This window comes from Primulina huaijiensis, chromosome 1, assembly GCF_012295235.1.
Source record: "Primulina huaijiensis isolate GDHJ02 chromosome 1, ASM1229523v2, whole genome shotgun sequence".
Taxonomy (NCBI): domain Eukaryota; kingdom Viridiplantae; phylum Streptophyta; class Magnoliopsida; order Lamiales; family Gesneriaceae; genus Primulina; species Primulina huaijiensis.
The window spans coordinates 19,764,999-19,836,470 of record NC_133306.1 but is presented as its reverse complement, the minus strand read 5'-3'; the positions used below and the strand labels follow the sequence as shown (position 1 = coordinate 19,836,470).

Genomic DNA, 71,472 nt, shown 5'->3' with positions numbered 1-71,472 from the left:
GTTCCTTTTCTATTTGATTTTTTGCGTTTGTGTTGTACTCTAAGAAGTAGGTGACGTGATATTTGGGTTTAGGCGTCCCAGCTTTTTAGGGAAAGCCTGACATAGTGTATTAGTGTATGTTTGGGCTATCCAATTTTTGTTCTGCATTGATCTACTTATGAAAATTTAAATAGTGTTGGACATTATGTAGTGTGGTGGATAGGATATCATATTATAAGTATAAATTAAATCTATAATTAAGTGTTTTATTAAATTAAATAAACAAATTACACCCCACATCATGAAAACAATATTATTGTTCATTTACCCTTCGAATTTTAACGCAATTGTTTTTCAAAACAAAGTTTAGTTTTTAAAATATAGTTTAATGTTGTCTGTTAAATTTAGAAAATATTTAATTTTGTATTATCAAATTTAGGATTGTAATATATTAAAAATTTGTATCATTATTTCCAAGATTAGTATTCAAATAGCAAGAGTGCAAATAAATTAAAAGATATGTGATTTAAGAGATTAAAGGATAAACATAATATAAACTGTATTTTGACTTGTCGGTTTTTTATTAATAATTTTCTTTTTTTGCTTAAATTTAGTCTCCCAAGGAGAAAATTTTGGGTTTGTCCGTGTTCAACCCACATAGCCTAATTTTTTTTTAAGACCGGCATAGCCTAAATTTGTATAAAGATTTCTAGATAAAGTATCTTGAGGCACTATAGTCAATGTTTTCTTTACGTTTTATTTAGATTATGTGATTGCTTCATTGAAGTCTTGGACTTCGTCGAGCATACGGAATATTAGCTGGTTGGAATCATAAAAATCCAAAAAAAAACAATATTATAGAGAAAATACAGTAGTTCTTGACCAGAAGCATCGAAATCAACATCACTTGTTTTTTGCATTTGCTTGCTATTAACAGGTGGTTCTTGAAGTTCCCAAGGTTTCCTGGGAAGATGTTGGTGGCCAGATGGAGGTTAAGATGCAATTAATGGAAGCTGTGGAGTGGCCTCAAAAGCACAAGGACGCTTTCAAGCGCATTGGAACCCGTCCCCCTACAGGAATTTTGCTCTTTGGTCCTCCAGGATGCAGCAAAACTCTTTTGGCTCGTGCAGTAGCTTCTGAAGCGGGGTTGAATTTTCTTGCAGTAAAAGGCCCTGAACTTTTTAGCAAATGGGTTGGTGAATCTGAGAAGGCTGTACGGTCGCTATTTGCGAAGGCAAGGGCAAATGCTCCTTCAATTATATTTTTCGATGAAATTGATGGTCTTGCTATAATTCGTGGAAAAGAAAGCGATGGAGTTTCAGTTGGTGATCGAGTTATGAGTCAACTACTTGTTGAGTTAGATGGTAACAGTTTCACAAATTCTCTTAGAATATCATATACTTGGATATCTTTTGTCGAGTCTGTCATCTATTATCCTTCAATAATTATTGTTACGATTGTTATTTTTGAAACATGTAGTGTGACATACTTCAAATAGTTCCCAAATGCTGATAAGTGATAACTTCTATGAAAGTGGAGTTTGCATAGCTATCTAAAAGTAATTTGTTGGCATACTATGTTACAAATCTCTATATCAGTCAACATTTTACTGCTAGGTTTGCAACAAAGAGGTAGTGTCACTGTCATTGCTGCTACAAATCGGCCAGATAAGATTGACCCAGCTCTTCTGAGACCAGGTAAACTGTGATGTGTCTTGGTTGTATCTGATTACCATGAATTCTTCTATACTGTTTTATTTTTTCCCAAAATTCGAGTGCCCACATAGCTATCAAACTTTTAGGACGCTTTGATCGACTGCTGTTCGTGGGACCACCGAATAAAAAGGATCGTGAAGATATATTTCGAGTCCATTTGCGCCGAATGCCATGTAGTTCTGATGTATGCATCAGTGAGCTCTCTCTTCTCACAGAGGGATGTACAGGCGCTGATATTTCTCTTATCTGCCGTGAAGCAGCAATGACAGCTATTGAAGTAGGCAGTACATGGCTTTTAATTTAGACCACATAATATATTAACTTTTCTTATTCAATAGTCGTTAATAATTGTGTTGTTGTCAGGAGAACCTATTGGCATCAGAAATTACAATGGAGCACTTGAAAGCTGGAATTAACCAAGTGCAGCCATCTGATGTGCAGATGTATTCAAAATTATCACTGAGGTTTCAGAGACTCGTTCATGCGACATCTGAGGAAGATAATTCTATATGTGAACCTATTTCAAGTAAACAAAGCCCAAGGCCTTTTTGGTATGTTGTCTCTTTGTCTTGTCACATTTTAAGAATGTGTTTTACATTTTTGTCATAGTATGGCATGATTTTAGTAAATGCTTGGTATCCAGTTAAATAGTCAAGTTTGTGAAAAAACGGTGATATAATTTCCACTTATTCATGCCACTATCTCTAATTTTGAGCCACCTCAAAAATGACTGGCCTGTTACAGTAAATTCGACCTTTGTTGACCCTTACGCTAGAAAATCCTCAATGAAGTTGTGGGCATTTGAAATAATATTTTGTTTGCATTTTCAAGCTCTCCATGACATCATCCCCTCTTCTTTATGCCCATGGCCTGCATAAATACTAAATCACAGCTCGTTGCCATTATTACCTTGTTAAAAGCAACATGGAAAAGGTGACTAGTTCAGCCATGTTCAGATCTGATATGAGAATGGGCTCTCGACTCACTGTTATTTTGAATACACGATGAATGGGATTTTTCATGACCATTATTGCATTTTCTTGGTCATTTTTTTAATTTATGACCTTTTATTATTATTATTGTGTAAAGTAACCTTCAAACATGTAATGGACATTCATATATGATATGTACTGTCCGTCATGCACACGTATCTTTAATTATTTTCTTAAAATATTTATTTAATCCTATATGATTATGTGCTTATTAAAAACTCTTTGGTCCATTAATTGAAAAAGCCATCGTACATGGAAGTTTTTTGAGTACTTGTTTTCTTATGAGAATAAGGTTTACAGCCATTCAAGACTAACTTAAATAGGAGTTATTTTTGTAATTTTATAGTGGTCACACGAAGAGACCAAGTTAGTTTTCGTAACATTCTCGTTTTACAGACGATAGTGATATATCAAAATCATGGTCATATGCGAGTTATATCTCTAAATTTTCCCACGTCCATATGCGAAGAAAAAGGGATTGAAATGTGAATTTTAGATATTGTACATGCTGTTTTTCACCTCTTTAACCTTTTGGATATTTTGTAAGGTCTCTCGCATGCCCTTCAAAGTTCCTGAACTTGATATATGTACTTTATTTTACTTTCACCTGAAGTCTTTGACTTATAGCTGCTATTATCTTTTTTCTTCAGAATCTTTTAGTCTCTTTCAACGGTGAACCGTTACTTTAAAAACTGGGAAAAGCATCTTTAGTCCCATGGAAAAGGAATTATGTGATAAAGTAAAAGTGAATACTCCTTTTGAAACTCAGTATTATTTACGGTAGTTCCATATTGATGAATATATGATCTAAATGCTGTGTTTTGTCGTTATCTTTTATTTTTTGTCATCAAGATGTTGTGGAATCTAAATTTGAGACCACGGGCGCAAATTTTGTGATCAGGACCAAAATAAAATCTGCTGTGCTTTTCGTTTATCGGCTCCCGATGCTTCTACTGCAACGAGGTTCTTCCTAATGCCAGTAAATTTGGCATTCTCTTGTTTGATGTTGGCTGCAATAGTTCTCTTATAAAAGAAAAGATCAGAATATGGAATGGAACAGGCCGCGAATATGACTAGAACTGCCAAAGCCATTTTATTTGGCCTAGCCAATACAGCCATAACAGAGGAACCTTTCAAATGCCTGAGTCACTAGCTTTACATCAAAGCCATTTGGGTTCATGTCATTACCTCGGATCGTTGTAAGTTGGCGTCTAATCGAGTAGTGACTGTGCCAGATGAAGAAGTGTGGATGAACTCATACTCGTAGCGGTGCATTTCATTGCCCCCTACCCCTATTATTACATATTTTTTCTTTTGCGATTTTGTCCAATCTCATGTTTAATGTATATCTATGTTCACTTTGTTAGTTGTACGTATGTATATGTTCATGCCATTCTTAGACATTTGTCAATGAAGAAGTGAAATATTTTTTGGGTCAAATTTTTATAGCATTTTACTAGATACATTGCTTGTGTTATTCAATACGGATCTGGTGTATTTTATGCTAAACAGGTTAAAACCCCTTTTATAAATATGAATGAGCTAAATTTCTGTATTCTTAAATTAAAAGTTAAAAATCTATAAGTTAATAAACAACGATTTTTTTTCTGAAGGGTGATAAATAAATATCGACTTTGATATTTCAGTGGATAATTTGAAGATACGTGAAATTTGATTTTAATTTAGAAAAATTATGAAATATATTTTTACAATCTTATCTTTTTAAGCATTTTCAAGATAAAGATGCGATTCACATCCAATTTACCACATAAAGATTGAAGAAAGATGCATTGCTTTAAACATAAAAAGATTCTCAGCCTTTTTTCCTTTAAACGGGTTTTGCGGGCTTCTCATCTTATTAAATATATTTTTGCTTTAGCTTTTTTTTAAAAAATTTCAGTCCTAAAATTTAGTGAGCAATTTTTTAATAATATTTTTGTTGTGCATTCAACTATTAGGTTTTACAAAATTAATGTGATTTTTTATTTTAAAAACATTTTTGATGTGTTCTTTCTAACCATTCCATTATCTAAAACACATCTGTAGTGGGAAAAAAAAAAATCAGAGTTATGATTTATTATTCAGTAGACATATTTACATATAGAGTTTTTGTGGAAATCAAATATTTAATTTTTTAAAAAGGTGTTTTCATACGTTGGACCAAAAAAACTTTAAATNTCTTCAATTAAAATGCCAACTCTTTTTTTTTTTTTAAAAAAAAGTCTAATTCTTGATATCATAATGTGAATTGAATTCTTTTTCTTGCCACTTATCTTTCCCAAATTTACATATTAAAGCAAAATGAAATTCAGACGTAGTTTAGAAGAATTCAAATTTCTCGTCAACCTAAGCACTAATTGACATCCTTAATTTCTACAAAAATATCATTACATTTTTGGGTCCCTATTTAATTTTCACGTATCTTTCATGTTTATTTTCATTGAATTTCAAAATTAATTTTCATCCGTTTGCAGAAACCTCTAAAAAACCAAATTAGTCCACCCCAATTTCTACGTTTTAATATAAAAATTACAATATGATGTAATAAAAATAAATCCCCTTTCCACTATGGTGGCACTAACTCTCAAGATTTTTGAGAAAAAAAATTAAATAAAGACCCTAAATATTATATATATATATATACGTACACAGAATTGTATGTAAAACAAAATACAACAAAAACCAGATAGTACAATTTCCACACACAAAAAATCAGAAGAAAAGCATCTGCAACAGTAAACATAAACAAAAGCTGGAAACAAGACGACATGATCCACCTCGATCACCCCTCCCCCCACTACTCTTTCTCTCTCAAATGAATGTCTGCAGAGGATTCAAAGGTGAAAAATGAAACCCCCATTTCTCAAAACTTTTTTTTTTGGTTTAATATCATGATAATTTGATCTATGCTCGAGATTTCACCACCCTCAAAAGTTGAAACTCTGTCTTCTTTTTATCTGTATCTTTGTCTCTTACTCTCCGAAAAGTGAACTTTTTTTGGGTTATTTTTTCCTTGTGATTTTGGCTATCATTTTCTTGGTTTTCGGGGGCACTAGATCTTGAATTTATGAAGAACAAGGGGTTTTGTTCTTGTTTTTTGTTTTTTGTATTGTAAATTTCTGTGCTGAAAAATCTTTCTATTTTCAAGAAAAGGTTTGTGCGGCAGTGAATCCAAGAAGTGAGGCACAAAAGGAAAGGAAATGAGGGAAGAAGAATCCAACTGGTTTTCGAAATGGGAAGATGAATTGCCCTCACCCGAGGAATTGATGCCCTTAAACCAATCCCTTATTACTCCTGATCTAGCGCTAGCTTTCAACATTTCGAATCCACTTCAAAATCTTCACAACCCCCACACGCCGGCTCCTCCTCCGCCGCAGTCAACTGCCCATTCCTCAGCTGAATTTGACTCGCCGGAGTTGAGTGGCGCCGCAGGCGGATCAGGTGGGGCTGCCGGGTCTGACGAGCCCGCAAGAACCCTCAAGCGGCCGCGCCTCGTTTGGACTCCACAACTGCACAAGAGATTTGTAGATGCGGTTGCCCATTTAGGGATCAAGAATGCTGTTCCAAAGACTATAATGCAGCTCATGAGTGTTGATGGGCTAACCAGAGAGAACGTAGCGAGCCATTTGCAGAAATATAGGCTATATTTGAAGCGAATGCAAGGTATTTCCAATGGTGGAAATGGCAGCGGCATAGGGAATAACAGTCCGGCGGGGCTGTCTGGTTCCGGCATGGATCCGGCCATGGACCACTTATTTGCGAGCTCCCCCGTGCCAGCTCAGTTTTTGAACCCCGGCAGGGGGAATCCAGAGCATTTCTTGCCATTTCTACCGGTTGGTGCAGCAATGCAGCATCACCACCCGATGGCGGTAGTGGCGGCAGGGCCAGGGCACCAACAGCAGTTGCAAAAGCAGTTCAGGCCATTTGGTCACTCGTCACCAAACGGGCAATTTGATCATCCATTTTTGAGGCAATCACAGCAGCAGGTTCAGAGAATGGGTGGTTCTGTGATGCCTCTAGCATATGCGGAGGATATGGAACCGGCCGGCACCACGAATGGGAGGAAAGTTCTTACTTTGTTTCCAACCGGCGATGATTGAGTTTCGGTAGTTGATGACTTTTCGATGGGGATTATGCAGTTCACAAGTGATGTAAGGTCCTTGACATTGTGAAATCCAGTCTTTCGGGTGACTATCTAGTGTTTCTTTGTCTTTTTTAGGTGTTCTTGATGTTGTAGATTCGAGTTTATTGGCATTCAATGTTTGTTAAAATGATTTACTACTTCCATTATTCTTTCTGATGTTCATGTGGACAGCAGTTTATCCATTAGAATCAATGCATGCGTGCATAGTGTAAACTCTGTTGCTCCCCCCGAGCTTCTAATCCATATATCCTTCTGTTCCAGTTGTTCTTCTTACAAGGGATTCTCGAGTTACATTGAAAGGTTTTTATTATTCGGATCAGGTACAAAAAATTGATTCGGTTTTGATTATTTTTGGTCATTTTTGGCTTTGTGAAACATTGTTCTCTTGATGGATTTAATGATCCATTCATTGGTTTGGTGGTCAATCTCATGCATACCTTTTCCACTCATTAATTTGAGTTTGGAGAAAAATAGGCATTGTTTTGTATGCAATGTGTGCATGTATATGTCTCGATTTAATTTTATATTCTTCAAACTCTACTATGTTACCATTTAGTAGGTGTATAATAATGTTGATAAATCATTGAAACGATGAATTTGGCGAAGCATGCCTTGTCCCGAGCAATCAAATATTATTTTTATTTGGTTCATATCGAATTTATGGGGAAAAAACGTTGTATCTGAGTTGAATAATAAGTGAACCAACTACCTACTCCACCAGCACGATTCTGGGAAGAATCTTTTTATTTATCCAAACAAATCCCACCACCTAATCACTCACTGGATTCTTGGAGAAGGGCTCGTGTGCAATTATGGTTTATACTTGTATCTAACAATGCATAAATCGAGTTAAAACTAAATCTATATAATTGCTCTAAAAATATGAAATTTTACCATCAAATAACAAGCAACTATAATCCTGATTCTCTGACAAATAAATAAAAAAACCCAGAAATTTAAAATTGTGGAATAAATATATAAATACTCACTTATCAATAAACTCAGAATTTGATTAATTAATGAATGTTTCAATTGTCAACCCAACCATATCTCGGGGAGCGCGAGCACTTTCACTCCACTAGTTTTCATTAAACAGAAAATCGAATTATGATTTTGAAGTAGTTTTTGAAATTTTTCGAAAATATGTTTACCTCAGTAACTCACTTGATAATCAAGAAATATAATTTCAAATAAAATACAGCAGACCCCAATGACAATTATAATATAACATAGCAAAAAAAATTATCATCATCATAAATTTGTTGTGTGCTAACAAAAAGTATTTTTATCAAATCAAAAACAGTAAAAAGATACAAAATTACAACTCCAAGTTTGTCTGCCAACACTTCACCTAATAAGGATACCTATCAATAGAGACATTCCCCCACCAGATATTCCGACCCTCATCAATGATTCTGGGAGTAATCAAAACTCAGTGGCTGCTGACAGAAGGGAGCCTACAACAAATATTATACATATACAGATGATTAACTGCTTGTCAAGGCACTGCATTAGTCATGTAAAATTGTGATGGTTCCGTGAAAAGAAAGAAATACCAGGTACAGCAACATTAAAAATGCTAAGATACATAAAAAGTACAAGTACACCAAAAATGATTCGGGGTTGTGTTTGGATGCCGTGGTTTGGATTTGATTAATAATTTAGAACGACCATATTTGACGATAATTTGAAATCCATTATACCGATTTATAACAAACAATTGAAGGGGGAATTCAAATTTGTTGAATTCAAAAGGTATCCAAACTAGTTTGATGAATTTAGATCGTGGTGTTTACCTGAAAAAGAGTGCGTCTCATTTGGTTATACGAATGTGCATACATCATGGATTGGGTTTGCTGCCATTGCATATATAAAGCATCCCTAGGAGCCTGATTCACTCCCACGGCACAGTAAGGACTCATCACTGGGCTACTGTAGTTAAGAGAAACCTGAGGTGCTGGCATTTGATGCAACTGAGGGAAAACAGAATCATACTGGACAAATGGAGGCTGGAATTTCTGCAAATTACAAGGTGCTAAGCTGAAATTTTGAGTGTTGGGAGTGCTTTTAACATATCTGCATCAAATCAGAAAACAGAAAAATCTCAGATTGGTTTTCATACAAATTGCAAACAAAACATTATCAATGTTGATCCATGGGCATTAGAATTGGGAGGTTCGGCTAAAGCATCAACAAAAGTAAGGTTAATCGGTCTTACCCATTTATTAAGTACATTGGTATGACTTTTGGAGCTCATATTTCAATACTATAAGCCTATAAGGGTACCTCCAACATCAGCCTAATAATTGAAATAGCAAAAATTGTGTGATGTGAAATGCAAGTTCATACTACCTTCCATAACTGCGATCGTAATCAGGGTCAGTGCGATCTTTTTCCCTGTCCCTAAAAATGGCTACTCTTAAGGAACTACCGGTATCCCTGCTCCAGATGCTCTTGTCACCATCCACATCCAGGTTCCTTGAAACCTCATTCTCATCATCTTCCGACTCAGAACCACTAGAACTATGGAAAATACGAGCCCGTGCTCTGTCATACTCCTCCTTCCTTTCTTCCACAGTTCTTACTGAACTACGTTTAGTCCCCTGTTCATTGGCATCACCTGAGGAACCTCTAGAAGCTCTAGGCCTTATAACAATTTTGATTTGATCAGATTTGTCATTTTCTGCCTCTTTCGCTGGAACATCTGATAAACAGATGGCAGGGAACTTGCTGTCTGGCTTCTTTATAACCAAAATTCCACTTCCATGGCCATCTACAACATTATCCTGAATCATGGTCTGCAAGCCATAATGTTGAGCAACACGATGAGCTGCAAGACGAAGGTATGAAGTAGGGAAGTGTGGAAAGACAAACATCTGTAGATCAGAATTCTGAAAGAACTTCTGCACATCGAGTTCCATCCGTAGAACTGGTAAATAGTTACAAAAGAAAATATATCAACTTATACAAAAAATATTATTAAAGAAAAAGAAAACCTTTTCCAAATAATAAACAGAAAGGAAAAATAAATAAATTTTCACAATGTGAACAGAAATTATTCAAATATCTTAAAAGTTAAAACAATGATGTCATGTTCAAATCTCACCAGCCACATAGATGATTTTGCACACACCGACCCCGACACAAGTGCACCATGAAAATACGTATATGTAACAAACTTCAAAGGTACACATTATTGGGGACTAAAATAATCCAGACATAATTTACATCATATATAAGTGGAAAAAAGATATTGAAAAATATCTAAGCAGTTATCCTATACAGTCAGTAACTCAATATATAAGGAAAGCAATACAGCAAAACAAAAAACACAAAAAAATAATTACGAGAATGTAAATAAAGTAGTATTTTTCCATAAAGTTTTACAGTTGGCCAACTGCCAATTCATCGTTTCTGACTATCGTTTTCAAACTGTTGTGATATTTGGAAAGAAAAATATTTTTGAGAGGAAAACTAGAAGTTGACAACCATGATTGAATTCCGATATCTTGAGGGCAGGCCCATGAAGACTTGTTAACGGTAATCGGATTTATGTTGCTCTGCCTCTATTAGGCCACTGAAGTATGAATGCATAGAAATTATGTATTTAACAATAACAACAAACTTAAAAGAGGAAGTTAAGGAATATAAATGAATTGAACCTGGTATGTTTTACTACTGAACATACTGCCTTGCTTATATGCAAAGTAAACAAAAAAATTAAAAATTAATCAAATGAACTGTTATCCATGCAACATCAAGTTTCTGATTCCCTTCTATTTATCGATATAGGATAAATTGCTAGGCAATTTTTTCCCGAGTATTTTAACAAATTAACTTTGCATTGTTCACAGCTATTGGCCTTAACTGCCTCCAGGTTCTCATAAACTAAGAAACCATCAGAAGAAGAAAGGTCAATCAGTTATATTATTTCTGTAATTGATATAGGAAGGCTGTACTTGTCCATTTGAGATAAATAATCGATCCATTAAATTTTAACAAACCAAATAGTTACAGAAAAGAAGTAACTCAAAAAGTCAAATTCAACATATGATGTTAATCATAATATTCACAAGCAATTCATTCTTTTATAATAAATGAAAAATGTGCAAGTCATGTAATCCAGAGAACTTCTACAAAGTTGCAAATTACAATTGTAGCAAGTACCAATAAAACAACACCCATAAAAAATTATCTCCCGCAATTCAGGATATAACCAACAAAATCTGCAAGCAATAAAAATTAGTTCAACAGCATGTTGGACACCACAACACAACGCCTTTCTGTTTCTCTGCAACGTACAGTGAACAGTTCAGCTTTTCCCGACCCAGATCTAAATCAGCTAAGCACCCAAAATTCCCAAAGTTCACACAACCAATAAAACAAAACAAAATCACACCCTAATCCAGATACCCAAAACCCACTAGATCTACCTCAATAACTTCCAACTTCTCCAGACACAGAGCATAAATCCACCTCAAGCACAACATCATGGACAAATAAACGCAACCAAAACAAGAGCGAATACCCAAAAAAAAAATTGAACTTCAAACAAACAAAATCATCGAAACAAGAAAACAAACTTACTAGTCAGACGATGACGAGGATTCTGAAGAGCTTCAACGAGAAACGGGTCCACCATGGCAACATAGACCGGCGGTGGCTCCGTAACGACAGAAATCCCGTTAGCTTCTAGAGAAGTCATATTCATCCTCGAACACCAAATCCAAAAAGAATTTCTCCTCCACCGCAGCGTTGGGAGGGAGAAATTCTGCGTTGGGGTTCTCTCTCCCACCAATCCGAGAGAAGGAGTCTGCGGAATAAGGAATCAAATATATATATATGCAAATTACGGCAATCTTCCTTCAATTTTTTAGGGTATAAAATATAACAATAATTAAAATTGTATTTATCACATAAATAAAATTAATTAAAATGCATTCAAATTTTATAGTAATTTGAAAATCAAAATTATCGAATATTAAATTTTTTTAATTAATATAAATAATTATTAAAAATATTAAAAATTACATCCGAAATGTGTTTTGGTCAAGTTGTGATAGTAATAGAAATCTTTGACCAATAAATTATTTTGTTTATTAATTTTTTTAATGGAGATGATGATGATTATTTTTAAATTTATTTAAGTTTTTTTTTATATAGATGATGATGATATAGTAATAAAATTTCAATTTATGGGAAAGAAATAAAAAATTAAAAATCCCATAATTAAGCATTGTGAAAAGGAAATAAATAAAAATGGAGTTATTAAATATTTACTTCATGATCTTATCGAATATTTACATAATTGTTTTCGGAAAAATGAATATATCGATCAAATATTTAAATTTGTACACAAAGTTGCCATATATGACATGCTAATAGTTAGGGGTGTGCAAAATTTCGTTTAAATCGAATTAACCGACCGAACCGAATTAATACAGTTCTTGTCCATTGAAATCGTCGGGATATAATTTCTCTACAAGATTGCTAATATAATTAGCATTAAAAAACATAAAGATGTCTCGAGGTTTCAAAGCAGAGCTAAGTCTAAGAAGTTCTACATCCCCATCATCGAATCTGCCATTGAGCTTTTCCACTCGAAATCTATTGAAGCGTGAAATACATCAAAACGGTAATTATTCTCAAATGTAATAAAATTCTTTTGCTGGCACGAACATTCTGTAGCAGATTTATAATAAGCATTCATATATGGTATCTCAATACTATTATTTTCACAAACCGAATGCATGATCATTAGAAGAATATCATAACCATCTGCTCTCAAAGTATGAAGCAAAGATTTTTAGTTGAGACAAATTTCATTGCATTAAAAATGTCTAAGGACTTCTCTTGCAAAGCTCGACAAAGCAAATCTATTATCCTCATAAACTTGTGATTCAAACAAAAATAAATACTAAATCAAAGGATCTCAACGCAATCAAAGAACACATAGCTTCCTCCCGTACAGAGTCTGAAGATGATTCCTCCAACACGTGCTCAAGCACGATAATCACAGAGTTGTACATCTATATCATATTGTAAATCGACTAAAAATGAAAACTCCAACGCGTCTTGCCAACTCACTGCAAAGTACCAATCTAATTAAGGTCAGTACTTGTCTCGTAAATACCAGTAGCTACCATTTTTGCAATACAACTTATTGTGATGTTTTGAACTGAAGTCTATGTGAAAAACAATGTGCATAATATTCTCGTGTAGAATCCCTCAAAAAAATAGTCTGCAGCCTCTGCATGAGCCACGCATATTGCTACCTTCAGCATTTCCTTTACCCTGAATATCTTTTATATGCAAATCATGTCGACCAAGAACATTACATATATTTTTTTTGAAGTGTTACTGTAGTGATATCAGCAACACACACAATATCAAAGAAACATTCCATTTAGAAGCCTTCAATGTCAACAAATCTCAACACAATAGTCATCTGTTTTCTTGTATGATATGTCTTCATCATCATCAAGCAAAATACAGAATTTTTCACTTCCAACATCCTCATGTATTTTCTTTCTCACTCTCTCAGCAAGAATATGTATAATATATTTTTGAATGTCTGGTGATGTATAATTTAAATTTCTTGGCACTTTTTCTAAACAACATCATTAATGTTAACATCCATTTTTCTTATGAGCTTTATCATCTCTGTAATATTACCTTGATTGTTGAAAGATGAAGATTCTTTATGCCATCTCAATGCACATCCTTGCAAACAAAGTCAACAAATGATTCATTGTGAAGTCTCAATCGGTTCTTCTTCACTTCTTCTGATGTTTGTAGATTCATCACTTTATCGATATGACAACTTATATTAATTAAAACACCCATAGATTGTGAGTCGTTGTTATATGGTAAAGTGAGACCTTCCACATATATCAATAAAGCGCATCTATTCCCATCATTAGCTCTTTTCCGACTTCTAAAATCATTAACTGTAATTAAAAGATAACATGCCTCTTTTCATTAGAAAATAAACCATGGAAAGCAAAAGACCACATCTTTATTATGAGAGTACTCCAACCAAAGAAATTGCTCAAACCAATTTTTTTTTGAAATCGTCGATATTGTTCTCCTAATTTGGTTCACAAATACTCCATTACAAGTTGATATGAAACCCTTAGTATAAGCTCGTCTGATTCCATCTCTTTCATTGGCGGAGCATTGCCATATGAAGTACGCATGGCTGAATCTAGTTGAACATAACCACTAACATCACTGTCAACTCTTTGATACTTGGCATGATGTTGGTCATCATGATTTGAGATCTCAACATTAGTTGGAGAACGCTTTTCGCTAGTGGATGTAATAGATTTTGGTTTAAAAATTAAAACATAGTTTTTTTCTTGCTTCCTTGAGCTTCCATCATAAAGACAACATATTAGATATTTAAAAAAGTTATTATTGTGAATGACTAATTCACATAACTATCACATACTTGTTTAAAGTTTAATCACATATGAAGAAGTCACAAAAGCAATAATTTTACAAATATGCATATAAGTATAGAAATAATTAGTCCAACTGGAGGTGGTAAACCGTACCGTACCGAAAATCCTATACCGTATACCGTACCGAAAATTACGGTATAAGAAAATTCATACCGATACCGTACCAAAAATTTCGGTATATATAACTAGCATACCGATTATACCGAAATTGTACGGTATACCGAGATTTTGATACGATATCGGTATATATTGTTTTTTAAACGTCCACTATTCGTTTTGCTTTAAAAGTACTAATTTTTTTTAGACCTCACATAACTTCGGCCGAAGACTACACAAAATTATATAAAATATTTTTGACACCATTTAAAAATAAAATAACCAACTAACATTTTACCAAACCTAAAACATTATTTGAAAAGTATAGCTCATACTAACCTCTCACAACCACTCATAAACATAAATAAATTGTCGTAAAAATATTTCTAACATAAATTATAATCATAAACTAGTGCGAAAAACTAGCGTCGGTCCTCGGGTTATGTGCACCTTCAGTTCAGCAAAGTCAACAATCAAGACGTCCTTTATCATATTCATAATCACCTGCATCAATCATACCTAGTGAGTATAAAGACTTAACACACCATAATCTTGATAACAAGTACTACATATACATATCACATACAATAGTGAAAATACTTGTACGTAAAATACCATTTTCGTGAAGATTTATAAACTTTAAACAAGACATTTTCATAATGATGCATCAACTTTAAACATAACATTTTCATAAACTTTTTCATAAACTATTTCATAAACATTTTCATATCCTCATAAACATATTCGTATTCATATTATCACCAACGTATTCATATTCATATTATCATTAACGTGTTCATATTCATATTATCGTCAACATATATGTATTCCATTTTCCTTTCGTTGAATTCAGATAGTTAATTATACCGAGCCAACTCCTAAATTACTCGAGCCACGCCCGAGCCACCTCGAGCCAAACCCAAACCAACCAACCTAGAAACTCTACTGACCAATCCCAGGCCATGGAACCATCCCTAGCTGGCTCAGAACACCTCTGCCGCTACACCCGATTGCATGCATGTGTGTATGTGAGTCTCCTAACATATCTAGGACTCCTAACCCAACTAAGACACTTCCAGCCGAGCCACCGCCGAGCCCACCTGACCTTAACCATCCCTGGACCATGTCCAGACCCAGCCCAGACCAGCACAAGCCCTGGAACCCATGCAGCGAACCACTGAACCAAGTGGCAGCAGCCTGCGCGCCTCCCTTGCTTCTCACGTTCTCATGTTTCCTCTCGAGCCAGCAGCCACCCAAGCCTCACCAGCCCCTGCCCAGACCCTTGTGAACGCTCTTAGGACCCTAAGGACCTAGCCTAGCCAAGCCCAAAGCCCCGCGGCCAAGCCAATTCTCCTTGCACAAGCTACTGAACCTGCGCGCCTGCATGTAAGCTCTCGGGTGGGAGTCCTAGCTGGCTAGGACTCCTTCCCAGCCCTTGACTCGAGTCCTAGCATGGCTAGGACTCATTCCCTGACCCCTCACGGACCATTTCTAGCCTTGGCCCCAGCCCTGACCAAACCTAGCCACCAACCTCCTTACAACCGAGCCCCAAGTTCACCAAAACAGAAAGTTGGTTCCAACTTTGTTCATGTACGTGTGCAGCATGTTTCAAGTGTTCTAGGACTCCTTAAACTTGTGTAAAGCAACCCCTAATTCATACCCTAGTCATGGCAGCCCTTAAACCACATAATAAACAAGTTTTTGGATGAAAACACAAGCCTTAAAAATCACTTATGATGCATATCCGAAAATATAACATGATGCAACTTGTTTTTCATGCAAAACTCAATTAAAGAAATACTATGGTGTGATAGATGATTGAAGGAAAGAATATGGAGTGCATTTGCGTTTTTAACGCAAGATTTTCCGTTGACGAATCGAAGAACGACGACCGTCGCTTGAAAAACTTGAAGGATTTTCGAACTTCCGCTTGATTGATGGTGTGTGACGTGTATTGCGGGTGGGGGAAGAGTTTGGAGTGAATTAGGAGAGTGGGGCGTGGGGTTTGGAAGGTTTAGGGTAGGTTTTTAGTTTTAAATATTAATCAAAACCCTAATCAAACTCTAATTGCATAAAGTTGAGTGATTTATTTTTAATGGTCAAACTCTAATTATTTAAAATCAAATAAGATTTCAATCCGACACGACACGGACCAGAAAACCCTAACCCGAACTCGGTATTTTTCGGGTCGACTCTGACCAGGTTATTTCTTGAAACCCCTGATAACAACAACAATAATATCAAAAGTATTTAATTTTATAGATATAGTTTACTTGCTGCTAGGTCAGTGTTTGCTTAGAAACGCCTCATTTACGCAAAGAAAGTTCGGTGAAATTTACTACAATTTAATAATACAAGTATTCAATGTAGTCGTGGAATAATCTCATTTGACATATTTTTTATGTAATAAATATTTATATAATATAAATTAAATGTTTTTGCATATGTATTTTCAACTACTAATATTTTTTATATATTCCGTATACTAATTGGAGGGATTATTTATTTTTATAGTACGTGTACAGGAAACACATGCAATTATTAAAGAACAAGAGAGTGGATAATACGTTTTTGTGCCACAAAGTCAACCATTAGGCCCAAACTTCCACAATTTTAGGTAAGTCGATTGAAATATTGTATATGTCAATACCCCCAATATATTTATATTAAACACATCAATAAAAACAGTTTTCCAAATGATAAAATTATTGTATCTTTTTAACAAAAACATGTTTATTTATCTTTAAATTGTAAAATATTAAATATATTAAGTTGGTGAGAAGATTCTTATAATTGAAATCATGAATCCATATACTCATATCAAACTTACAACTTTAGTACTTGGAGATGTGCAATTAGGATATCAAGACGCGACAACACCTATATATCTTATAAAAATGACCAGCGAAATGATCTTACGAGAAATTTTGGGATATATCTATGTTATATTATTGAATTTGAGTACCTCGTACTAATATTAACATGTCAATATGACACCAAATTTTCTTACATTTTTACACTTCATAATATTTAGTTAACTTTGCTTATATTAGTTTATTAGTAATTTTTATACATTTTTCTGATTTTGTTTCCAACCTGTCTCTAATTTATTTAAAAATTCAAATGATCTCGTTAAATTTTATCTAATAACTAATCTATAAATATCGTATCTTAATAAAATAATATATATTTTTTTAAAAAAATTATCAAATACAATTTTTTTAAAATATGATGTGTCACCGAACACTTGTATATGTAAATCACAAGTGTGAGATCCCAAAATATTTAACGAAGGTTCCATATCAATAAGTGGTTGTCCATGCATATATAAGATCCATTTTTTTTGAAATTGTATGTATGACAAGATCTTATCCGTTGAAATAAAATGAAGATAATGACCATATAGGTAAGATCCCATCTACCAAGTGATACCAATCTTTTTATTTACAGAAAATCATTAAAAATCATGGAATTTTAAAATTCACACACTAGCTCGTGGGATCACGCTCCCGATAAACGCGTACGGTTTCTTGGGCTACAACTTCTAAAACCCACGCCCCTCCTCGGGCAGGAAACTCATGCAAAGTCCTCACAGAGTGACCTGCAGAGGAAAAATGGCTGACCTGACGGTGGTCACCGTGGATCTTCCGCCTACGCCTCCGTTAACTGCCGACTTTGATTTGGCGCTATCAATTCAACCCGTCGACGCAACATTATTTTCTCAACATCAATTCATCGACAGTGACTGCAATTTAGGCGAAGACCTTAACGATTTGGAAGGACTCGATTTCGATTTCATCCTCGACGATTTTAGCCTCACACCAGCTGATTTCGATGACCCCATTTGGGATCCCTCCAAATCAGAAGAGACCAATTCATTCAAAATGGAACCCGAATTGGACCCGAATTTCGATCGGTTCGATTTTGGCACGAATTTGGCTCCTTATCAAAGCGTTTTTAAATCAGCCTCTTCGAACTTGCGGCATCATTCTGGCGACGGAGATTTTTCGGGAGATTACGGCTCGCATGGATCCGGAGTTCTGAATTCCGGCTCGCCCGTTTTAGAGTCTAATCAGGTTTCTGGCTATCTCAATCTGTCGTCTCCTGAATCGGATGGATCAAATCGAGGGATTTCAGAAAATAGTGTCGGAGACGTAAAGGAGGTGAATTGCCCTTCGCCTGATACCCTGGGTTCGGGAAATTGCAAGTCTCATCTCTCAGAGAATTCCAGTGACTGTTCCGCTCGATCGGTGAGTTCCTCTCCAAATTTAAAGAGCAGTTCCATTATTAATGTTTTTGTTGATCATGAAATTAAATCAGAGGACTCCAGTAATTATATCGCTCCTGGTTCTTTGCTGAAAAGGAAAAAAGAAAGCGATGACTGTTATGTTGAGTCTAGGATTACTAAATGTAAGAAGTTTAACAGTAACGCTGAGAACGATGATAATAGCGGGTTGAGTGAGGAGGAAGAGAAAAGGAAGGCTAGATTGATGAGGAATAGAGAGAGTGCACATTTATCGAGACAGAGGAAGAAACATTACGTCGAGGAATTGGAGGATAAGGTGAGAATGATGCATTCAACAATTCAAGACATGAATGCAAAAATCTCGTTTTTTATGGCAGAAAATGTAACTCTTCGGAAACATATGGGCAGTGGTGGTGGTGTGGCTGCCCCACCTCCCCAGATGCCACCTCCTCCTCCTGGAATGTACTCACACCCAGCCATGATGTATCCGTGGATGCCGTGTGCTCCACCTTATGTGATGAAGCCACAAGGGTCGCAAATTCCTTTGGTGCCAATTCCAAGGTTGAAACCACAACAGCCAGCTCAGTCACGGAAGGTGAGTAAGAAAGTGGAGAGTAAGAAAAACGAGGCGCAAAAGAGTAAGAAGGTTGCCGGTGTTAGTTTTCTAGGTTTAATTCTTTTTATAATGTTGTTTGGAGGCTTGGTTCCAGTCATCAATGTGAGGTATGGAGGAGTTAGGCAGGCACTCAACGGTGGAGAAAATTATGTTGGTGATGGATATTACGAGAAACATCACGGGAGGCTTCTGATGGTCAATGGGACTGGAAATGGCGAAAAATTTAGCGGTAGGGGAGATTATAGTGGTACTAATAGTAGTTTCCATTGTTGTCAAAGAGGTAATGGTGGTGGAGGTGAGCCAAATGCTGATGAGTTTGCTCGTGTTGGCAATGGGAGTGAACGTCTTGTCGCCTCGTTGTATGTTCCCAGAAATGATAAGCTTGTGAAGATAGATGGAAATTTGATCATTCCTTCAGTTTTGGCAAGCGAGAAAGCCGTGGCATCTAACACTGAGGTTGATGGAGAGACTGGTTTGGCAGTTCCTGTAGGTTTGGTTCCTGCTATTCCTGTTCCTGGTGTGGGAAGGGACGGTATCAGGAATCCCCACCTCAGGGCCCTCCGTCCCGATACAGAAGACAGGGAAAACTTGAAATCGAAGGCAAATGATGGCAGTCTTCATCAATGGTTTCGTGAAGGCCTTGCTGGTAATCTTGACCTTTCTTTGCATATGATTTTCGTTTTTTAGAGTATTTTTATTAATTTGTGGTTAATTTAGGTCAGAACTAAATAACTGTTGACTTTCTTAGATTTTGATAACGAGTTAAAAATCAAATCTTGATACTTTTTAATTGAATAAACAGTGGCTTGTGTGGTAGATACTTTTTGGGAATGTATAGATAATAGATTGTCTGCAAAGATGTTCTATGTTATTGTTCGTTATTTTTTTCATGCTTGTTCTTATGCACGATTCTTGATCTGCACTTCTAAAAATCTTGCCAAGATTTTTTGTCCCTCGTGCCTGCACACTACGCTGGAAGCTAATTAGTCATCTATTAGCATATTAGTAGGAGTGCATTGATGAAACTATGTTAAATACAGTCTCTTAATTCTTCATTCTTTTACCGCCTTCCATTCCATAATTTTGTCAACTAATGGATTGAAATATCCGTTTGGACAATAATTAACCAAGACGAAGTTCTGTACGCTATTTATGAGTACCCTTGTTTCTTTTTCTAGTTTTCCACAATCACTTTGCTCTCACCTGGAAACAAGTCTTTGATCATTAAATTTGGGTAAAATTATATAAATGGAGCTCTCATTTTGTATCCATAAGTATAACTGGATCTTGCTTTTATTTGTAATCAGGGCCGATGTTGAGCTCCGGGATGTGCACTGAAGTATTCCAGTTTGACGTATCACCAGCCTCTGTTTCAGGAGCCATAATTCCAGCCTCCACTCAAAAAAACATTTCTGAAGAGCAGGCTCGAAATTCTACACATGTCAACAAGGGAAGAAACCGAAGGTTCCTTCACGATCACCCTATCCCCCTACCTGAATGCCATCATAATACTTCTGAAGAACATAGACAAAGAAATTCACGAAAAGATAATTTGGATGGTAATAACTTAACATCTTCAATGGTGGTTTCGGTGCTGGTGGATCCAAGAGAAACAGGTGGTGGTGACGTTGATGGTGTTATGGGAAAGAACTCCATCTCACCAATTTTTGTTGTTGTGTTGATTGATAGCGTCAAGTACGTAACATACTCATGCATGCTTCCATTTCTGGGATCTGCGTCTCATCTAGTTACTAACTGATGATCGAATAGGAGAAACTAAGAAGCATCGGCTCAATGAATTTTGTAGATTACCCTAACTTATGTAAACCTCACAGCCAACCGTGACTTTTGCTCAGGCATGTGCTTTATCTAGTATTTATCATAAACAAACGATGGGGTAAACTTGTAGTTCTTCTATTTTGTGTTGATATTGGATATGTGATACTTACGACTTGTCCGGTATCTTGTCTTAGCTCAGTGTGGCCGTGGATGTCTTGTATTTGAACGGGGTCTGATGAATCTTTACCCGTGGAGGCTGGGGTTGGCAAAGTTGACCTTGACTGAGCCCAGAACGACATAACCAAAACTACCTGCAATTGGTAATACAAATGCTAATCTGAATCTCATGATATTTGTCTGGATGTTCAGGATAGAGTCATAGTATAAGTGTCATCGACCTTTCGAAGTGTATAAAATGTACTAAAAAACTCGAGCGAATGGAAATGAATTACTCCACTTGAAAAGATAGACTACCATTACTCTGTCGTTGGTTATTTATTTGGTTTTAAATGCAAATCAATTACATGTTAAACAAAAGAGTAATGCTATACATATAATTAAATTTATACAACAATTATTACAACACAAAAAATTCAATACAAAAATTTTATTTATCAAAATCTCATAATAAATTCAATACAAAATATCATGAAATAATAATAAAATCTAACGAAATAATAGCAAAATATCACGATATAATTGTTGTAAATATCATTGTATGATATTTTGGTTGTACCTTTAGTATTATTCTAAACAAAAATTGCGTATGGGTCGATGCAAAAATTAACGATAAATTGTGTCAAGATTTGAAGCATTGTTTAATTTTCTTTAAGTGGAAAATTGGAAAGATATGTGATAATTTAATTTAGATGGAAAACTAAATAAGAAACGAGGGAATCTTTGATTAAAATTTTAATAGATATATATTAAAAAAATATGGATGATATTTAAGGAATTTTGAAAAAAAAATCACTAAAACATCAAAAAGTAATTATTATACGAGATTTAATTTTAATTTAATTAACATTATGAATAACTGCAAAACAAAATGTTATTTATCTACGCATTCAAATCCACTGATTCACAATATTCTAGGAACCGATCTACACTTCAAATCGATAAATTTTATGGTCTCCATGTTGACTAAAATTTATGTTATTTAATCATTGATTTGCCGGATGGTGAGTTCGATTAAGAAATTTTTTTCCTTCTCGAACAAGGTATGTTTGATAGAGAAATTATTATAGTAAATATTTTTAAAAAAATTAGAAGTCCAATTAAAATATATGTAATATTTTAGAGCTTCAACTTTCTACCAAAAAAGGAAAAAGAAATGTTCACTAACATACACCTATTGTGTCCGGCTTAATCCAAGTGCAATACATATTTTTACTCAAGATTATATAATCCGCAATTGCATTTTATCTCAAGTAAAAAAAATATCTTGTTAGGCGATGTCATATGTATTTCTATCTATGATACGAGTAAATGTGGTCTATATTTTTATGTAAAAAAAAACTTTTTTCATGGATCGAATTAGGTAGGAGATTCATCTCACAAAATTGAAATGTGAAACATTTTCATAGAAATTTTTGTTAATATATGTAATGTCACCACTATTAAATTGAATATATAATATGTATTGAACCTTTTAAACGCAATCACATTTTAGGGGGTATATTGGTTATAAATTTTTGATGAGTTTTGTAGAGTTTAAAAGTCTTAAGATATTCAATTTAGACTTTCATATACTTCATAAAATTTTAGTGGTATTCAATGTAAACTTTTGAAGAGCTTTAAAAAGTTAAGTGATATTCAAACTTGACTTTTAAAAATTCTACAAAAATCCATAGATATTCAAAATGTCAATAGACTATTATTAATGACTCCAAGAAATTCTATTAAGTACAAGAATTAAGCCTAAGGTACAATTATAAAATGTCAAAAAATATTTTGAATCATTTCAAAGATTCAGATGGAAATTTAATTGGGAATTAAATATCTCAAATCGTATACTCATTTTCATTTATATTAAAAATAATATCAGTACAAACATTAATTATGTTGGAATTATAATTACGAAGTTTGACAAATTGGGCGTGAAAAGATTGAAGAACTGATCAAGAAAACTGAAGATAACTGAACTGAAGGTATGTAATTTATAGTTGCCCGAACTGAATATTAATGCGTAAATTATTAAAGACAAATGAAATATTCAAAGCTAACTGAAGCTGTGCAGTCAACTGGATGATCAGTTCAGACTGATCAGTTACACATCAATCAGTTAATCTTATTGGCTATAAAGAGTCAACTGATGAATCAGCTTGACACGTCATCAGTTAAGGAACGTAGCTATCAAGCGACAATTTGTACAAGAGCAAACTAAAACTTATAGTGGGAACGTCGCATATCAGAAAGCTACAGTGTACGATTGTCAGAAGAATGTTGACGTGTCTAACGGATATAAAGATTCAAACGCATTCAATATTACTGTTAGAAGCAAAACCTATAAATAGCCGAGAAGATTAGCTGAGAAAATCTCTGAAAAATCTTGATCTAACCATTTGCGGGAACATTCATTCTTGAGTCAAAAAACTTTCAAAAATCAGTTACAAGAAGCTCTCGCTTATTAGATTTATTCATAGCTTCCATGCTATACTTAGAGCTTAAGCACAAGCATTCATTGTTGTAATATTCGATCTTTTAAAGATCAGTTTTGCTTAGAAATTACATCAGTCGAGTACTGATAAAAATTATATCGATACTAAGAGTTTTAGTTTTGGCAATGTTCAGTCCAAACTGAAGTGATTTTGTACAAAGTATTGTATAGATCAAAGCATTTTAGTAAATATAATATCCTCGAGATAGAAGGGGTGACGTAGGAGCGTTAGAAGTCTCCGAACATCCACAAATCTTGCGTTTTTTATTCTCGGTTTTATTATATCCGTCATTCAGTTTATTTCCGCACTTTCATTAGTTAACTGATTGACATTGATAACAAGATTCCCGAATAATCAGTTTAGTGAAAACTGATTCACCTATCGAAAAGTTGTGAAAATTGTCAAGTGTTTATTCAACCCCCCTTCTAAACACTTTATCACACCCAACCGATCCTAACAAGTGGTATCAGAGTAATTGAATCTTGTTTCTGAATATTTCCATCTTTATATCTGAATATCATGTTTTCCTTCAATAAGATTCCAATGTTCTCCAGAGAAGATTTTGATGATTGGAAGATAAGAGTGCAGGCTCACTTAGCTGCACAAGACGATGATATGTGGTACGTCATAACTGACGGAGCAATGAGAATAGTGAAAGCAAATACTGCTGTTGCCATAACTGATGGTGCACCACCCCGCATCGACAAACCACGTGAAGAGTGGACAGCAGAAGATAAAAGAAAAGTCAATTTAGACAATGTGACCAAAGATATTATGTACAATACACTGTATAAAATTACTTTCAGTAAAATAAAAATGTGTAGAACATCGATAGAGATTTAGGAGAAACTGATCCAGCTGTACGACGGAAATGAGCAGACAAGAGAAAATAAACTCTCAGTTGCTGTTCAGAAGTTTGACAATATTAAAATGAAGACTGGAGAGTCCATGAACGAGAACTATGAAAGAGTCAGCGACATTATAAATGAACTGAATGCACTTGGAAAAGTGTATTCAAACAAAGAAGTTGCGCTGAATGTGGTTCGAGGTCTTCCCAAGAAATGAGATGTCAAGATCATGTCTATGAGAGAGTCAAAGGACCTGAATAAGGTTGATTTACAGTATTTGTTTGCATATCTCAAAGCCTATGAGTTTGAGTTGCAGACAAGAAAAGGAGATTCATCTACTCCACAAATCACAACTGCTATTAGTGCTATCAAACTGGAACCAACTAGTTCAGTTGAGAAAACTGTAGATAAGCTAAGTAATGATGCTATGTCATTATTTGTGAATAAATTTGGTAAATGCATGAGAAAAAACCAAGGTTCATTCCAACGACATTATCAGAAGAACAATTCTAAGGAAGAACCAAACTCTTGCTTCAACTGTGGAAAGCAAGGAAACTTATTGCTGACTGTCCAAAACCAAAGAAGGACAGTAAGCATTCAACTGAAAAAGAGAAGAAATTAGTTGAATACAAAAGAAGATATATGAATGACAAAGATTATTCAAGAAGAAGCATGAAGTCTTTCTAGCTGAACAAAGCAAATCAAAATGGGCAGAGACTGACAGTGAAGAGTCAGAGCCTGAGAGCTCAAGCATCTCCAGTGATGACGAAGAACAAGTTAAGTGCTTAATGGCAAATGATGCAAAACTAGAGTCAACAAGAAGCTAAGCGCTTAATGACAAATTTTAATTCAGTTCTACTGACTTTAGAACTTATTACCACACTGCATGACATGGTTAATGAGTATCACAAACTTGCTCTGTCATTTGAATGACAAAGCTGAGCAAACTGATCCCAAAGACAACAAAACTGCAACTGATGAGTCAGTTGAATTGTTGAGTCTGAAAAAGAAGATCGCAAAGCAAAAAGCTGAAATGACAGAAAACCAATCCTTGATTCAGCAATTAAAGACTGAAATTTCAAAACAAAATGATCTGATTTAGGCTTGGAACAACTCATCAGTCACTCTGACTGAAATACAGAGTTTGCAAAAATCAGTTGCTGATAAAACAGGTTTGGGCTTCAATAGCATTGATGAAATCTATGCAAGTGATACACTGCCAAAGTTGAATGAGCACAAAGAGAAATACATTAGCTTTGTGAAATCAACAGTGGTACAAGAAATCTTTGAACCAAGTAAACATATTGTTCAACCGACTTAAAATATGAACAAGGAAAAATGATATGGAATTGGATATAGCCATGAGAGTCCAACTAATTCAAAAAGCTGGTCACATAAATGGCTCAGCTACAAAAATCAACACTCTAGGAATGATTATTACAATTATTACAACTGTAAGCCAGCTAAGAATATATATCGGAAGTAAAATCAGTTGAAAAGGGTTAAAACTCATATTGTTTCTCCTGCACAACTCACCAGTTACATACAAATCAAGAAAAACCATTTGGAACACAGCAACTGGAAAATCAGTCAGACCGACCCAAGTCTGGGTTCTTAAAGGACTAATCAGTTTAAGAACCAAATAGATGTGGGTACCAAGATTATTTATTGTGTGTGATTGCAGGTGACAGGTACAACAAAAGAATCAATCTTGTATTTGGACAGTGGATGCTCACGACATATGACAGGAGACGCAAATTTGCTATCTCAACTGATCAAATACACAAATTCAAACATCAGTTTTGGAGACAATTCCAAAGGTAGAACTATGGGTAATGATAAGCTTATCCATAATAACATTATTATTAAAGATGTCTTACTAGTTGATAATTTGAAGTATAACTTGATTAGCATCAGTCAGTTATGCAACAATAATTTTTCAATTCAGTTTAATAAACACACATGCACAGTTAAGAACTCAACTGATGAGATCATTATAACTGCAATCGTTGTGGCAATACTTACAAAGTAATTTGGACTGATCAACCTAATGCACCAGTATGTTTTGTAGCTTCAAAATCTTCTAAAAACTGGTTGTGGCATAAAAGGATGAACCACTTAAATTTTAAGTATGTTGCTAATCTGAGTAATTATGATCTTGTAAATGATATGCCTAAAATAGATTTTTCAAAACATAAAATTTTTTCAGCATGTCAGTTTGGGTAAGCAATTAAAATCTTTCTTAAATCAAAAGACCAAACTGCTGCAAAACTAATTAAACTTTTCAAAATATTATTAAATGAAAAATCAGTTGGAATTAACAGTAAGGTCTGATCGGGGATTGAATTTGTCAATCAAAATCTTTCTTAATTTTTAGAAAATACTGGAATTAATCATGAGTTCTCTACAGCTAGAACACGTCAGCAAAATGGTGTAGCTGAAAGAAGAAATCGAACTCTTAAAGAAGCTACTAGAACAATGCTTGCTGATTCTGGTATATATCAAAGATTTTGGGCAGAAGCAGTAAAAACTGTATGTTACACTCAGAACAGATCAGTGATTAACAAAAATCATTTGAAAACCTCATATGAGATCTGACATGGACATAAAAGTGTAATATCTTATTTCAGAATATTCGGCTGCAGATGTTATATCCATAATAATGGCAAAAATTATTTAAAAACCTTTGATACTAAATCTGCAGAGAGAATATTTCTGGATTATTCATCAGTTAGTAAAGCTTATAGAGTTTTTAATAAATAACTTTAAATGTAGAAGAATCGATTTATGTTGTATTTGATGAATCATGACTAACCGATAAGCCAACTGATCCAGTTGAGCTAGTTGACCGCTTTACAGATATAAGTTTGGAGGATGATAGTGAAGTATAAGTTTATATCAATCGAAATCTTCTTCAAACACCAAAACCAAAAGTAGTGAATCAATCAGTTGAACAAGAAATTGTTCTTGATAATCAGTTGGTGGAGCAAAACGATGATATTCAAATACCAACTGAAACAGCAGCAACTAAAACTGAAGAAAACGTTCAGTTATCAACAGAAACAATTGCTGAAATCGATCCGACCAATGCTGAATACAGATGAAAGAAATCACATCCACCAGAGTTGGTGATAGGTAATCCATCTGATCCGGTAAGAACAAGAAATCAAATGTTTAATTTATTTGTTCACTCAGCATTCGTTTCTCAAATTGAACCAAAGAAAACTGATGAAGCTCTTGTTGATCCTAACTGGATAAATGCTATGCAAGAAGAGCTAAATCAGTTTACTCATAACAATGTCTAAAATTTAGTTCCAAGACCAGTATCTAAAACCATTATAGGTAAAAAGTGGGTCTATAGAAAGCTAGGACTGAGAAATCCTTTGGTCCGGATTTCATCACTTTCATGATGGAAAGTGAACCTCAAAGCTTCAAGGAAGCAATGAGTTCATCTGAGGGACCTCTATGGAAAAAGACTATCAATTCCGAAATTGAATCCATTTTATAAAACCATACATGGGAATTAGTTAATCTTCCTCCGAGAAGCAAACCACTAGGCTGTAAATAGATTTTCAAACCAAAAATGAAATCAGATGGAACCATAGATAATTATAAAGCCAGATTGGTAATCAAAAGTTACCATCAACGTGAATGACTTGATTACTTTGACACATATTCTCGTGTAACGAGAATAATCTCTATTCACGTGAGACTTGCGATTGCCGCTTTGCGAAATCTTGAATTACACCAAATGGACGTAAAGACAACTTTTTCTAAATGGAGATTTAGAAGAGGAAATTTACATGGAACAGCCTGAAGGATTTTCTGCGACTGAGAAAGAAAATAAGGTTTGTAAACTGATAAAGTCTCTATATGTCTTAAAACAAGCATCAAAGCAATGTCACGAAAAATTTGATAAAGCCATGATAGAAAATGTATTTAAATTCAGTGAATATGACAAATGTGTATACATAAAGAACACTGAAAATAGATATGTCATTTTATGTCTTTACGTAGATGACATGCTTGTCATTGGTAGTAATTATAAGATGATTAAATCCACCAAGAAGTTATTAAATTCAAGATTTGACATGAAAGATTTGAGCTAAACTCATGTGATCCTTGAAATTAAAATTCATAGAACTTCAGAAAGACTAGTTCTAAGTCAGTCACATTATGTGGACAAAATTTTTGAGAAATTTAATATGGATGACTCTGTATTGGCTAGAACCCCGATAGATACCAGTCAAAGAATCGAGGTGAGAGTACGTCTCAGTTAGAATATTCTCGAGTAATTGGTAGTCTGATGTACTTAATGAGTTCTACAAGACCAGACATAGCCTATACAGTAAGAAAATTGAGTAGATTCACGAGTAATCCGGGGGTTGAACACTGGGAAGCAATTATCAGATTGATAAGATACTTAAGGTACACTCATGATCATGGGTTTCAATATACCAGATATCCTGCTATTATTGAAGGATACATTGATGCAAACTAGATATCTGATATGAAAGACTCAAAATCTACAAGTGGATTTGTATTCACTTAATGAGGTGCAACATTTGCATGAAAATCTTATAAACAGACTGTAATAGCTAGATCCATGATGAAATTTGAGTTTATAGCTCTTGATAAGTGTGCTGAAGAGGCTGAATGGCTGCGTCAATTTTTAGAAGATGTTCCTGGATAGGAAAAACATGTGCCGGCTATATGCATACATTGTGATAGCCAATCTGTAATTGGAAGGGTACAAAATAATATGTATAATGGTAACTCTAAGCATATACATCGTAGACATATTAGACAACTACTCTCAGTTGGAGTTATATCTGTTGACTATATAAAGTCAAAGGATAATGTAGTGGATCCGCTAACCAAAAGATTGAACAGAGAGTTAGTTGCGAAATTGTCAAGGTGAATGGGTCTCAAGCCTATAGAATAAATTGGTGCGAAAAAAAACCCAACCTACGCTGATTGGAGATCCCAAGAACTATGTTCAATGGGACAACTTAATCGCACTAATTTGGAGAATCACTGTGGGGGTTATCTATAGTCCATTCCTATTATGAAACAGTGAATGTTGAGGATAAGCTTACGACTTTTAATGATTCTGATGAGAAACAATATAAAAATAACTATGTAAGAGAGAAGTGGGACCGCTTCGAAGGAATTGCAAGGCTCAATCCTAGACCCTTTTGCAGAACTAGTGATGAGTTCATGGTCAAAACGAACAAAATCATGAGAACTGAAGAGTATCAGGAAGAGTCATGTGTGAAGTATATCTTAATTCACACAAACGGATGTACAGTTCAAATACATCACGTCTACTTTCAACCAGTAAATTATTATGCTTTCACAAGGTAATGTTCAAAGGGTAATACCTACCCATCCTATGTAAGAGTCAACTGTTGAACTTTATCAAAAAAGCTTTTTTTTATAACTTTCAATTTCCATTCATGTGGGGATGGATGGATTGTGTGTGTGTGTGTCTATATATATATATATATATATATATGTATAAATAGGGGTTTGTCTCACACAGGAAAAAATAAAGTGGTATCGATGAGCTTATATGTATAAATAGAGGATATGCCAAGACCATGATACACACAAGCAAACATCCACTTCTCCTGCATTTCTGCCTCCTGTTTCTTCCTTCGAAAACTGCTCCTGCTTCACGTTCTGTTGATAAATTTCAAATACTCTTTTGTTCGTCAACGTAGTGATCTGTGCTACATCACTGCTGGTCTGCCCATTGTATCCTGAAAAACAGACGTCCGGTTAAATCCTCGAAGCACTTACCGGAGGGGACAAATATGTTTTAAGGAAACTGTACTTGCTACAGACCTCGGTTTGGTTTTGTTTTACATTTATAATACACATATTGTACATCTTTACTTTTACGAGCTTGTTTCAAACATTTTGTTATTTCTACGTTTCGCTTACACGAATTTCGTATTTTCTTTTGTATATGCTATTGATTTAAATATGAACATTATCGAAGAAAATTTTGTTATTAAAATACGAATTAAAAGAATATTAAAAGACAATTTAGTATTTCGAAAAGAAAACGTATGGTGAAATTGGGCATTGGACTCTCTTTGGCTTAAGTGGGAATGTTTGCTCGCTTTCCCAATTGATTTATAATTTTATATGATGACCGCTTTGATTATGATGATATAATTTACAGATAATTAATAAACAAATCCAATTCAAAGAAATTCATTAATTCCAGCTATTTACCTAGTAATTAATCATAAAAATCATCGAAAAGAATTAGCAAATCCTCGGACGCGAAGAAAGAGAAGAAACCCAGAAAGATTCATCAATGCTCGGAACCGGGGAAACGGAATTTTGGGCTCACATTCGATCGAATTAACAAATCAGAATTCTGGGGCTCATTTCTTGACTCTGATCAGAGTCGATCTTCTCTGTTTCAGGTAGATGGAGTAATTTCTCTGTGTGCGCGTGTGTTTTTTTTAAACTCTAACTTTTGCATTCTACTACCTTTTTTTTTTTGGTGTAGTTTCTGTTTTTGTTTCTCATTTTTCACCCATATCTTCGTTGTCTGGTGTGCAACTTTTGCGACGATGAAATGTGAAACATAAATTCATGGAATGAAGTCCAGTTACCCTGCAGTGTTCTGTTTTTTGGCTTCTATTTTGGTTTTTATTTTGTCAGGATTTGAAAGAATAGATCTTAATAATGGGGTTGCAAAATTCCCGAAAAGGCAATTTCTTTCTGTGATGGGTTATGGCTATTTGTTCCTTTTCTTTCTTTTTATTTTTATTTTCTTTTTTGCCTTTGGTCTAGATATCATATATAGAAAGGAAACAATTTTCCAATTATATAACCATGATTGTGTTTTGCTTTACATAAGCGGAATTATTTGTTCAGTGTACTAGTTCATTTCCTGCCTTTGGTATGCTTTTGGATTTTTTTTTTATGAACCAAACTCACCAGGTGTACGAGTGTTTGGAGGTACTGAATTGTTAAAGTATCATGAATTTTATGTTACTTTTTCTACAGGAATTTCCATTTGATATATCAACCATGAATGCAAAAACTAAAAGGAGAACCGTGACTGAGAATGGTGATACAGGCGAGGACTCTGTTCTTGCGACTATGATCAGTAATGGGGAGGATTTGGGACCTATGGTTAGGCTTTCTTTTGAGACAGGAAAACCTGAAGCGCTTTTGCATCAGCTTAAGCATGTAGTGAAAAAGAAAGAAGTGGAGATTGAGGAGCTTTGCAAGCTTCACTATGAAGATTTCATTCTTGCGGTTGACGAGCTACGCGGTGTCTTGGTTGATGCAGAAGAGCTAAAAAGTGAGCTGGCGAGTGATAACTTTAGGTTACAAGAGGTTGGTAGCGCGCTCCTTATGAAACTTGAAGAGCTTCTCGAATCTTATTCAGTCAAGAAGAATGTTACCGAAGCCATTAAGATGTCGAAGAGCTGTGTTCAAGTGTTGGATCTTTGTGTGAAGTGTAATTATCATGTTTCTGAGGGTCGATTTTATCCGGCTTTAAAAGCTGTTGATCTGATTGAGAAATATTTGCAAAACATTCCTGTGAAGGCACTGCAGTCGCTTATAGCTAAGAGGATACCCTTACTAAAGACGCACATTGAGAAGAGGGTATGCAGTGAAGTTAATGAATGGCTAGTACAAATTAGGAGCGCTGCAAAGGATATTGGACAAACTGCTATTGGATATGCTGCATCTGCTCGGCAAAGGGAAGAGGACATGCTGGCTCGTCAAAGAAAAGCAGAGGAGCAGAGTTGTTTGGGTTTAGGAGATTTCACCTATACACTCGATGTCGAAGAAATTAATGAGAATTCTGTTCTAAAATTTGATCTAACACCTCTTTATCGAGCTTATCACATTCACAATTGTCTTGGCATCCAAGATCAATTTCGTGAATATTACCACAAAAATCGGTTTTTGCAGCTGAATTCAGACTTACAGATATCGTCAACCCAGCCGTTCCTTGAATCCCATCGGACCTTCTTGGCTCTTGTTGCAGGTTATTTTATTGTTGAAGACCGGGTCTTAAGGACTGCTGGTGGGTTACTTTCACCTACAGAGCTTGAGACAATGTGGGAAACTGCTGTGGCTAAAGTAACATCAATCTTGGAAGAACAGTTTTCCCATATGGATACTGCAAGTCATCTCCTCCTGGTAAAGGATTGTGTGACCCTCTTCGGTGCAACCCTCAGGCAGTATGGTTATGAAGTGACCAAGATTCTTGAGACTTTAAACAGTAGTCGTGACAAGTATCACGAGCTTCTTTTAACTGAGTGCCGACAACAAATTACTGATGTCATTGCAAATGACTCGTATGAGCAGATGGTGATGAAAAAGGAGTCAGATTACCAGGCAAATGTTCTGTTATTCCATCTTCAAACCTCAGACATAATGCCGGCCTTCCCATATATTGCTCCTTTCTCCTCCATGGTGCCTGAATGTTGCCGCGTTGTTCGTTCATTTATTAAGGATTCTGTCAATTACTTGTCTTATGGTGTGGAAATGAACTATTTTGATTTTGTGCGGAAATACCTGGACAAGCTCTTGATTGACGTGTTAAATGAAATCATACTCAACACAATTCATGGTGGCAGCATTGGTGTGTCTCAGGCAATGGGGATTGCTGCTAATATGGCTGTTTTAGAGAGGGCTTGCGATTATTTTATCCAGCATGCTGCACAACAATGTGGAATTCCCAGCAGATCAATCGATAGACCGCAAGGTAGTTTAACGGCCAAGGTTGTTTTTCGAACCTCAAGGGATGCTGCTTATCTTTCTCTGCTGAGTTTAGTTAACTCTAAATTAGATGAATTTATGGCACTTTCTGAAAATGTGAACTGGACTTCCGATGATGCATCTCAGCATGCGAATGAGTACATAAATGAGGTTGTCATTTATCTTGACACTGTTTTGTCCACCGCTCAACAAATTTTACCTCGGGATGCTTTGTACAAAGTTGGTAGTGGTGCCTTTGAACATATATCTAACTCTATCGTTGGAGCTTTTCTCAGTGATAGTGTGAAGAGATTTAGTGTTAATGCAGTCATGAGCATTAACAATGATTTGAAGGCTTTGGAGTCTTTCGCGGATGAAAGGTTTCACTCAACTGGCGTACATGAAATATACAAAGATGGGGGCTTTAGAAGTTGCTTGGTAGAAGCCAGACAATTGATAAACCTTCTATTGAGTAGTCAGCCTGAAAACTTTATGAATCCCGTGATACGGGTAAAGAATTACAACGCTCTTGACTATAAAAAAGTGGCTGCCATCTGTGAGAAGTACAAGGATTCACCTGATGGACTTTTTGGTAGTCTTTCAAACAGGGCCTCGAAGCAAAGTGCCAGAAAAAAGTCCATGGACGTGCTGAAGAAAAGACTAAGGGATTTCAATTGAAAGAGCTTGGAATGTCAATGCTGGATGTCATTGCTGATATTTTCTATTCCTTTTCACTGTTCAAATTTTGCACTCTTAAAATATTTCTGCTAAAACATTATTTATTAGAATATAGTTTGGATATAAATTTTCTCATGTCTAATCAATCCTCCATTGAATTCGAGTAACTTGGGAATTCATGTCTCGATTATTTGGAATGTTACTGATGAGAGCTGAACTTAAATCTTCCATGTGGCGATGGATAAATGCTTGGAATGCTCCATTTATAGCTCTAGTTTACATTTTTAGCTACAGGGAATGGATGATGGAGTGGTATCAGTTTATTATCTTTAATTTCTTTTATTGAGCTTTATGTATACCTGTCATATCTTCCAATGTGTCGGACCAATTCTTTATGATTTGAGGATACTGTGTTTAATTTGCTATTGCATTGACGCACCAAAATTTTTGTTGTTGGTTTGAACGTACGTCAGGTAACTCTAAGAGCTAGTACTCGAGAATAAGAAGGTATCCAAGTACTGCTGGTTTCAAAAGATTGTTATAGTTTATCATAATGTGTATGCAAGTCGCCAAGATATCTTATATGAGTTTTTTTTATTTTTTGTATCTTCACGTTTACCTTAAATTACATGGCCCTATCCCATGTGCTTAACATATTTAGGTTCCTTTGGTGTGACTTGAAATATAGTATTGTAATGAAATATAGTATTGATTGCTATATTAACTTTTTTAATTTGCTGTAAAGGGCTTGGATTGTGATGTTTGTGAAAATTTTGGATACTAGGTTTTCCTGAATTCTTAGGAGGACCAAGCTTTGTTCCTCTTATATAATTGGTACGTTGCTCATAACTTATTGTTAAGTGCACTTTGAGCACTTGTGTTCTTGTCTTATTCGATATCATATTGTTTGTTTCCGAGCAGAATTATGGGCTTTGGTGGTTGTTTAGTGTCGACTGCAGGTGTCAAGACAACACATGCATTTTGTGGTCAACGAGCATGAAATGGAGAGAAACAACGGAGACGATGCCATGGAAGAAAGATTAGAGGCAGTCAGCAGCGCGCACTCTGCTGAAAATCAAGCGCATTCGCTAGTAATCGAATTCTGTGGTCTTCGGCAGAAATGCAAGCACACCCGCACTGCCTTTATAGCACACCTGCACTGTTGACGGAAAAATCATGAACAAAGGGTAGAAAGGCAAGCACACCTGCGCTACAGAGATGAAAAATCACTTGTCAGGATAGAACACGCAGAGCACCCGCGTTACCTTTACAACACACCCACGCTACGTGACGTGAATGACAAGGACGTTGCGGACTTGTAAGGTTTAATAGGGCTGAACCCTATCCGCCTAGAGAGGATGTTGAAAAAGATTCAGAAATATTCAAAGTGGGGAAAGAGATAGGAGTCATACGAGAGAATTGGGAGCAAGAAGACACTTGGTATGAAGACGAAGAAGGTGACATCCGGGGACGGAGAAACATCTTCAAGCTTGTTCTTATTCTTCATTTCTCCTAAAATCTTAGTTTGATGTTTGGATTGAAAAACATGTTTTGTTTTGATTACTTATCTGTCACGAATACACGTAACTTGATTGAAACTATGGTTTTGACATTTTGATTTTTATTTTCAAATTCCTCTTCGTTCATTTGTGTTCTCTTGTTTTTTATGCTTTCAATTTTATGGCCATAAATTGATTGATAAAATAATTGCGATCTATCGCTGAGGAGAGATGATCTAGACTAAGATCATATGAAACACATCTTGAGTATTTATATAGTTCGGAAGACGTATAACCCTATTGAAAACCATGAAAAAAAATTGTATGTATCTATCGTTTAATGTTAGAATTTTGATAGAAATATCAAAATCAATATTAGATAGTAAATTATATTTATGGGCAAACTCCTCAAAAATCCCCGAAAGCAAACAAAAATGTTTATCCAGTCCCCGTGTCAGGAAAAATCGTTTTAAACTCCCTGACCCATTTTAATATATGTTTAAGATCCCTAAATCGCATGAAGTTACATTTTTGCCCTTGATATTTTTTGAAAACCCTTAAACAGCCTTTGTATTTTATTTTTCTCCTTCCCTCTTATATCTTCCCGACATCTCCTCAGAAATCCCAACGTCTCCCAAACTCTATCTACTTCAAACCACCGTGAATCGAAGGAAAACATTTGCAAAGAAAGCGAACAACAGAGAGACAAAATGGGTAAAACACTTGAGTACAAGAATCCGAAGAAGAGTATAGAACCAATGGAGAGAAGCACGAGTAAATCACCACAAAAGAAGATAGTGAAGAAAGTTGTGAAAGAGAGAAAGCAGAGAACGCGGAAATCAGGTCTGTATATTTCTTTTATTTTGTTTCGTAATTTTGGTTCTTGTTAGGACAGTGAGCGCTGTAATTGTTTTCCCATTGATTAGGCACATTTATCCCCAAATTTCTAGGGTTCTCTTTTTCATATTGTTCTGAACTTGGTTATTTAATTATATTGCATTATTTCTGAAGATTACAGATGAAGTTTATAAATCATGTTAAAAAGTGATGACTTTATGAACCAATTATCCCCAATGACCACGTTATTTTTATGGTAATAGTGATATGATTGATAGTTGATCGACTCTCTGTATTTGTGTATATATTTAGCCTAGATTCTTTGTAAAAAAAAATTCACATTCTGATATATAAATATAGATATACATCAGAGATAGATTCCCTATCTTGTTCTCATTTTTTACTTTAGAGTTTGCTGTTGAGAAGAACTTGTTGAATCTGGTGATGAGCAGAAGGATGAAAATGAATTGTGTTCAAAGCTACTTTCACGTTGTTCCCCCCATTTCTTTAAATTCGTGATGAGAAAACTGAAACCTGTCTTAGGTGAGCAACAAATTGGGCGGATAAAAGATACGCCTTTTGCGAAGTGGATCGATATTCCTGTCCTTGCGATAAGTAGTTCAAGAATTGATTATGTTCTTAATAGATTTCAGTTTGATTCGTGCTCGTTAGTTGTTGGTGAAGATTTGTCAATACCTTTTACTTCAGCGGATTTCTCTCTTATTCTCGGGCTGCGTCATGTTGGACAACCTGTTGATTTGGACCTGCAAGTGCATTCCAAATTTTTGTCTCGTCATTTTGAAGGAAAAGTGACGAATGCCAGACGTGCATATATTTTTAAAAAACTAAGTTCGCTTGCTGCCAGTGATGATAGTAGTGAAGTTGATAATTTTGTTCGTTTTTTTATCTTGTTTGTTTTCAACTGCATAATATTCATAACTTGTAATTATTCAACCCCTGGTTTTATTTTCCCTTATCTCGATGACCTTTCGACTTTTTCTGAGTATGCTTGGGGAGATGCTGCCTTCCGATTTTTGTGCCGAAGTTTACGTGACGTCGGAAGTAAAACCTATTTAGACGGAAGCACTGTTGGTTTAATGGTTAGTATTGTGTTTTATTTTTATGAAACACATTTTATTTTTCTTAATAATTTTCCGATTTTCTTATTTGTTTTAGGCGTGGGTATATGAGAGGGTTCCAATCTTAGGAGTGTGCACCGGTTTACATGTTTTCCCTCGGTTGTTTCGATGGGTGGAAAGCAAGATTCCATTGAAGTTTGTTGGAGCTGAATCACTATTGAATTCCATAGATTCAACCCAAGTTGGTCTTATTTCATCCGAGTTCATTTTAAGTAATCTCGCTTTGTAAATATAATGGATGGATGAACTTACAAAATTTTTTTTTTGTACTGGTGAACAGGTTCTACCAATTGCACCATTTTCTGAGGAGAGGGAGTTGTTGGACATAAAACATGCAACTGAGCTGGAAAATGGTAGATCTCAAGTGAGAAAATTTGTAAAAATTTTAAAAAAACAAAAGGATGAACTGAAAAAGTTGAAAATGAAATGTGTTGAACTAGAGCGAGAAAGTATTTTACATGTAGCCACAAGATTATTGGTTTCTAAGAAGAACGATGAGATTAGTGATTTAAAGTTGGAGGATGTTGAGCAGAGTGATAAAGCATTGGATGAGATTATTGAGCAACAGTGGGAGGAGGCTAGGCAGCTTGATAAAGAACGGGCTGCTGAGTCTGCAAAATATGTAGCTCATAATTTTGATGATGCTGTTGACGTAATGGTGAAGAATGTTGTTGCTGATTTGCATAAAGAAAACCATGAACCAAGGGCAACTGATTCTATGAATTATTCAGGTAATAAAGAGCATAACGAAGTGAAAAGAATTGATTCTGGAAATCCTTCAGCTGATAATATTGCAATTGGACCTAAAGCAAATTTGATGGTGCATAATGTTGATGTTGATTTGGAGATAGAAAACAACAAAGTATTAGGCCCTGAATTTGTAACCGCTTCATTTGGTGAAAACAATTATGTGTTTGGTCGAAATAGCGGGAGTGGAACAGATGACGATGATGAGAATGATGCTGGCAGTGGCATTGGTACTTCAGAAGTGCCGAAGATCACCCTTTTTCAATCTTCAATTGTAGATACCGTGAGGACTAGGGATGATCGTGTGAAAAATAAAAAACCCATGAGTTTCGTGACTCCACCCATCTCTACACCAAAACGGAAGATGCGTTCCAAAAAAAAGGTTTGCCGATCAATGTTGCACAATTTAATCCCCGAATAGTTACTTTTATCTCAATAATATGTCAATTTTCTTATTTATACCACTGCTAATCTTTTTTGCATCTTATATTAAAAATATATTGCAACATAGGAAAATTCTGTCCAAGATGTTGACGAGGGAAGTAGTCCTCTTAAGACTTGCATGTTGAAATTCAAAGGTAGAAGCGATTTTTGTGGGAGTGAAGAAATTTCTGTAGAACAGAGGAAGTTGTTGACAGAATTCCTGAATAGTGAAGAATTGGAGTATGTATATCTTTGATATTTTTTTTTGTTCATAATATTTTTTTGTCAATGTTTGTAATGAATTTTGTATTCTATTCCTGTAGTGTTACAATTTGGATGGATGAGCATATTTGTTTGACTGGACCAGTGTTTTGTGACTTCTTGTTTGGTGAGCTCGTCAGTGGCATTATGATAAATGTGTACATGAGAATAATGCAAAAGAAAAGTATGGATTATGGATTTGAGACTTACTGTATGGACACGTTGGTACATGTGCGATTGAAATTGAATTCTTGTTCAGCTTATTGAATTATAGAGAATGAGTATATATATATATTTTTAATTTGTAGAAGGAAGTGCTTGAAGCTTTGGTACAATACGGTAAAAGGAGACGTATAAGCAAGACAGAGTATAAAAATTTCATTGGTAGGCTGACATCCGCGACGCGAGAGAAGTTGAATGAACTAAACGAAGATCTTTTTAGAAGATGCAAGTATATAATTTTTCCAATTAATGACAGATTTCATTGGTATTTGCTAGTTTTCAAAGCATCTGAAGGGAAATTCCTACTTTTCAATTCACTTCACGATCCATTTTCAGTTGGGACTGCTAAAGTAATGGTAAGTGTGACAATATTATATTCCAACAATAGTAATGATTCCAGTGTCGATCAATTTTATTTATTGCAGGCACGTTTTTTGAGTGGTTGTGTCTCACATATATCCGGATTCACCATAGGCAGTGATGAGGTTTTGAGACAACGATGCCGTCAACAAGGTACATCTCTGGATTGTGGTGTTTATACATGCATGTGGATAGAGTGTCTCTGTTGTGATACTGAAGAAATTTGGGCATATGAACAAGATGTGAAGATGGACACTTATCGAGCCCGTGTTGCCGCCACTATAATTTCTGATGGTAATGGACTATTGAAAAATACATTTGTTTAGTACAGAAGATGTTTAAACATGGGCTCCCTTTTGTGTTAATGTGAGGTTTTGTGTTGTTGCTTTTTTTGTACTGTTGACAAACATATGATGGTGAAAAATTAGTAATCTAAAGACCACGTCGACGACCATGCGTGCATATACTAGTTGTGCGCGCATGTCCTCACATCCTAAAATATTGGCGCAAAGAAACAGAAATACAGTACACTTTGTTTAATAAGGAGCACCTCATTAACCAATTCGTGGTACCATTGTTCTAAAATTGAGCACCACGTCGACGACCATGCGTGCATGTACTAGTTGTGCGCCCATGTCCTCACTTTTTAAAATATTGGTGCAAAGAAACATAAATAAAATACACTTTGTTTATTAAGTAGCACCACATTAACCAATTCGTGCTACCATTGTCCTAAAATTGAGTACCACGTCGACGACCATGTACTAGTTGTGCGCCCATGTCCTCACTTTTTAAAATATTGGTGCAAAGAAACATAAATAAAATACACTTTGTTTATTAAGGAGCACCTCATTAACCAATTCGTGCTACCATTGTCCTAAAATTGAGTACCACGTCGATGACCATGCGTCCATGTACTAGTTGTGCGCCCATGTCCTCACTTTCTAAAATATTGGCGCAAAGAAACAAAAATACAGTACACTTTGTTTATTAAGGAGCACCTCAGTAACCAATTCGTGGTACCATTATCCTAAAATTGAGCACCACGTCGACGACCATGCGTCCATGTACTAGTTGTGCGCCCATGTCCTCACTTTCTAAAATATTGTGTAACATGAATCCCTAATATGAAACATGATTCCATATGTTTATAACTAATCAATGTTAGGTAACATGAATCAATGTTAAGTAACATTAATCAATGTTAGTCAATATGTTTATTGTTAGTGAATGTTAGATAACATGAATCAATATTTATATAACATGATTCGATATGTTAGTATCACTAGATGCTAATTATATAATGATTTTTATAAATCTCTGCTAGTAGGTAGAAATTAAAATCAAATAAATATTTTTTTATTATATCATATTATATAATATGATAATTATATAAAGGGCTCGAGATAATTATATAAATAATTTTAATAATAAATCTCAATAAAATTATTAGTATCACTCGATTAACCTCAAAAAATCAAAGGCTCAATTATCATATTATATAATATATAAAATTAGTTAAATATAAATAAATCATGCAAGCATTGTCGGCTAAGTTTACACCATATCTATCCATATTTATCCTTGACTTATCTTTATATTATATATCACATGTTTATCATATCATGTTTACCAAACTATGCCTAAATGTACACCACATCTATCTATATTTGTAAAACAAAGGTACATAATTTTCGAATTACGGGATAATAATTCCTTTATGAAGCACTACAGTGACTATTATCCAGTAATAAAGTTTAAAAATGGAGCACCATTCACAATGACCTAATTACACATTCACCCTAGAGAAAAAAACAAAAACATCACCTTCATTCTACTATTTTGCTCGTCACAACAGCTGTACACAACTTTGACTCACGAATTTTGACTCTGAAAAGTTTAGAACATAAACCACAGCATCAATTTTCGGTTCGGTTCTCTTCTCAACTATCTTCACTTCACTTTTCTTTCTTCTGTAAGAAGACACGACCTCCATTGTTGCTGAATGGAGTTCAAGGATGCACCCGGATACCAATGTGGCTATGGAAAAATGAATTTACGAGAAGCTGGGCCACGAGCTACCCGTCTGGGAAAGTATTACTACATTTGTCCTCGAGAGCTACGACACCGTAATCGGTTTTACTGGTGTGAGGAATACCACAGCCAAGTACTTGAAAATACATCAAAATCCAACATCAGTACACCTATGAAAACAACGTTCAGCTACTCGAAATCTGCCTCTTCAGCGACACATGGTTTGCCACCACATGATGATAACGTTCTCTCTGATAAGAACGACAACATGGCCAACAATATGGAAGGAATTTGTCGTTGTTTCGGTTGCACATGTTTTTTAATTGCAAGTTTTCTCATGGTAGCTCTTGTGTTTGTTTTAATGTCCAAGTGAAATGGTCATCACGGACAATGTGTTATTATGCTTTGCATGCTTCAATAATGTTTGNTTTTTTATCCCATGTGATATAATCGGTGACAATGAATACAAACCAGAAAATGGACAACAAACCATCAACCGCATGTACCAGTAGGTGTCCCGAACACAATTACATACAAATATTATAGGAGCATCCAAATTCCAACTTCATGAAATATTTGTACCAGAATTTTGCCAACTGTGTGCCATATTGATATATATATGATACTAGATTCAGCCTATTTTGTGCTATATTTTTTTCCCATGTGATATAATCGGCCACAATGAATACAAACCAGAAAATAGACAACAAACCATCAACTGCATGTACCAGTAGATGTCCCGAACACAATTACATACAAATATTATAGGAGCATCCAAATTCCAACTTCATGAAATATTTGTACCAGAATTTTGCTAAATGTGTGCCATATTGATATATATATGATACTAGATTCAGCCTATTTTGTGCTACATTTTTTTTCTCATGTGATATAATCGGCCACAATGAATACAAACCAAAAAATGGACAACAAACAATCAACCTTGTGTACCAGTAGGTGTCCAGAACAACATACACCAGTGGAAGAAAATTAATTCAGAAATAATATTGGATCATACAACAGTGGCACAACATCATTCTGAAACTGAACAAGAAATTGTATACATTACAAAGACAACACATGAAATGTGACAACAGAATTCAGATTCAACAAATTATATAACACCTGACAACTCAACACAAACAGTATGCAAAAACACAATAATCAACTCAAGGCTACACTGCCAATGCTGCCTCTGGAACGGGTGTGTCTCCTCTTGTGCACGTCCAAAATTGAATCCACTGTTGTTTTTTTTTTCTGTAGAAATGAGCAAATTTGTATCAACTTCAAGAAAATAACAAATGAAAATGATATTGGAAATGGTCAATGAAAAGTGAACAAATTTCTACAAGCACCATTCAAAAAAACCAAAAAGACAAAATAAGCTAGTTTATAGCTTCTTTGCAGCTTCTTCGGTTGTGTCCTCGTACACGACGACGACTACACTTTGACAGACTTGATTGAATTTGGGATGGTATTCTTTGAGTCTTTCTACGCCCTGGCTGACTACGCACATCAGGAGCATTGATTACATATCCTTCATCGCCATTAAACTCATACATGTCAAATGTCGGTATGGGATTAATAATGCCCTTGTATGTTTGACGATACATATCAGTTTTGAAAAATTTATCACAGAAGGCGTATACCGACATTGACTTCGATTCTATGGCAGCACAAGCATGTTTGCAAGGGAGCATATGGATCTGTCTACATGAACAAGTCAATTCATTCAAATCAACAGCACATGTTTTATCACAATCAACTACTTCAAACTTCCAACCACATGAACGGTGCACTCTCAAGGTGCGAGATTCAATGTATGTGCTCAGAACAGCCTTCTCCTTTGCTGGGCTTAATTCTTTTACCATGCCTAATGTTGCTTCGCGTCGTCGGTGCATCATATTCATTATTTGCACACGTATATGGTCAACCATAGAAACAACAGAGAGATAACGAGCTGGTTTAACCCAATTATTCCAACATTCAGCGATGTTATTATTTATAACACCCCAATGATTTCCACGAAACAAAGCATTAGCCCAACTTTTAGGCTTAGACTTCTGAATAAATGCTATTGCAAGTGGCATTGACTCAAAGATATTATTTATGTGCTGTGAAAACTCATGTTGTGATGGGGCATAAGCAGCTTTTTTGAATACCGACGACCAATGTTTTTTGTTATGTAGAGGATAACTTCGCAACACCTGTAATGACAAAAAGACAAGTAACAAATTTTGTTCTAATAACAGTACATAAATTATAACTGTTTAATCATATAATACACACAGAAAACATTAATTAATTACTAACCGTCTTCACAAAATTATCGACCAAGTGCCTCAAACAATACGCATGACGACTACCCGGAAACAAAAGTTGGATAGCCTTGATAATCCCAGGATGTCTGTCTGAGAAAAAAGTGAATCTGTCGAATCCCATGGTATGATGCGTAAGTATGACACATCTCAAATGATAACAAAACCATTCCCAATTAGAATCATTCTCCGCATCTACTACAGAATATGCTAAAGTGAAAAGATCGTCATTGGCATCCTTTGTCACAACAAGTAGCATACTTCCTTTGTATTTATTTTTTATGTGAGTGCCATCCAAAAATATCAACGGTCTACAACCAGTAGCAAAACCAACTGCACAAGCATTAAAACAAATGAATAATCGTTTAAACTTATTGTTTATCGGATCTATCTCACATTCAGCAACACTACCAGGATTTGTTTCTCTAACGGCTTGGCAATACCATCTCAATCTATCGTAGCAGCCCTTTTCTGAACCGTGAATATCATGCATCGCTATTTCCTTGCCCTTCCACACCTTGCGATAACCTATCTCTACTCCATAGTCCCTATGTAAATCCCTCATCATTGAACAAGGACGATAAGAAGGCTCTCCCCTCAATTTATCCTTCAATACATTAGCAACCCAAGCTGCATCAGCTCTAGGATGCCCTCTACTACGTAAATTATCCTCCCCACACGAGTGTTGTAAATTGCATTTTCTAATCCCAAATAGATTGTCTGCTTTATGTCGAGAAGCATAAATCCTCCATTTACAACTTTTTACACTACAAATAGCGATAATCTTTTCTCGATCATTTTTTTTTATAGAAATATGAACGTCTGGTAGCAATCAAATACTTTTTAATATAGGTCCTACATTCTGCAGCATCCTTGAATATTTGTCCCTCGTCTCGGATGCAATGAAACCAAGCGTCAATGGAATTTTGTGCGGGGGCATCTTCGAACTCGTTATCACTACTGGAATGTCTGTCATCTTCCTCAACCCTTACCAATATCATAAACCATATATTCAGTAATAAATAGGTAAAAACTAAGTTTTTAAATGGAAAACAATAGTACTACAATAGATACTGAAAATTTTTGCATCAATTAAATTACTCAAATGGAAATAATGACACAAAATAGACTACTGCTTGAATTAGTCGAACACATACATAACACAAAACCACTGTATTCTTATATTCCAGGACTATCACTAAAAAAAAGTGCAATATGAACAAATAAAACATACCAATATAACACAACATACAAAATAGAACTAAATAATGATACTACCTCTCCACATATTTTCCACCTCCAATCTGTTCTTTTTTCTCTGCCAACAGTTCAATCAGTGTAAGCTTCATACACATATGAAGATGGATCATATTAAGCACATCATCATCATCGTTCAACGTCACGTACATCTTATGTTGGGGAGCTAGGTATCGCAGAGTAATATATTCAGGATTAATCTCCTCGTTTTTTTCCCAATACTAGCAAAAATATCAAACAAACTACACCCGCTGAAAATCGAAATCACAAAGAGTTGGTTATTGAACTTGCAGGTACCAAGAAACGCAAGATTCGATGATGACCCAACTCCAGCAAATTCCATTACACAGAAAGTTAAAGGACAAAAGGGACGAGAGATTGCAGAAAACGAAGAGAAATTGGGTGAAAGGACAAAAGAGACGAGAGATTGTAGAAAACGAAGAGAAATTGGGTGCAAAGTTTAATCTTGTTTAGTCGTTGAAAGGATTTTGCCACAATTTTTTGCTAAAATTTTCATCGGCAATGGGAAGATCGGAGTGTTTAAGGGTTGAGGGTAATGAGAGCCGACCAATTTGGGTTTCGTGGGAAAGATTTCCATTTTTTAAACTTGCCCATATAAGGGTATTTACGGTTTTTAAAAAAAATATGAGCACATCATGGTAACTTGTTACCAAGTAGGGACTTAAAACACACAAGGAAAGATGTCAGGGACTTGAAGCATACTAATACTGACATGGGGAGTGGAAGCAAATATGAGTTTATTAGGTATTTATGAGCAATTTGCCGTATATTTATCACTTGGAAAAATGAATAGAGATAATTAAATGTTTTTGATTAATAAACCAAATGAATTTAGAAATATAGACATCGTTAAGAATTAAATATAGTGGATAATCAAGTGAAATTGAACCTTAAGATTATTTCTATAATTGAATTCCCAACTTATAGTTTTATTTGATTGTTAATTAATTAATTAAAACTCATATTTGAATATCTATATAAAATTAAGACTGTTTTAATTACATTATTTATTGTGGACACAAATTTTCAATCTTTGTACGAATAATACTTTACTTATCATATATTTTTAATCACCGGAGAATGAATTTTATTTGATTTATATCAATATTGTTACCAATCAGTCTTGATTTTAATTTAGAGCTATTTTTATATTTTTGGATATTTATTTGTTGTTTTTCTCTATGTTTGTAGTGTATGCAAAGATCTCAATGTCTCGACTTGCTAATATTTGATCTGGAGATCGAAAGATCTACTTGTAGATTAAGAAAGGTGATGAGAGAATAACTTAAAAAAAATGGTTGAAAACGGAGATGCTAATGCTAATCTACCTCTGCAGTGCCCATCGGGGATCAATTCAAGCCACTGATCAACACAAATTATTCTGACATTGATCGTGGAACTATTAATGTAAACATTTTCGAGTTGAATCCAACGCTAATCAATATGGTGCAGCAAAACCAATTTCGAGGTGTAGTTACTGCAGATCCTCACCTTCATCTGAGAACATTCTTGGGGATTACCAATTTTCGTTTTCTATCAGGGATCATACACAAAGTTGGATCCAATCACCACCATTTGGCATCATCTCTACGTAAGTAGACATGACTTCAAAATTCTTGAATTAATACTTTCCCCCTGCCAAGTATGCCCAAATGAAGATTGAGATTAACACTTTCAGAAAGCATGAGTTCGAACAACTTTATGAAGCAAGAGAACATTACAAGGATTTACTTAGGAGATGTTCGAACCATAATTATGAAGATAGAATTAAAAGGAGTTGTTCTATAATGGGCTAAATACCCCAAAAAACATATCAGTTGATGCAGCTGCTTGAGGAACGATATTTGCTAAAATTCTTGATCAAACCTATGACATGTTGGAGCAGATGACCATCAATAGTTTTCAATGGCCCTCTGAGAGATTTTTAGTGAAGAAACCTGTTAAAAATATATGAGATGGATCATATCCCATCACTCACTGCTCATGTGTCAGAACTTATTAAACAGATAGCAACGATGAATAAAAGAGAGCTATCAACCCCTGAAGCAGCTGCAATAGTTATCGAGGAAGGGCCTAGCACTGAGGAAGCTCAATATGTCAACACCAAAAATTATGACGGCTATCGAGGTAACCCTTTGCCTAATCATTATTTAACCTTGTTTTGTGTAATCATGAGAATTTTTCATATGCCAATAATAAAAATGAGTGAATCCTCCTCCGGGGTTCAATAATAAAAAAAAGGTGAAGGTAGACCATCTTTGGAAGGTTTGGGGCATATTTTTGTGTCTGAATCATCAAAAAGAATTTAGAAGACTATGTCTAGGATAGATAATATTGAGACTCATATGGGTAATATGGGTGCTACGATGAAATATCTTGATGTTCAAATAGGCCAAATTTTTGTTGCTATAAAAGACAAACAAAGAGGTTAGTTCTCTAGTAATACTGAAGTAAATCTTATGGAGCAGTGCTAGGATATAACTCTGAGAAATGAGAAGGAGAATGGAGTTGTTGATCCAGTGGTTGAAGATGATGTAGAAACAAAAGTAGAAGAAATTGTAGTTGAGGGTCAAGAGATGAAGGAAAAAAAGAGTAGTGAGCCAAAGATTTTCCTGAACAACAACCACTGCCAAAGATAACTCTTCCATATCGCAAATATTTAAGAAGAAAGTGCACGATGATCAGTTTGAAAAGTTTCTTGAGATTTTCAAGAAATTTCACTTTAACTTCTCTTTTGCTGATGTTTTGGAGAAAATGTTTAACCATGGCAAATTTATTAAGGATGTGATGTCAAAAAAGAGGAATTTGCAAGAGTTCAAAATAGTGAAGTTAACTGAAGAGTTCAAAACAATTCTCCAAAAAAAGCTACAACAAAAATAAAAAAAACCAGGGAGTTTACTATTCGTTGTGTTATTGATGGTTCTCATGTTAATAAAGCACTTTGCGATTTAGGAGCAAATTTTAATTAAACTTCTTTATCTATTCACAGGGATTTGGAGGTTGGAGAAATAAAGTCCATCATCATCACATTGAAACTAACAGATGTCACTCATATATCCTCGTGGAATTTAAAAGGGTAAACTTAAAATTGGACAATTTTATCTTCTCCGTTGACGTCGTGATACTAGATATGGAGAAAGACCAAGATGCTCCATTGATATTTGGAATACCTTTCTTAGCTATTGGTAGATCCTTGATCGATTTGCATAAAAGAGAGCTTACTTTGAGAGTTGGTGCCTGATGGTGAAGCAATGATGCTCAATATCTGCAAGGCCATTAAAGGGACGGATGAGGTAAGTACTTGCCATATCATTGATGCTTTTTATTATTGCATTAACAATGTTGGTGTAGGAGCAGCACATCAAGATTAATCGGAAAAATTTATCGTTAGTTCAACGACATGTCGAAAGAGATGATTGGGATTTGAGGGAGCAATTTTTGGCTTTTGAAAGTTTGCCAAAGGTGAATGCATAACATGTTCAGAAAGGAAACTTGACTTAAGCTACATTAGAGGATGCAACGAAGATGACTCCAAATTAAAAAAATTTCAGGTCACTTATGTAATGCATTTTTAGGAGAAGATTCTGCATACCTGGTAATTATTTCTTCATCTATTACTATTGTATAGTAGGATGAATTATTACATGTTCTAAGAGAATTTAAAACTGCATTTTGTTGGTCGATTTTTGATATTAAAGAGATTAGAAAATCTAAATGTATGCATAAAATTTTGATGTAAGAATCATATACAAAAATCCTTGAATATACTATAGGTATCATGAGGTCTGCCTCTCAACGTAATATCATGAAAATCATTAGAAAGAGTAATATATATTTTAAGCGAGTTCTTAGTTAAATCAGCAGCCTGAAATTAGGATAAAGGTCGTTTGATCTTGAGACTAGCATATGTGATGTAAATTTAAACGCCATATTTCATTGATAAGAGCATGGAGTTGTCCATTCATATAAATGAATGATCATTTGATGATGTACTGAACAACCCTCCATCAGACTGTACAAGTGGTTATCACTTATAAAGTGGAATAGTATATGGTTATGGTTGCACACCATTAGTCATTTGACCTGGTACAACGTAGAGGTTCTACGTACTAGCATGCACTTTGATCCGTTTACCGACTCCATTGAGGGGCATCAGATGGCGAGGTTGAGTGTAACTTCGGAATACGTAGGAGCAAATGCATTGTAGTAAGGGTTCATCGTTTGCCTATGATGGAAGATATCCTATGTGATCTGACGAGTGAATAGTGCAAGGATTTTTTTGCCAAAGTAAGACATGTGTATTTTGGAAAGGTGTTTGCTCAGTTGCACATACCATGTCACTACTATTACTCAAAGATATATCACATCGTTATCGAATTCTTTTGCTACTCTCGATAAACCAATGGTTGCGGATTCGATTGAGATATATGAGTTGAAGAGACCGTACTGTAAATTAATCATAAATTAAGGTTCTTGCAGACACTATTAATGATACCTAGGGGATTATGAGGTGATACTACTATATGCTTTTACCATGATTTGATAGGTGCAATGAGACTTGAGTTCTGATATTCTTGATCAAGGTGTTAATGAAAAAAATGAGACTAATTATGATAAGTCCGAATAATAATAAATATTATTCAAAATCATATTAAGTTGTGAATTCACGGCTAGCTGTATCCCTGAACCACTGAATGTCACACAAATATCAGATTTTGTGTTCCCGTTGAGATATTCAAGTTAAAAGAGTTGAATTTGACAACTATAATTCGTTGGAGATCAGACATATGTTTATAAAAGAGTTTATAAGTGGATTCTATATGGTGAAAGATGTGGAAGTTAGCTTAACAACTAATTTTGTGAGGAGAGTAGAACTGTCTATTTTGGTGATGGTGAATGAGTTAACAAAACTGCCGGATGCAAAAAATAAATCAGTGGAAATTTTGATCTTCGAAATTTTCAATTTTTATTATATAACAAGATTATACCTTCGGTACATCTGTGATGTCTGATCGACGTTATAATGAGTTCAAAATTATTTATTTAATAGATTAAAAATCTACTAATTAAATAACAATGTTAGTAGTGGTGACTACTATATGTATATGATTCTCGTGGAATATTATGAGGGGTCTAGAATTGATTAATTAATTGATTGATTTATTAACAATTAATTAAGAAACTAAATAATGATTATTTAATTTTTCATATATGTCTATACATGTATATATGTGCATATGTATATGAAATAACACAAGTTTTACACACAGATTTTGGCAGACCACCAAAATTTTTCTCCATCTCATCTCACAAAGAATTTTGGCCAGCTTAGTTTTTCAGAAGAAAAATTCATGGCCAGTTCCATGGTCAAAGACAACGATTTTTAAACAACTGTTGTCTATGAACGGGTTTTTTTTAAAACAAAAACCGTTGTTGAAAGAAAAAACACAACGGTTTTAATGAAAAACCGTTGTCTTTGATGTGTTGTTGAATTCATATTTTCTTGAAGTGTAAACAAGGAATCCAGTCTTCGATCATGGACCTGATTTGACGGTCGAAGAAGGAGGAAGATCCGTTCTTAGAGATTTACAAAAAGGATCAACTTCGCTAATCCCGCACTGGTTTGGTGTCCATCCTTCTTAAACACATAAGTAAATAAACTAAAACACCCTATGAATGTTTTAAATCATACGACGTCCAACGAATGTTTCGAAAGTCGAAACAAAATTTTTTAAACTTACGTTGTGCATTGGGTACGGGAAAACCAACAACAAACACAGCAGAGCAGCTTCACCATCCAACAAGCTCGAACCATGAACCGACGACATTTATCGCCCTCGTTTCAGATCCCACCGGTCAGCATGACCATATTTAGCAACCTAACTTTCCTATTCTGCATACCAATATTGGAGCGCTTGTTCGTACATTTTTCTCGAAAATTTATGAAAAATCCAGTAGGTATCACATACCTTCAAAGAATGGGTATTGGATTTGTGCCCGACATTTTTGCCATTGGGTGCCTCAGCACTAGTCGAGATTAAAAAAAGCTGCATTAGATCACAGCCTTGTCTATAAACCAGAAGAAATAATCCCCATCAGTGCCTTCCGATTGCTTCCACAATACCGCATCCACGGATTAGTCGAAATGTTCTATGTTATAGGCCAGATAGAATTTCTTTACAACCAATCCGCCGAAAGCATGAAAAGCATTGCATCTGCATTAAACTGGATCGGTATTGGATTTGGGAACTATGTTAGTACCCTGGTGGTAGCTTTAGTTAAACAAGTATTCGGGGCGAAAAGACAGCTGGCTACGAGATAGGAATCTTAACCGAGGACGATTGGAAAATTACTACTGGTTAATTTGATGTACTGTGCGCTAGGTGCCTGGTTTTACAAGTATAAAACAATAGAAATGACAGACGAATATCGAAAGAAGGGATGTAGATGAAGACTTTGAGGTGGATACTAGTAAAAAAGATGATGGTAATGTAGACAAAGAAGTGGAACTGGTGCAAAACTAGAAGTTGTTTAGGCTTCCGTAAAAGTTGGAGCTGCAGGTAGTTTTTGTGGCAAATTCATGTTAGTACTCTGGTTCTTGATTATTTAAGTTTGATTTTTAAAACACCATTTTTAATATATATTCATGTACCAGTTATGCATTATGATTCCATCTGCAAGAATTTTCATATACTTTTTCATTCCAAATGTTTTTTTTTAATTTAAAAAAGTTGCAAGAAAAAGTCACGAAATTAAAAATCTTATGCCCAAAATACAATAAAATGAAATCACCTATTCTCATTTTTTCTGGTCTTGTCATAAATTACAATCTTCTATAATGAAGACGGGGTAAAAGTAGAGTCTTGTTGACCAATAGTTTTTTTGATCATTAGAGCCTTTCATTTTATTTTTTCATCTTTCATTTTCATAACTTCTTTCACTCAAATCACTTTTCGAACATTAAAATTATTACAAGATCGTATTGTAATAATTTTTGGTGTTTTAGTAAAAGAGTAAAACGAATAGTTTTCCATATCAAAAATACAAAAATTATTATGTATCATACCGCAGAAACTCCTCTCACTCCCTCATATGCTCACATTTTTTCTTAGCTAGGTCTTGTATATGTTAGAGTAGATGTCCTGCAAGCCAACTGTTGGCCAGAGATTTTATTGACTCAGATGTAATAAACAATTTTTATTTTAATATTATTCATTATTTCATGGTTTGTTATTTCTTTATCTGTATAACCATGTGAACAACATATATAAAGACCTTGATTATACTTTAATACAAATGAATCGTAATTCGATATTGAAACTCATTTGTAAATACTGTATGATCTAAATTCGTTCCTAGTCGATTCAGCCGCCTAAAACATGGATAAAGGTCGCTTGAGCTCGAGATTAGCATCTGTGATGTTGTGTACAGCTTTTCTTGGTAAGGGTATAGAGATGTCCAAACATGCAGATGGGTAGTCATATGATGATTATACCGAACAACCCTCATTCGGACTTTCCAAATGGTTATCATTCATCGAGAGGATAAGTCCGTGGTTATGATTGTACACCATTAGTCCTTACGACCCGGGACAACACTGAGGCTCTATATGCTAGGGCTGTGCTTTGACTCGTTTACCGGCTCCAAGAGAGTCATCAGGTGGTGAGGTTGGGTACAGTTGCCACACATATAGGAGCCAGTGCATTGTATTTGGGGATTCACCGCTCACCTACGGGTGTGGATATCCTATATGATCTGATGAAATAATAGTGCATGAAATCTCTGGCCAGAGTATGAGATGTACGTTAGAGAAGGAGTTCTCCAATGGTATATGCAATGCCACTATTTATATGTATCACATAGTTATCGAATTATTATGCAACCCTCGATGAACCAATGGTTGCAGATTCGACCGGGATATATGAGATGAAGGGACCGTACTGTACGCTAATCATAATCGACTGGTTCTTGCAGGCACTATAAGTGATACCTAGGGAATCATGGGGCGATGCTACTAGACGCTCTTACCATGGTTCGATGGGTTTAATTAGAAATATGATTTCTGACATTCTCATGATCAATTGTTGATATATGGAATGGTGCAAATTAGGGTACGCCCGAATAAAGGATTATGTCCTGAATCACAAGGAGTTGTAAACCCACGGCTAGCTGTATCTCTGAACCATCGAGGGTCACACAAGCACTGGATCGTTTGTTCCCGTTGAGAGAATAAATCCAAGAATTTGAATTTAAATTATGATATAGTAACTTCAAGGAGTTGAACTTATGATAATTAAATTTTGAGAGAATAAATTTCAGGAGTTGAATTTATAAAATTTGAGAATTTAATTTATGAAACTCAAAAGTTGAGTTTGTTAAATATTAAATTTTGGAGGTGATAAATTTCAAGGAGTTGATTTTATAATATTAAATTCAATGTTGAATTTATAATGTATTTAATTTATTAAGCTCAAAATTTGAGTTTATTAAATATTAAATTAAATATAGTGAGAATATGTTTTAATGGGTTTGTAGGAGTACATGCCCAACATACTTAATAATTAAAGTTCTTAATGGACTTTGATTAAACTAGTTGGACTAGCACAATTAATTAATCAAGACCATTAATGTTAATTATGTATTAGGTCTTGACTTGATTATAAATTGGATTGATCAAGCCATAACCCTAGCCTTCACACTTGTAGAATTCGAAATTCACTCTCCCAAAGCACAAAATTTTCTGCCACTCCCCTTTTGGGAAAATATTGAGTCGTCTCTCATTTTTTGATCTCAATGTAAAAACTTCTTCTAATTTTTCTAGTGCGAATTAGAAGAGGAACAAATCATTTAGTCGTAGACCTGATTATAAGAATAAAGAAAGGACTTCTTGAAGAAAGTTTGTAGGGATTCATCAAGAACTATATTCGTCTATACCAGATTAGTTGAAGTCAAGTGATTTAATTCACCAAATGTATAAAATTCTAGCGTTCTATGGATGTTTATTTATAAAACCATACGAGTGCCTAAAACAAATATATTTTGCTTGTCAAAATAAAATAAAATTTTAAAACTTCCGCTGCGTTTGAGCACGAGAAAACCGAGATCCAACAGTATATAACCCCCCATTAGATTTATGATTCACTCTATTAAAAAATTGTGCAATCTTGACGTTAACTAAGCCTTAATACTTATTTTGTTGCAAGCTAATGATTGAACTCAGGCACTTAATTCTGTATATAATTTTTTCAAGATTGCTTTTAAAATTTAAGGCATTACACTTTAAATATATATTTTTTATTCCACCTTCCTCGTTATGATTTAAAAAGTACTGACTAGTTCAAGGAAGTATTGCTTCGAGTGATACAAATGGTGATCAAGATTTTTGTATTTTGGTAAGTGTTTGGTTTGTATTATGTTGCGTCGAGTTTATTCTTCTTCACATCCCCAAAACAAGAAAAGGTAAACTAATTCCTGTGTGAGTATTTAGAATTCACCCTAATAAATAGCACACAAAATTCAAAATCTGAAGCAGAAGCCAGCCCAAAATTTCTCTGAACTATATTTGTCCAGAAAGGCTCCAACATATCTCAGCAGCCTATTCTAGGACACTTGCAAAAGTTGTTTAGCATTTTAAGGTAGTGCATTTTCTGTTTGAACTCTTACATCTGTGTTAAATCCGACCAGATTATTAAAAGTATGTGTTCAAAGTCTGAATTTCAAAACTTGTATGAAACACTGGAATTTATAAATCAATGCTAAGAGTATATATTTCGGATATACCTGATTTTTGTTATTTTTATTCCTGACTCTAAATATAGGAGACTGATATATTTTAGCCATGAAATTTGTGATATATTTGGTGAATAATTGTTTATGTTTGAAAATCAGAATATTTCTGTTTATACATGTTATTATTATATTTGATATTTTTTTTGAAAGACGATTCTAAAAATTGGGAGGATTATTTCTCTCTCTTATTGAGTGGCGATCGTATCATTCACATGCTCACCCTCTCAGATAAGAATGATGAACACTTAGAGGACGATGAACAGGCCCCGTTTTGGCGATGTGAAGAAGAATAAACTCGATGATGTCATTTAGTTTAGTTTCATTTTCTTTTCGTTGTGTATTAGTTATGATGTATTATGTTTTACATTTTCACTGATATAAACAATAGCCAAAGTTGTATCTGACATTTTATTTTCATGTCGAGTGTAATATTAGTATTCTGGATATATGTTGTGAATTCTGAGGCTTCTTGGATTTTGGTTGATAAACTCAATTTCGGCGTGATGTCACCCATCCCAGGCATGAGGTGTGACATTTTATAATAACATGTGCCTAGTAACTATTGGATATTTGATGGATAGTTGGACTCGATGAGTTTTGATTGAGGGTGCAAATTGTTATATCATTTTTTGTTCCCAAATGCATCGAAAGTTTTAAATTTTATTTTGATGTTCAAAATCATATTTGAGAAATCATATGAGTTTTAATCTAAATAATAGGCTGTTGATTATTTACCTTTAGCGTCTAAATACTTAACTGCAACTAATCTGGATGTTAAATGAATATTACTCTTGTTGTAAATCCCTACGAATAATTAACTTGATCAAACATTTTTCTTCGATCCTCAAATCAAGTCCACGATTGACAACTTTATTCCTTTCCCATATCTAGATAAGCTAGAAATTTTGCGTGGTGAGAATAAAAGTGAAACTGGCGACGACGTGAAGGTGGTGGCGTCTAGGTGGAGAGAGGGATACCTAAAGGAGTAAACCAGTTACCGACTACAGGCCAAGCAACTAGGATAGAGAAATTTTTTTAGCATCAACATTTGATGTGTTATCTCATATTTAATGATATCATGGATCTTGAAAAATCTTATCTGGACTGTAGTTTTGGTCAAATAGGATATCTAGAGTCTTACCTAAATAATGCAATCATAAATAGATAATTGTTGAAAAATTATTTAAAAATGTGAAAAATATTTTGTTGAAAATGTGAATGTTGAAAATTAGGTAAAATTATGTGTTGAATATTGAAAATTAGTGTGTGATGATGTAGGTAATGATGTATTTTATTTTTGGATTATTTGTAAAAAATTTCTATAAATAGATCTCTCATTTGTGAAGAAAATCACAATTGAGTTGAGAGAAAAATATTATAAAGTGTGTAGTGTGATAATTTTGAGAGTTTGAGATTTTTACTTTTTACCGTAAATTTTTATTTTTTCACAACACGTTATCAGCACGAAGCTCTAAAAGTCCTCCATATTTTTCCAAGCTCCAAAACAGAAGAAAAAGATAACAAAAGTAATAATATTTATTTTATTGTTTATTTATTTATTGTTTATATATTTACTATATAATATAATGTTATTATAAATAATAAAAATAAATTTTTCAAAAAACTTGTTATAAATCCTGGGAGGATGTTAAGACGACATCCCACACTCCCGGTAAGGGATACGACAAGTATAAAAGCCTATAAGGTTTTTTAAACAAAATAACTTATGACACCTAATTATAATAATGTGATATGATATACATAATTATTTAAATATGACTAATATTATATACACCATATTATTACCATAAAATTATACAAATACATACATTTATTTTCTTATACACCAACGGTAATAAACGGTAACAAAACGGCTAGTTTTTGCTCTATAAATACAATCTCACAAATACATTCAATCACTCCAACTTTCTCTTCTTCTCTAAAAATTATTCTTCATCAAATTTTCGAAGAAAAAAAGAAGATGGCTTTCACGAGGTTATTTTTAATTATTTTGGTTATCATACTCACCAGTCTTGTATTTATCGGAGAATATCCTCCTCGTGTGTTTTCTTTATTTTTACGAATACTTGTACTTGTTGTTTATCCATTACTTTGTATTGCAATATTCATTAACTAATAAAATGCATCGTAATTTTTAGTACCACCATGGCAAACTTGGCAAAGCTCGAATTCATCGCTCTTGATATTACTGGGAAAAACTATATGCCATGGACTCTTGATGTAGAAATGCATCTTGAGTCATTGGGTCTAAGCGAGACCATTAAAGAAAATGGTATATCTTCATCACAAGAAAAAGCAAAAGCTATAATATTTTTACGACGACACCTTGATGAAGGTTTAAAATGTGAATATCTCATCGAAAAAGATCCCATGGCTCTGTGGAAAGGATTAAAAGAGAGATTTGAACATATAAGGGAAGTTATACTTCCGACCGCCCGTGATGAATGGAATATGTTAAGATTCCAAGACTTTAAAAAAGTCAGTGATTACAATTCAGCGATGTATAGAATAATCTCGCAGTTAAAATTTTGTGGACATGAGGTTACAGAATCGGAAATGCTTGAAAAAACATTTTCCACGTTTCACGCATCAAATATAACACTACAGCAACAATATAGAGTGCGTGGATTTGCGAGATATTCTGAACTCATCGCCTGTCTTCTTGTGGCGGAAAAGAACAACGAGCTATTAATGAGAAATCATCAGTCCCGACCCACTGGATCAACAGCATTTCCAGAAGTAAATGCTGTAAGCAAAAATGAATTTAAACCTGGAAACCAAAATCAAATTCAAAGACAAAGTTTTGGTCGAGGTCGAGGTCGAGGTCGAGGTCGTGGACGTGGACGTGGACGAGGAAGTGGTCGTGGTCGTGGACGCGGCCGTGGTTTTGAAAATAATCGAGATAGTTATTTCTATAACTCATCTCAAAATAACGTCCCAAACCATCCACAGAAAAGGCATCAAGAAAACATGAGTGTTAATGAAAATCACTCGAAAAGATTTGAAAGTTCTTGTTTCAGATGCGGTACTCCAGGACATTGGTCTCGTATTTGTCGAGCCCCTGAGCATCTTTGCAAACTTTATAAAGAATCGATAAAGGGGAAAGAAAAGGAGACCAACTTCACTGAGCGAAGTGACCGTTTGAGTGATTCAACTCATTTTGATGCTGCTGATTTTATGAATGATTTCTCTGGAAATGATCAATATGTTGGTGGGATAGAAATGAACAATATTGATGCTGCAGATTTTCTCAATGATTTCTCTGAAAATGAACAATATAGTGGTAGAATATAAATGTACAATAATTTATTTTTCATGTATTTATATGATAATGTTTTATTGTACAATTATGATATGTGTTATATTTAAATATGTATTGTCATTAATTTTTTTTCATTGCATATTTTTTGAAGTTCAAATATGGAAAATGCTATGAGCAAAGCTGAAGTTTGCATACCCGATAGTGGTACAACGCACACTATCCTCCGAGATAAAAGATATTTCTTGGAACTAAAACCAACAAAAACAACGGTGAATACAATATCAGGTCCTGTAGACTTGATTAAAGGATGTGGTAAAGCACAATTTTTGTTACCTAATGGTACAAAATTTTTGATCAATGATGCTTTATATTCACCACAATCGAAAAGAAATTTGTTGAGTTTTAATGATATATATTCCCATGGGTATGATACTCAAACAATGAATGAAGGGAATGAGAAATATATGTGTCTTACCACATATAAATCAGGAAAGAAATATGTGATTGAAAAACTACCAATGCTCCCTACTGGATTGCATTATACACATATACGTCCCATTGAATCAAACATGGTAATTGATAATTCTTCAATATTAACCAATTGGCATGATCGATTAGGACATCCTGGTTCAACAATGATGCGAAGAATTATAGAAAATACACATGGTCATCCATTGAAAGACCAGAAGATCTTTCAGAATAATAAGTTTCAATGTAAAGCATGTTCTCTTGGAAAACTTATTATAAGACCATCACCAGCCAAAATCCAAACTGAATCACCAATGTTTCTTGAACGTATTCAGGGTGATATTTGTGGACCAATCCATCCACCATGTGGACCATTCAGATACTTTATGGTATTGATTGATGCCTCCAGCAGATGGTCACATGTATGTTTATTGTCAACTCGAAATGTTGCATTTGCAAGATTACTTGCTCAAATAATAAAATTGAGGAATCAATTTCCCGATTATACAATCAAGAAAATTAGACTTGATAATGCTGGTGAATTTACTTCCCAGACTTTCAATGATTATTGTATGTCTATGGGAATCATTGTTGAGCATCCTGTTGCTCATGTACATACTCAAAATGGATTGGCTGAATCATTGATTAAACGTCTGCAAATGATTGCTAGACCAATGATTATGAAAACAAAGCTCCCTATTTCTATATGGGGACATGCAATTTTACATGCTGCTTCATTAATTCGCATCAGACCAAGTGCATATCATAAATACTCCCCATTGCAGCTTGCATTTGGTAAAGAACCAGACATTTCTCATCTGAGAATTTTTGGATGTATGGTGTATGTGCCTATTGCACCACCTCAACGAAAGAAAATGGGACCTCAAAGAAAGATTGGAATTTATATTGGTTATGATAGTCCATCGATCATTCGATATCTTGAACCACAGACAGGCGACGTGTTCACAGCACGTTTTGCTGATTGTCATTTTAATGAGGAAATCTTCCCAATGTTAGGGGGAGAACAGAAACATACCGAAAAAGAAATTACATGGTATGTATCATCATTGTTACATCTGGATCCAAGAACAAAACAATGTGAAAAAGATGTACAGCAAATTGTGCACTTGCAAAGAATAGCAAATCAAATACCAGATGCATTTGCAGACACAAAAGGGGTAACTAAATCATATATACATGCTGCAAATGCCCCTGCTCGAATTGAAATTCCGAAGAAACAAATTGAAGATAGTCATGATGTCATTAAACGCCTGAAGCGTGGAAGGCCAGTTGGTTCCAAGGATAAAAATCCTCGAAAAAGAAAATTCATAGAGAAACACAATGATCACAAAATAGAGAATGATGTTCCTGAAGAAACACATAATGATCACAAAATAGAGAATGATGTTCCTGAAGAAACACATGATGATGAAAATGTTTTGTCAGAACCACAAACTGACGAGAATCATGAAATCTCTATCAATTATATTAATACTGGAAAAATATGGAACCGAAAAGATATAGAAGAAATTGATGATATATTTTCTTATAATGTGGCAATCGACATCATAAATGATAATGAAGATCATGAACCAAAATCTTTTGGTGAATGTAAAAATCGGCAGGATTGGATAAAATGGAAAGATGCCATCCAGGTTGAATTGGATTCGCTAAATAAACGTAATGTTTTTGGACCTATAGTCCTTACACCTGAAGGTGTAAAACCTGTTGGATACAAATGGGTTTTTATTCGAAAGCGAAATGAGAAAAATGAAATAGTAAGATATAAAGCTCGACTTGTTGCACAAGGTTTTTCTCAAAGGCCTGGAATTGATTATGAAGAAACGTATTCTCCTGTGATGGATGCAATTACGTTTCGGTATTTGATTAGCTTGGCAGTATCTGAAAATTTAGAAATGCGTCTTATGGATGTTGTTACAGCCTACTTATATGGATCACTTGATAGTAATATATATATGAAAATCCCTGAAGGATTTAAGATGCCTGAAGCACAAAGTTCAAAACCCAGAGAATGTTATTCTGTGAAATTACTAAGATCATTATATGGGTTGAAGCAATCCGGCAGAATGTGGTATAATAGGCTAAGTGATCACTTGATGAAAAAGGGATATGTAAATAATTCAATATGCCCTTGTGTTTTCATTAAGAAAACAACATCCGGATGCGTAATTATTGCTGTATATGTTGATGATTTAAACATCATTGGAACAAATAAGGAAATTCAAGAAGTTGTGTCATACTTGAAAGAAGAATTTGAAATGAAGGATCTTGGAAAAACCAAGTATTGTCTGGGTTTACAAATTGAACAAAAAGAATGTGGAATATTTGTTCACCAGACAAATTATACAGAAAAGATCCTTAAACGTTTTAATATGGACAAATCAAATCCTTTAAGTACTCCAATGGTTGTTAGATCATTAAACATAGAAAAGGATCCATTCCGTCCATGTGAAGATGATGAAGATATTCTTGGTCCAGAAGTACCATATCTAAGTGCTATCGGTGCCCTTATGTATCTTACAAATTGTACAAGGCCTGATATATCTTTTGCCGTAAATTTATTGGCAAGATTTAGCACATATCCAACAAAGAGACATTGGAACGGAATTAAACATATATTCCGTTATCTACGAGGAACGACAGACTTGGGACTTTTGTATTCAAAAGATGCTAATCCAAGTATAATTGGTTATGCCGATGCTGGATACTTATCTGATCCACACAAAGCACGTTCTCAAACTGGATATGTATTTACTCGTGGAGGCACTGCAATTTCTTGGCGTTCACAGAAACAAACACTTGTAACAACTTCATCAAATCATGCCGAGATTATTGCACTACATGAAGCAAGCCGTGAATGTGTGTGGTTAAAATCAATGACTCAACATATCCAAATCTCATGCGGATTATCATTCGACGAGAAGCCTGTGATACTATATGAAGATAATGCTGCATGTGTTGCTCAAATGAAAGAAGGATACATAAAAAGCGACAGAACTAAACATATTCCTCCTAAGTTCTTCGCATTCACCAAGGAGCTTGAGAAGAATAAATGTATTGATGTTCGTCACATTCAATCAAGTGAAAACTCATCAGATCTCTTCACAAAGGCACTTCCTACGACAATATTCAGAAAGCACATATATAATATTGGGATGCGCAATCTACGAAATTTGTGAAGAATTGTTCGTGTCAACATGAGGGGGAGTTTACGTGACTGCACTCTTTTTCCCTTACTATGGTTTTTATCCCAATGGGTTTTTCCTAGTAAGGTTTTTAACGAGGCAGTATAAAAACACGTAATGTATACAATCATTATGATCATCATCACAAGGGGGAGTGTTGAAAATTTATTTTAAAATGTGAAAAATATTTGTGTTGAAAATGTGAATGTTGAAAATTAGGTAAAATTAGGTGTTGAATATTGAAAATTAGTGTGTGATGATGTAGGTAATGATGTATTTTATTTTTGGATTATTTGTAAAAATTTTCTATAAATAGATCTCTCATTTGTGAAGAAAATCACAATTGAGTTGAGAGAAAAATATTATAAAGTGTGTAGTGTGATAATTTTGAGAGTTTGAGATTTTTACTTTTTACCGTAAATTTTTACTTTTTCACAACAATAATAATCTCATCTATTATGCAATCCTATATAGATACTGCTTGATTAGGACACTCCGAATCAATGTGTCAAAACTCCTTGTTATAGTTTCATTAGGATACCCCTGTCTAAAAAATGAAAATTCTTTCTAGGTGTTTTGACTAATTAGGACTCCTACTAGTTACAGTTTCATTAGGATACTCCAAGCCTAATCCAACAAAAAAAACCATGATCATGATTTCGTCATAATCCCGATCGACTTTTAGATATCACCAATGTGACGAGAGTAAACAACTCTATATAATGATATAAAGTCAAACTTTTCGAATAACTACTGAGCTAAAGTCGACTAGCCAAAGTCAATCATTCACTTACTCAAATTTTGGAAGCTACCAATTTTGGAATTGCTTCACAAAACTTATGCAGTCGCACTCACTTCACAAATTTTTCAGTCATGCTTACTCTCACAACTTCCAAATACGGAATCCGATTTTAAACCATTAATAAACCAAATGTTTGATCTCCATCAAAATTCAATCTGCAAAATTAATTCTTTGAATTTGGCTATCTCAACAAGAACATATAATTAATAGTTGTGTGACTCTTAATGGTTCTTATATATAGCTAGTCGTGAGTTCACAACTCATTTGATTCGAGACAACATGTGTACCTTATTTGGGATGAGCCTTATTTTATGCATTAATCATTTGATCATAAGAATGTCAGAAATAATTTTTTATTGCACTAATTGAATCATGGTAAGATCGTCTAGTAGTATTGTCTCATGATTCCCTGAGTATCATTTATAGTATCTACAATAACTAGTAGGTTATGTTTATGCAACCATTGGTATATCGAGGGTTACATATGAATTTGACAACGATGCGATGTATCTTTTAGTGATCATAATGACACCGCATGTGAAACTAGGGAACTACTTTACCCTCAAGCACATATCATACTCTGACAAGATATTTCTTGCACTATTAAATCATAAGAGCAAGTAGGATATCCAGACAAGTAGCTGAACATTGAATCCCCGACTACAATATATTAACTCCTACATATGTCGATATTACACTCGATCTTGCCATCTGATGACCTTCACGAAGTCGGTAAACGAGTCAAAGTACAGTAATAGTACTTAGAGTCTCTATGTTTTTTCGGGTCGTAAGGACTAATGATGTACAATCATAACTGCGGATTTATCCATTCGATAAACGATATCCACTTGGAAAATATGAGGGAGAGTTATACAGTGACTCATCATGTATGATTGGACATTTTCATGTTCCTACCAATGAAATGTGGTACATAACATTACAAATGCTAACCTCGAGGTCGATCAACTTTTATCTTTATTTTAGGTGACTGAATCGACTATGAACAAATTTAAAATATATAATAACTTTTAAATGTGTTTGATGATCCCCATCAACATCATTTGCCATAGTATATTCAAAATCTTTATCTATGTAGCTTACATGTGTATACAAATAAAATAAATGTCAGAATGTATATAGAAACGTAAAATCTTATTAAAATAAAGATCGTTTGTAACATAAGAGTCAATAAAGCATAAACCACAAGTTAGCTTGCTGATTTTCAGCGCCAGCTTAGATTTTGAGCTCGAATTCAAACTCCATTCAGCTTGATAGAGCCTCAAATGCAACTCAAATACTTCTGACATCATCAAGCCTGACTCGATTTTGATTATTTCAGATGTTAATTATATATGATTCGAATCGGCTGGCGAACTAGTTTGATGATTTCATAATTGCCAGGATAACATCTCATTCACCCCTACTTTGGTGTCATTTCTTTTGCAATAAAAGAATCGAAAGGTGGCTCGGCTTGTTTTGAAGGTACAGCAATTGTCAAAGATTCATGTCCACAAAAGTCCAGGAAGTGTTGATCAAGAAAATCAAACTTCTATATAAGAAACATATAAAGATTGAAAAATAAAGCTCTAAAAGACAAGGATTCATCGACAAATCCATCCACATCTAGATAAACTAATATCCCACTAGGAGCACTCATATAATTTAAGTCGACATGATCCTCTTCTTCACTATCACGGGCAAACCACCCTTCATCCTTAGAGTCAGAGACAGCAAATGCTCAGGGCACTTACCTTTCTCCATCAACACTTGTATTGCAAATCTCTCTAATACAGCAGCAGCTATGGATTTCATCTGAATATAGGCCATATCTTTCCCTAAACACATTCGCGGGCCGGCGTGAAAAACCGGAAACTTAAAGGGACTTTCTTGCTTACAAATCCCGTTCTCAATCCACCTTTCTGGCTTATAGTCGCAGCAATCATTGCCCCAAATACTCACCATCCTCCCCATAGCATACGTGTGATATGAAATGAACCAATCCTTGCCGATAAACGTGCCATCGGGCAATATGTCATCTTCATTACACGCTTTTGTGTCTATGGGCACCGGTGGATAAAGCCTCATGGCTTCTGATATGGATGCTTGGAGATAATGCATTTCACGCAATTCATCAAAAGTGAATATATCGCCGATTTTTTTCCCATTTTTTTGTCGAATTTTATCTAGTTCTTGAATAATTGTTTCCTCCACATCTGGTTTTGAAGATAGCAACCAAAAGAACCAAGAGAGAGCTGATGATGTAGTGTCCCTGCCGGCTAAAATGAAACTAATAACAATATCCCTTAAATATTCAACTGAATTTTCACCATTTCCCATGAATCTTGATAACAAATCCTCATCTTTTTTCTCAGATTTCTCCTCCATTCTTGTACTAATTATCTTATCAGCAAAATCATAAACAGTAGCGATTGAATTTTTCAATTTTTTCTCCGACCCCAGATTGAAAAACTTCTTAACTACATATGATCTTGGTAAAGCATACATAAATCTACCAGAACTGAGCGTCGCGGCATCCTCAAAAGCCTGCATGAATTCCCCACCTGCGGTTCCATCTCCGCCCAAACAACCTGGATCAACATTAAACGCAAGTTTACAGATATTATCAAACGCAAATCTTTCGAGAATATCTTGTGCATCCAGAACCCTCTCCTCTTCAGCCGCCGTTTCAAGAATCGGGATCAAACGCTTCTGCAACTCCACAGTTACATTTTCCATGACGAAATTCCGGAGGGATTTCGTATTGAACTCATAACTCGCCGTTTTGCGCTGAATCCTCCATAGTTCTCCATCCGTGTTGAAGATTCCACCTCCAAGGAAATCTTCGAGAAGGGTCCTGAAGCGCACGCCTTTTGGGTAGTTATCGAAGTTCGATTTCAGCATATGCTCGACAAGTTGCGGGTTGGCATGGATGACGCCGTTAACTTTTCCGGGACGGTGGAAGACCGCGGTGTTGGTGGGGCAGTTGGACAACACTTCGGTGCTCCAGTCAAGGAAGCGGTGGCGGTTGCGGAGGAAATCCGGTAGAGAACCGACTAGCGGGTAGCTTCTGAATCCATATGTAATTTTCTTCGATTTTGCACGGTAAAAGAACACGTAAAAGTAGATGGAAATCAAGAAGATGAAGAGAAAGTGGATTACCATATCTGCGGATGGAATTGGAGAAGGGAGCGTACGGGGTGATAAGAAGATATCTAAAAGAATGAATTTCAGCACCAGAAAGCCGCTAATATTGGCGACACACACACATATATAATATATATTGTTCGATGAATTTTGGCGTAATATTTTGGACACAAAAACTTGTACGAGACGATCTCACGAGTCGTATTTTATAAGACGGATATCTTATTTGGGTCATCTACGAAAAAGTATTACTTTTTATGCTAAAAATATTACTTTTTTATTGTGAATATCGGTAGGGTTGACTCGTCTCACAGATAAAGATTCGTGAGACCGTATCACAAAAGACCTACTCTGTTTTGAGATCTATATGCACCGTTGATCAAAAAAATATATTTAATTAATAAAAAATTGCAAAATTTTCAGAATACTTCGAATTACTGTTTTTCTGCTTACTATATCACATGCTAACCAAATACAATATTTTTTAGAACTTCAACATATTATAAGGCCAAGATATCAGAGAATTTCATTCATTAAAGTATCATAACAATGTTCACAATTTTTTCTTAAACTCTATTTGTGATATTATCTCACATATTTTTATCTGTTAGATAGGTTGATTCGATTCATAATGATCATTATTTAAAATAAAATTTTTGTAAGAGTTGGCTCGAGTCGGAGATAGAGCCGTACCTGTGTTCGATGAGATCGAAGGCGAAAAGTTAAAAAAATGATCCCCTTATTGCGGAAAATAATTGTAAAAGTTCGCAAATAAAAAATACAAAGAGCAATACATAAATACATCACATGACCAGAAATAATGTATTACATTAACAATGAGTTAATAATTATTTGAAATAATTACATAAATAATATCCATCTATTTGTTTTAGACTCGAAAAAATTCATTAAATCAGTATAGTCTAGTTGTCGGATAATTCTTTGTCAATCTATACATAAATAGCCCATTTAGTTTGTCATGTGACATTGCTTATTGCAAATATTTTTTTTATTAACTTCAATTTCGAGAAGGTTCTTTTCTACTGATGAGTTGTGAGCGATATGAGTAACAAAATCTTACGGAAAATATAAATATTTGAGAATAAATTATTTGGTAAAACATCATAAGTAATTGAGAATAATCAATTTAGTGTCATTAAACACTGTAGCATATCAATTGATTTTATTAATTTGTTGAATAGCCTCTCACGACCATCAACTTTGAACACAACTCACAGCAGTTAATGTATAAATGCCAATTGTGACTTAAGATTATTAAAACTTCATAAAATACTTCATCAAACTAGTTAAAATGCTCACTCTTTAATTTTTTTCAAATTCAACAAAACCCAAAACTTTCTTAATATTGTTTAAATTGTTCAAATTTTTCTTTTTTATTTAATATTGAGTTAAATTTTTTTTTTACTGTGTCATTAACCCAACATATAATAATAATAATAATAATTATAATAACAAAAAAATAATTGTGAGTCCCCTCCAAGGTCCGGCCCAGAGGCGATGGCCTCTTTGGCCTTACATGAGTATCGACTCTTGTTAGATACTTGTCTCACAAAATTGATCTGTGATACTGTCTCAGAAGCGTTTCAAAAATACAACTTCTTTACAAATAGTTAAATCAATAGCATTACTCATGCAATTTTCAACATTATATTTAGACGTTTCAGTTTTCACATGCTATTAAAAAACTCAATATATTTATCAATCAAAGTAATATATATGGTATTCCTGGTAAAATCTTTCACAATTAATACAGAAAATCACATATCCGAAAATACCATAAACAAAACTAATCACCACCTTAGACGTTGTTAGATATATGGTAACATTTATAGAAATTTTTTGTTCTCAATCAAACAAAAGTTCAACGTTGAGCGTAAAATTAGTTAAATAGTAACTCATGTGATATAAATAAATTGACTTTTAAACCAGTTGAAATTCGAATTTTAAATTTAAATATAAATTATCTTTATTCTATATATAAATTTATAAATAAAAAAAATTATCACAAAATACTACTTAAAATACCCGTAAATCAGCTTGAATCCAGCAAACGCGTCGTTTGTGAGTTAAATAGAAGTAGTTGGAAATTCAAATAAAATAGCATAACCAACCTTTCAAATTCCAAAGAGTTTTTTTTTTTAAATTTTTATTTATTTAAACTAATTGTTTTTGCTTGAATTCAAATAATAGTTGAATAAAATGTTGGTGTTGGAGTGATATTAACTTATTATTATGCAACATATATAAGAATGCGGAAACAAGCTTCATATTTCGCGATGAGAGGATATTAGTCAAAATTAGTATAATTAATAACAAAATGAAAATTTATGCCAAAAAGTGAATTTGATTTTATCTTTCAATCTTCATCCAACCTTATTAGTTAGAATTTTGCCAAGAGAAAGCTATTGCACTTCTATGGACGACTAACCGATAAAGAGCAAGGCAATTTTATTTATTTTTTTAAAGAAAATTATAATTTCACAAAATGTAGGAAAAATTATATATATTTTTGTTCATTTACACTGTCAAACTTCAGTTTTAATTATCGGTCTTTTTTTATTTATTTTCCCATTTTAGTCCTTTTTACGTGGCACTGATTTGGGCAAATCGATATTTTGATTAAAAAATGAGTAAAATTGCAAAATTGAGAGATATAAAACTAAAAATTGAAATTCAACAACATAAAAGATCAAATTAGAAAAAAAAAATAAACATAAACAAAAACAAAAGCAAAAATCAAATATATAGGATTAGGAATGCAATTTTCCCCATTTAAGATGTTGGGACATTATAAAGTTTCAACATAATAATTATCCACATTCAACAAAACAAATGTAAGGTCTTCGAACATATTTAGTATCGTGATATTATACAAAACGATCGAGTTTTTTGTATTCATCAATCATCTCTCTCTTATATTTGATGTACACGACACTTATCTCTCACCCATGTTATAATTTTTATACTTGAAAATGGAATATGTGTCAGATACACTAAATACATGGGAAGGGAAAGTGAATACAAGAAAACATCATACATTTAAAACCTTACATATATGCATAATTCTCTTTTTTAATTGATCGGCATATTATGGACAATATTTTGAGCTCTCTCTTGAATTTTGATGTATGCAAAAGCAAATGAACTAATGATGGCTCAAATAAGATTATCATCGGAAATCAGCTTATCAATTGTTGAATAGCTACCATATATATATTTCAGAGCAGAATGTTCAAAGAAGATAGACGAAAGGATATACGAAATGCAACGTTGATGCGGCTATTTTTTCAGATCGCCACCATGCAGGTTATGGTTATGTCATTCCAGAATTGATAGTGGATTCCGATGCCGAAGTAGTTGTTGGTGCTCTTAATAATCCCAGTCCAAATTCCTCTAGTATCGGTTTGATTTTAGAAGATTGTAAGCTCATTTCATTGAATACTATTAAATTTTTTTTTTTGTTTTTATGCCGCAATCAGTGAGAGACAATCTATACTTTAGCCAGGGCTACTGGTTGTTCTATGTCTGGTTAAATGGAGAGAGTTGTTTCCCGTATTTCTTTAATTTCTGAAGTAGTAAGTCTCGACTTATGATAATGAATCTATCTTTCTATGTTAAAAAAATGATGGTCCACTTACCTTTTTATCTCCCAATATTTTGTCTGGGAATGATGATTCTTCACCCGCTAGACAACAAGCAAACCATAAGATTTATTTTTCTTTTCATTTCACAAATAAAAGCAAATGATTGTTGACCCGTCTCACGGATAAAAATTCGTAAGACCGTCTCATAAGAGACTTACTCTTCCATATCTCCACCTTGATGATTAATTTGAACTCAACTTTTCAACATTTCTCAAATTTTCTTTNAATAGTGCACCTATTTTCTTATAATTAAATGAATTATATATCTTATTTTTCATAATATTTTCTCAAACCATTTATGCAAAATTCTGTCTCCAAAACTTTAAAAACCCGACAAAGATTTGGCACTAAAAATCACACTTGCTTGAAGTTGATTTCCAACCGAAAAATAATCAGAGGAGGGAAACTAACGGCTTATCTTCAACCCAACAGCATACACACAACTACTTGCTCTTATCTTTCACTCAAACATCAGAAAACTAAATGGCACTCGTTGCATCTAAAGAAGCAATCTCTTTAAAGAGCGGAGCTCAAGTTTCCGATTTTCCGGAGATAACCATTGGTGCTGAAGGTCTGCTGAAAAAGATTCTTTAGAAAGGAATTTCATGGCAGACTCCAATCCCTGGTGATGAAGTTCAAGGTAAATAATCCATGTAAAAGATCAAATCTCCTTCAAAAAACAAATCGGGCTCGAATACATGGTTTTTGAAGCTAACAGCATGTGTAGAACGTGTAATATTGATCGCATAATTCTGTTTCTTGATTCAGTTCATTACAGTGTGAGGCTGAAAGATGGAGATGACTTTGACTCTAGTCGGGATAGAGGAATTCCCTTCACATTCAAATTAGGCCAATGTATGTTCTCTGCCAATTCTTAACTCGGGATTTTTAGTGTTTTTCTTTCTTTTTTCTTGTACCACTGGCACTAAGCAACAACGTTTGGATGGAATAATTATCCACGTTCAGATAACGATTAATACAAAAAAAAAATGGTATGGTTTGGACACAAATTGATGTGATAGGTGAAGTGATCAAAGGATGGGATGAAGGGATTGCCACAATGAGGAAAGGTGAAAGATCAATGTTCACAATTCCAGCAGAATTGGGATATGGAGAAAATGGGTGCCCACCTCAAATTCCTCCAAATTCGACATTAATATTTGATGTTGAGTTGATTTCATGGTTCCCAATTCGAGAGATTTCAGGAGATGGAGGAATTTTGAAGAAGATTATAAGGGAAGGACAGGGATGGGCTACTCCCAATCATCAAGATGAAGTTTTAGGTAAATTTATAAATATCCACTCATTCAGGGTAAATTTTACTAGAATATATATTTTCAAGTTGGNAGTATTGACATGAAGTCGAGTATTGCTGATATATCACGCTAAAACAGGGAACTTTGATGAAAACCAAATTTTGTTCTAAAACCAAATTGTGACCAGAACAAAAAAAATTATATAGGGTAATTTACACGATTGATTTTAGAATTTTCCTATGTTTCAGCATTTTCTGATGATTTAACGTGTTATGTTCTTGCAGTGAAGTATGTGGCCAGAAATGAAAATGGCACCATAGTCTCTCAATCTGATGAAGGCTTGGAGTTTTCTCTCACGGATGGTGAGTCTAATCGAAATCATAGGCCGTGATTTCTCACTTAGACATCATTAAATTAAATAAATATAAAGATTTCTATTTTCTCACGAGACGGACTTAATTCAAGTATGAAATTCTTTTCTCAATATTATCATTATGATCTCATCATTCTCGTGAAGTTTTCTCACTCTAGATCGTAGACGAGAATGAAGTTTGATATCACATAATATCAAATGTAATAAAAACAAATTTATTTCGGATTTTCGTCAGGCCATCTATGTCCCGCCATGGCCAAAGCCGTGAAAACCATGAGGAAAAGAGAGGAAGCAGAATTGTTGGTTAAGTTCTCCCGTAAGTGAAAACATACACTTTGTAGAGAAAAAACAATTTGATCTAATAAAAACATAATATAGTGCATTAAAATTAATTTTAATTTGTA

The 71,472-nt window shown here is 34.5% G+C and overlaps 9 protein-coding genes across 13 annotated transcripts in view; 6 read left to right on the top strand and 3 right to left on the bottom strand.

Moving 5' to 3' along the window:
* The window catches only part of LOC140982827 (calmodulin-interacting protein 111), a 12,398-nt gene extending 8,269 nt beyond the window's left edge, over positions 1-4,129 (top strand). For 2 of the 3 annotated variants that reach the window (XM_073449569.1, XM_073449587.1), the window contains 5 exons: positions 917-1,343; positions 1,596-1,676; positions 1,781-1,971; positions 2,058-2,245; positions 3,588-4,129. In XM_073449569.1, the coding sequence (XP_073305670.1) occupies positions 917-1,343; positions 1,596-1,676; positions 1,781-1,971; positions 2,058-2,245; positions 3,588-3,660 (960 nt within the window). In that variant the 3' untranslated portion in view covers positions 3,661-4,129. Of the gene's footprint in view, positions 1-916; positions 1,344-1,595; positions 1,677-1,780; positions 1,972-2,057; positions 2,246-3,587 lie in introns of those variants that run through there. The other variant, XM_073449578.1, reaches the window with a different exon arrangement.
* A 1,237-nt stretch (positions 4,130-5,366) lies between these two features.
* Positions 5,367-7,088, top strand: LOC140982815 (transcription factor MYBC1-like). 2 transcript variants are annotated; one of them, XM_073449546.1, is made up of 2 exons: positions 5,367-5,526; positions 5,840-7,088. In XM_073449546.1, exon 2 carries the CDS (start codon positions 5,887-5,889, stop codon positions 6,784-6,786), a length of 900 nt encoding a protein of 299 aa, XP_073305647.1. In that variant the 5' UTR covers positions 5,367-5,526; positions 5,840-5,886; the 3' UTR covers positions 6,787-7,088. The 2 variants fall into 2 exon arrangements, with proteins under 2 accessions (XP_073305647.1, XP_073305656.1); XM_073449555.1 differs by having other exon boundaries at positions 5,835-7,088.
* A 967-nt stretch (positions 7,089-8,055) lies between these two features.
* LOC140982808 (uncharacterized) lies at positions 8,056-11,658 on the bottom strand. Its single transcript, XM_073449534.1, has 4 exons — positions 11,418-11,658; positions 9,183-9,759; positions 8,627-8,906; positions 8,056-8,287 (listed from the first exon to the last, which is right to left on the bottom strand). The coding sequence occupies exons 1-4, from the start codon at positions 11,539-11,541 to the stop codon at positions 8,237-8,239; spliced, it is 1,032 nt and encodes a 343-aa protein (XP_073305635.1). The 5' UTR covers positions 11,542-11,658; the 3' UTR covers positions 8,056-8,236.
* Positions 11,659-17,927: 6,269 nt separating this feature from the next.
* On the top strand, positions 17,928-21,207 carry LOC140982801 (bZIP transcription factor 17-like). Its single transcript, XM_073449520.1, has 2 exons — positions 17,928-19,900; positions 20,562-21,207. Exons 1-2 carry the CDS (start codon positions 17,971-17,973, stop codon positions 21,011-21,013), a joined length of 2,382 nt encoding a protein of 793 aa, XP_073305621.1. The 5' UTR covers positions 17,928-17,970; the 3' UTR covers positions 21,014-21,207.
* A 9,349-nt stretch (positions 21,208-30,556) lies between these two features.
* On the top strand, positions 30,557-34,297 carry LOC140982795 (exocyst complex component SEC15A). Its single transcript, XM_073449507.1, has 2 exons — positions 30,557-30,984; positions 31,574-34,297. The coding sequence occupies exon 2, from the start codon at positions 31,598-31,600 to the stop codon at positions 33,962-33,964; it is 2,367 nt and encodes a 788-aa protein (XP_073305608.1). The 5' UTR covers positions 30,557-30,984; positions 31,574-31,597; the 3' UTR covers positions 33,965-34,297.
* A 3,982-nt stretch (positions 34,298-38,279) lies between these two features.
* LOC140958863 (uncharacterized) lies at positions 38,280-39,818 on the top strand. The gene is made up of 4 exons (XM_073416471.1): positions 38,280-38,849; positions 38,933-39,101; positions 39,179-39,448; positions 39,518-39,818. Exons 1-4 carry the CDS (start codon positions 38,749-38,751, stop codon positions 39,776-39,778), a joined length of 801 nt encoding a protein of 266 aa, XP_073272572.1. The 5' UTR covers positions 38,280-38,748; the 3' UTR covers positions 39,779-39,818.
* A 3,053-nt stretch (positions 39,819-42,871) lies between these two features.
* LOC140972274 (uncharacterized) lies at positions 42,872-45,213 on the bottom strand. The gene is made up of 5 exons (XM_073434725.1): positions 45,083-45,213; positions 44,664-44,791; positions 44,201-44,524; positions 43,800-44,137; positions 42,872-43,693 (listed from the first exon to the last, which is right to left on the bottom strand). Exons 1-5 carry the CDS (start codon positions 45,211-45,213, stop codon positions 42,872-42,874), a joined length of 1,743 nt encoding a protein of 580 aa, XP_073290826.1.
* Positions 45,214-64,081: 18,868 nt separating this feature from the next.
* On the bottom strand, positions 64,082-65,900 carry LOC140982787 (cytochrome P450 CYP94D108). Its single transcript, XM_073449493.1, has one exon. The coding sequence runs from the start codon at positions 65,790-65,792 to the stop codon at positions 64,293-64,295; it is 1,500 nt and encodes a 499-aa protein (XP_073305594.1). The 5' UTR covers positions 65,793-65,900; the 3' UTR covers positions 64,082-64,292.
* Positions 65,901-69,804: 3,904 nt separating this feature from the next.
* Positions 69,805-71,472, top strand: part of LOC140982779 (70 kDa peptidyl-prolyl isomerase-like) — a 4,562-nt gene continuing 2,894 nt past the window's right edge. The window contains exons 1-5 of one of the 2 annotated variants that reach the window (XM_073449477.1): positions 69,805-70,079; positions 70,208-70,294; positions 70,462-70,722; positions 70,980-71,057; positions 71,304-71,384. In XM_073449477.1, coding sequence (XP_073305578.1) covers positions 70,500-70,722; positions 70,980-71,057; positions 71,304-71,384 — 382 coding nt within the window. In that variant the 5' untranslated portion in view covers positions 69,805-70,079; positions 70,208-70,294; positions 70,462-70,499. The remainder of the gene's footprint in view (positions 70,080-70,207; positions 70,295-70,461; positions 70,723-70,979; positions 71,058-71,303; positions 71,385-71,472) is intronic. The other variant, XR_012176353.1, reaches the window with a different exon arrangement.

Excerpts from the sequence above, each read along its gene's own strand:
- LOC140982815 (XM_073449546.1), top strand. The coding sequence starts at position 5,887 with ATGAGGGAAGAAGAATCCAACTGGTTTTCGAAATGGGAAGATGAATTG.
- LOC140982808 (XM_073449534.1), bottom strand. The coding sequence starts at position 11,541 with ATGAATATGACTTCTCTAGAAGCTAACGGGATTTCTGTCGTTACGGAG. Across the intron at positions 9,760-11,417 it reads TCCTCGTCATCGTCTGACTA|TTCTACGGATGGAACTCGAT; the intron begins GTAAGTTTGTTT and ends ACTATTTACCAG. Across the intron at positions 8,907-9,182 it reads TACGATCGCAGTTATGGAAG|ATATGTTAAAAGCACTCCCA; the intron begins GTAGTATGAACT and ends GATTTGATGCAG.
- LOC140982801 (XM_073449520.1), top strand. The coding sequence starts at position 17,971 with ATGCAAAGTCCTCACAGAGTGACCTGCAGAGGAAAAATGGCTGACCTG. Across the intron at positions 19,901-20,561 it reads GTTTCGTGAAGGCCTTGCTG|GGCCGATGTTGAGCTCCGGG; the intron begins GTAATCTTGACC and ends ATTTGTAATCAG.
- LOC140982795 (XM_073449507.1), top strand. The coding sequence starts at position 31,598 with ATGAATGCAAAAACTAAAAGGAGAACCGTGACTGAGAATGGTGATACA.
- LOC140958863 (XM_073416471.1), top strand. The coding sequence starts at position 38,749 with ATGTTGAAATTCAAAGGTAGAAGCGATTTTTGTGGGAGTGAAGAAATT. Across the intron at positions 38,850-38,932 it reads CTGAATAGTGAAGAATTGGA|TGTTACAATTTGGATGGATG; the intron begins GTATGTATATCT and ends CTATTCCTGTAG. Across the intron at positions 39,449-39,517 it reads TTGGGACTGCTAAAGTAATG|GCACGTTTTTTGAGTGGTTG; the intron begins GTAAGTGTGACA and ends TATTTATTGCAG.
- LOC140972274 (XM_073434725.1), bottom strand. The coding sequence starts at position 45,213 with ATGTACGTGACGTTGAACGATGATGATGATGTGCTTAATATGATCCAT. Across the intron at positions 44,792-45,082 it reads GGTGGAAAATATGTGGAGAG|GGTTGAGGAAGATGACAGAC; the intron begins GTAGTATCATTA and ends GATATTGGTAAG. Across the intron at positions 43,694-43,799 it reads TCGATAATTTTGTGAAGACG|GTGTTGCGAAGTTATCCTCT; the intron begins GTTAGTAATTAA and ends TTGTCATTACAG.
- LOC140982787 (XM_073449493.1), bottom strand. The coding sequence starts at position 65,792 with ATGGTAATCCACTTTCTCTTCATCTTCTTGATTTCCATCTACTTTTAC.